The sequence below is a fragment of the Thermobia domestica genome, chromosome 7 (genome assembly GCF_964235325.1).
Source record: "Thermobia domestica chromosome 7, izTheDome1.hap1.1, whole genome shotgun sequence".
NCBI classification, from domain to species: Eukaryota; Metazoa; Arthropoda; class Insecta; order Zygentoma; family Lepismatidae; genus Thermobia; species Thermobia domestica.
The window spans coordinates 213,782,352-213,854,440 of NC_137460.1; the positions used below are offsets into that span (position 1 = coordinate 213,782,352).

The 72,089-nt window shown below is 36.8% G+C and overlaps 1 protein-coding gene across 1 annotated transcript; it reads right to left on the minus strand.

Annotated features, from left to right (window-relative positions):
• Nucleotides 1-11,691: 11,691 nt before the first annotated feature.
• On the minus strand, nt 11,692-25,394 carry LOC145690711 (uncharacterized). Its single transcript, XM_081765879.1, has 4 exons — nt 24,874-25,394; nt 18,588-18,818; nt 16,754-16,993; nt 11,692-13,245 (listed from the first exon to the last, which is right to left on the minus strand). Exons 1-4 carry the CDS (start codon nt 25,052-25,054, stop codon nt 13,016-13,018), a joined length of 882 nt encoding a protein of 293 aa, XP_081622005.1. The 5' UTR covers nt 25,055-25,394; the 3' UTR covers nt 11,692-13,015.
• Between the last annotated feature and the right edge of the window lie 46,695 nt (nt 25,395-72,089).

Sequence of the window (72,089 nt, forward strand, 5' to 3'; positions counted from 1 at the left end):
ACTAAACGGTAGGAGCCCAAAAATTGAGATTAGAGCAACTAATTAACCCATAAATAGCCCATTATTTTGTGATATGTTCCGGTTGTTTTCGTGTTGGTGGTTGGTCTAACTTGACACGGGTCTCACACAGTAGGTGGCACAGACTCCTCACCTTTGATCTCTTCTTTCTCTGTCGTCAATGACTATCTTTCCCTTCTCACAACTATTCTGCATGTAAACACTTTTCCTTTGGTCCCTATACAAACCAGAATTCCCCAAGTTCTAGCTTTTGCGTCACACTGGTGAGACTCACAGAGTTTTTGTGCGTTCTTCTAGCATGTTACCTCTCAACTTACAATAGTTACTACAGAATGGTTAACACCAATGTATTCCTGGTAAAATTTCAGTATTATTTCATATGCCAAATGACCCACTTTCTCTTTTACACTGTGAATCCAAATTCATGATGGTCACTTTCAATATGGCGGCCATAATGTTCGTTACATATATCAAATCTTATCATGCATCTACTACTAAACATTTCACCTTTATTTCTGTGGCTATTCACGCGCAGAACAAGTGATTCCTTAGCTTTCTGTGTTGCTGGGTCCTACGGTAGACCATATTTCTTCCGGCTCTCATGTTTCTCCGTGTTGCCCTCAGCCGCTATAAATTTGCATATGTACCAACATGCGCAAAAAAAAAAAAAAAAAAAAAAAAAAAAAAATGCGCGTATACTGTATTTTTTCGTATTTATTCCATTTTTCTTACGTTTATGGATAAAATTCAGTTATTAGTATGTGGAGATAATAGAAAGCAATCCATCTAAGGAGATATTTCCAAAAAAATATAATAAAATAATAAAAATATAAGCAAAAAAACAAAATTATGCTCGGTTTTGTGTATACTGGCAAAGATGGTTTCTAGGGATTTTTCAGTAGCAGAGCACGATTGCGTTGGGAATTCAGTAGGGGAGTCGAGGAGTTGGATCAGGGAACTGGATAGTGGAGTAAAATGTTGCATTTATTGGTTTGAAACCTAGTGTGTAGATTGCCTGCCAAATATAAATTAGCTTGAAAATTTAGAATTAAACAGAAAAACTCTTATCTTAAGGTTCGAAGCGATACGCACCATGGTTATGAAGATTATTTCTTAAGAGCAAACACAAGGTAGCGTCCGTGGTTAGGTGGATAGTGTATCAGACTCGTAGTTATTTTATTATTTTGACACCACATCGAATCCCGTCCCATTCAATTCTTTTTTTTTTACAAAACATTATAGAAAGTGTATAATTTTGATGTTAATAAGAACCGAAACAATACAATAAGGAAATAACTTATTGATAGTATCCTTTAATCGACGTATTTATTAAGTATTAGAATACGTGTACTATTGGAAACAGTTATTGTTTATAGTTTATGGTCTTGTATGTTACACCTCCCCTGCCCGTTCTTGAACAGCAGACAACTCACTTCGGATTTGTGTGCTTACGACATGGGGTTGTCCCCTCACAAGTGAGGCAGATTGTAATCGACCAAGAGTGCTTTGGAACAATGGGGAACATCTTCCGACTTCGACTTCTGAATAATCCGTTTAGGATCAACTCTAATCAAGGCTGCACCAGGGGAAGGTAGAGCAAGTGAGGCAATCGCTCCAAGTACTACGCTCGACACCCTCCGTCTCATTCAAGACTTGGACTCTTCAGGAAAAGTAATAAGTTTATTACTTGTAATTTATTCTTTGAGTCAAAGTATTTTGCAATAAACCATCGTTTTGTAAGATATTTCTACGATTGTATACTATTAATTTCGAAAATTGTACTCATAATATAATTTCCCATCATGGATTTGAAAAAATCAAAGTTCGAACAAAGAAAGATCTCCGATCCACTTGTCTCATCATGTTTGATATGGAAGTCTCATCTTCATTATTGACCCTTAATTTATTTTTGTCCTAGGCAACGCGAATCGACGAGATGGCTCTAAGTGAAACCATTCATTTAAATGGTTAAGTAATCAGGAAATTCTTGCTGCTATTTCACAAAACACAACAGATCTTGAGGAAAAAATCAATTTTGCTTACCAGGGGGAAGGGAGTAAATCATCTGTTTACGTTTGCTTAACTAGGAAGAAGGCAAGGGCGCTGACCCTGGGGGCCGGGCCCCCCAAAGCTCATGTAGGCCCCCTTTGTATCTATGAATATACAATATTTGGCATAATTTGAGTGCAATTTGTCTTAAAATCCTCATATATATTTCTTCTGCATTTGAATGCCACCCCCCAAATTTACAGACAAATCGGCGTCCTTGGAAGAAGGTCTAGTAAAATAAATAAAAATGTGATAACGTAACACTTGAACAATTCTATCTAATTGAGGAAAGTAAATTAATACTCAACCCTTCTTTCAATCTTAAGCATTTCAAAGATTCTCGTATTTAGTAGCGTCTCGGATTTGCATTGTTGAAGTACAGGAACTCTATCTATACCTTAACGTGGGAATCGGTTTCGGACCATGCACTTAAGCCGCTTTGCCGCAAGAGGCACATAGGAGTTTTTCTTTCGATTTCCTTAGGAATATTGCGAATGGTATGACTTTTAAAACTGACACAATAAGATGATAATCTCATACCTAGGAAATATATTGAATTTTTTAATTTGTTCTCACGCTACCGAAACAGTACCCCAGACAGCAATTTAAACTTGCTGCAAGTTTGCCCCAAACTTGCTGTTGCACGTCAATTAGCTTACCGCAAGCTCTACTATGCAAGCCAATTAGCTTCCTTCAAGCTTGTGGCAAGCTAGTTAGTTACATCAGAGCAAGGCTTGCGGCAAGCTTGTCTTCACAATTGAAACGCGGTTCAAATTATCTCAAACGCAAGCTAAGCATAAGCTTAACTCATCAATGGCAAGCTTTATTAAGCGAAAGACATGCCAAAGAAGCCATATGGAAGCTTGCGGTAAGCGAATTTAGATAAAACAAAACAGTAAGAAATCCGTATATATCGACTGTCTGATTAAATCTATGCTACAATAAATTTTCCCCTCACTTTCCCAACAATTGAAGCAAGTGCAGTGCCGTGAAAACACCCACGTCTACGATCTTCTTCGACAAAACATCAAAATAATCATAATAGTAACAGTTTTGTTGTGACAAGCAACGGTCACGGTCACGGTCACGGTAATGTTGTAGTTTTGTATAGAGTATCGGGCCGGAGCCCCTGACTCCATGAGTAGGACTGTATAAAAAATATATAAAGATTTGTTGATAGTTAGTTGGAAATTACTATTGTTTTGTGATGGATAGAAGTCTACATCTGCAACTGTCGCAGAGTAGCTGATTATGGTTTCATTACGAGCTCTGGAGAGGTATTAAAGATGTGGCATGCGATGGACGTTTCGGAGAGTGCATTCAGTGCCGATGTTAGCTATGGCTGGATTAATATGTCTGGGTAAAGTACGCCAGAACTTACTGTGCAAATGCCGTAGAACTTCTCTAACAGTGGGTAGCTCTAAATCTTCCAGAATCTGACTGTTTCGTGTGTATCTGTCGTGACCAGTGATTATACGACCAGCTCGAGTTTGTACACTTTCGAGTGTTTGTATATGACTGGGTGAAGCATGTTGCCAGGCAGGGCATGCATAAGAGATTGTAGACAGGACTATCATCTTGAAGATGTGAACTCGAATATCATGAGAAAGTGAACTGCAGCAAAAGATGGGTATAACGCTGAAATTTTTCGTAAGGCCCTTTGTTTTATGTCCCTGATGTGAGCGGCGAACGTTAAACCACGGTCTAAGGTTACACCCAAATATTTGGCGTGCATAGCGTGAGGAATACGAGCGTTCTCATAGGTTAAATTTCGTAGAGCACGGATGCGCCTCTTACTGTGAATGACAGCACAGCTTTTGTCTGCATTGATTTTAATCCTCCAACGTCTTGCCCATTCCTGAAAACTGTTTAGTTGTCGTTGCATGTAGATGTAACACTGCGCAAGTGAGCTACTGGTCGTGAAAAAGGCAGTATCATCAGCATATGTTGTGAAAAAGCAATGCGGTAAGCTCGGGAGATCTGCCGTGTATAGATTATATAAGAGCGGTGAAAGTACTGCGCCCTGTGGAACACATGCTTTGATAGATCTAGACGTGGATTTGACATTGTCAACAGACACATGAAATTTTCTGCCAACGAGATATGAATGAAGTAAGAGTAGAAGACGATCCGGAAAACCTTGAGTGTATATCTTATATAATAGTCCTGATAACCAGACTTTATCAAAGGCTTTTGAGACATCTAGGTAGACTCCAAGAGTGTGTTGTTTCCTGTTAAAAGCCGCTGTTAAGTGGTCCACCACTCGTACGAGTTGTGTAGTAGTGCTATGTTGGTCACGAAACCCAAACTGATGGAAATGTAGGAGGTCTCTATTAACTACATGTTGTTTCAGCCTCGAGAGTAACACACGTTCAAAGAGATTACTCAAGTGCGACAGAAGACTTATCGGTCTATAGTTTTCCGGGAGAAGTGGATTCTTTCCAGGTTTGGGGATGGTGATGACACGAGCTTCCTTCCAGGTCTTGCGGTAGTAGCATAATTGAAATATGGCGTTAACTATTTTTAACAAGAGTTTCATTCCCATCCAATGGATGGGCGGGCCGTAGAACGCAACACCTTCTCTGTGGCCAGAGCTACTTTCAACTGTTTTGATTTATAAGACATGGAGAATGATTTCAGGCTATATAATAATGTGGATGGAAGTAAGGAACTAATATCAAAATCGAGTTGACGAGGATGTGTCAGAGTTGGCTATTGTGTTAAAATGTTTCTTGAGTACATGTATGGAGGTTATGGGCAATATATATGTGGATTTCGGTGGTAGATACGGCGGTCAGGATTATACTGACCTATGGTTTCGGTGCATTCGTATATTGCTAAGAGATGATCCAGTGGTGGGTAGGCATAGCGTGGTACAGCAGGAACTTGGTCTAACAGCTCGTGGACGATGAGATGTGCCAATTGGATTCGTGTCGCTATGTAGCGTTGGCGTAGATGGTAGAGGTGTGGCAAAATGGTTGGAAATTGCGCACGACGATATATTTCAGCAGTGGGAATATCGAAAGCGAGATAGTAGGCCAGACGTAAGATATGTCTTTCGAGAGCTTTCAGACGCTCATAGTAAGTTGGTGCTGCTGATAACCAGGCAAGATGTCCATACGTGAGTGCTGGGCGTACAAAGACTTTATAGGTTAGCAGTAGAAGTTTTGTATTAAGACCCCACGTGGTGCCTTTGAGGTTTCGTAAAAGGTTCAAACGGCGCCGGATATTAGCTTCCAATTGTTTCAGATGAGGCTTCCAAGTAAGATGTTTGTCGAATATTACTCCCAGATATTTGAGACTGTTTTGCATTGGGATTGGAGAGTCAAAAAGAGTTAAATGTAGACGTTCCGGATTGCGACTGTTACAGTATTTATTGCGTTTGAGCCCAAAGAGAGTCATTTGAGTCTTAGTTGAATTCAGCTTGAGCTTCCATTTCAGGCACCATGTAACTAGTTTGTCCAAAGCTGGTTATAGGAGTTGATTAATGCGATCCACAGAAGATCCCAATGCGACATAAGCGGTACCATCAGCAAATTGTAAGGCATATAGTGGAGGCTGAGGTTGAGGCATGTCGGCTACATAAAGAATATATAATGGAGGAGATAACAGAGATCCTTGGGGCACGCCGGCGCGGAGTTGAAAGATGTGTGACCATGCCCTGTTCATCTGAACGAAAGCCTGGCGCTAATGTAGAAAATTGGCTATTAATCGGACATAGCTGTGAGGAAGCTATGGCGTTAACGCGCCGTTGCTTCTTACCAATATCCAATATATTGTTATATTAGCCACGAGTCCTTGAAATTTCTACCTTTCTATATAAAAACGCAGAAAAATGTTTACATTTTATCTCAACGTTCAAATAAAGTTTATACTGTAAGTTAAACTTGAGGTTTATATTAAAATATCTGCAACAGTTCTGTATTCTTTCGCGAAAAATAAGCAGGCTCAAATCTATGTTCACATTTATGCTTTATACATAAATACTCATGGTTACCGAAATATGACGAAATAAAGAGCGACATTATAGGTACGTGGGACTATAGTAGTAGACGGCACATTTTTTTAATAATTAAGTTTGTCCTTTATACAAGGTGAATGCTAAACAGACGCTAACAACGCGAACACTACCTTGTCCCCGAAAGTTAAGAGGTCAGCGTCACGTGGTCTCTGAGAACAACTGAAAATCGAACGCCCGCTGGCTTTTTACTTCAATCTAAAGAAAAGCGTCTTGCAAGTGAAGCTTGGGTTGCCCGCACTACAGCTTACGCTAAGCAGAAATAAGCTTTTGTGTATAAGCCAAAGCGAAATAAAATCAAATAAAAGCGACAGGCAAGCAAGCATGCTGTCTGGGACTTATGCTTTTTTTTATTCCAGTCTTTTAATATAAGCATTTCACACTATTGTCTGTTCTAGGACGATACAGTTCTACTTCATGTATATGCTAGCTTTGGAAATACAGTAGAGTTTCGCCTATCTGACATAAACAGGCAGGCAAAACGCTGGATATTATGGGTGTGTTAAGAAAAGACCTATTAAAAGTAAAACTTATGATATAATTTTACATAGGCCTATTACGCATCTAAAAGACCTATTAAAAGTAAAACTTATGATATAATTTTACATAGGCCTATTACGCATCTAATAATAATGTTTTATAACAAATAACTGTAGTGCACTGAATCAGGGACGTATCCAGCGTGAGGGCCTGAGGGCTGCCCCCTCCGAAATTCAAGCACTTTTTAATAAACTTGCTTTTACTCTCTTGAGGTTCTTTTATATCAGTTTACTAGTAGTCAGTGTCCAAACTTTGGGCAATGTGCTGTTGTCTTGTTATAATTCTAAGAACATACCATAATACCATTATACCAGGTGGAATTAAAGAACAGTTTTAAATAGGATTAACATTTCGTTTCCGTTCTGTTTTTAACTTTAATATATAAGAACGATACACTCAATGTCTTCTTGCTATTTTTGTTATGTGATATACGTAGCAGACAGTTTTCTTTAGTTACATTTCTCTGGAAAATATGTTTCATTTTGTTTGTGCTATAATGCAGTTTCCAAAGTAAACCGGTTTATAAATGTAAAGTAGGAAAAAGTTTAAGAGAAGTACAGAAATGTTACATTATTATTATTATTATTATTATTATTATTATTATTATTATTATTATTATTATTATTATTATTATTATTATTGATATTTTTAAAACATTAGAATTACGTGCTTACGAGGGTCCGTTTCGAGACCTTTGGCGTGGTGGCTCAGTGGCATAGCGTTCACCTCCGGTGCTTGGGGTCCCTGGTTCGATCCCAGCTCGCGCCGTGTGAACTTTGTGGTGGACAAACACCGTGCTCGTGGGTTTTGTCGGGGTTCTCCCGTTTCCTACCACTTTCTTCATTCCACCATTTCACTCATCTCTCATTATCACCGTCTCCTTTAGCCTAACCGGCATAACCGTGGGACGTAAAACTTAAAGATTTCATTTCATTTCATTTTCATTTAGGGCCCCCTCCGAATAGAAAACCGAAGAATCTAATAGTTCTTACCCGAGAACCGTTGAATATGTAGGTAATATCAGTTAAATAGCCACATAAACAATTTGAAAGCTTTTTGAAGTCCCAATCTATTGGAATTCCACTTCAGGAATAATCAAAACTAGTCAAATATGAACATTTGTGCCATGATCGACATGTTTGAAATAGTAAACATCCCAGGATAGGAGTGCAGCGTTAGTGGATTGTTTTTTTATCGGCTCTGTGATATTTTTAAACTAAGATTTGGAGATTTCGAAAACGTTAAAAATGTTCCCTTTCTATAAAGGTAAAAGAAATACAGAGTAGAAACTGGATCAGTTGGGTAAGGACGAAAGTCATTGGAGAAGTTTTATAAACACAGCATTGAATCTCCGGGTTCTATAGGCCATTGAGTTTGTTAGTTAGTTCTTTTACTTTAAAAAATATTTTTTAAAATATAATGAAATTCAGGTTTATTTTTTGTAGATATAAAACAGAGCATAACTGATACGTATGCACAGAAAACATATCGTGGCGATTCAACTAGTTGATGGAGAGATGATCCCAACAAATTCCTTCAAATTGGAGGCATTTCATATGTCAACGGAATAAAAAAAATACTGGTAGTGATTAGTCCTTGAAAAAGACGAAATACATTGGCTTAAGTTGTGACTCTTTTAGCCCCTACTCTGATTTCAAATATGTTATTATTCCCCTGCGCAAACAAAAGCTTCCGTATGTCTCTTCACTCCTCTCATTTTCATACCTTCATTCTGACCATCGTGATTAATCCGATTGAGTAGAAAAGCGTGATTAACTAAGCAAACTCATCACCACCACAAAGCTGAACACATATTTGAGACTTTGACCTTTTCTGATTTTGAAAACGCTCCTGCGTACACTATACGTCATTACTCAATAAGTTGTACGTGTATCATATTGTCATTAACAAATCGTATATAATAACTTCGTTTAAGTAATAAGTAAAAACTTGTTGTGACTCTTATTGAAATTGAAGGATTGCGAGCGGAGCGGAGCAAGAAAATTTTTAACAAATGTATTTCTTTGCAAACCGACAATATTGATTAAATAGGGTGACAATTCTTTTAAGGGGTGCCGCGTCGTTTACTCTTTTCTGACACCTTTTCTTTCTTCTTGCTCTTTCGGCGCCCCTTGCTATCTGCGCCCGGGGCAACCGCCCCGCTCGCCCCCCTCTAACTACGGCTCCGTCTACAGGTAGTTTCATAATTTCTTTGGTAATTATCAGTCATTATTTTTCCTCTCTTGAGTCAGTGGCGCAAATGTTGCAGGGAATCGAATTGAAATTAAGGGCAGCAATATCTTCTATCAGTGAATTAATTGGCGTCTTTAAAAATTATACAGAAAACGCAGAAGCAACTTTTCAGTCGATTTTTGAATAGTGCAAGAGTGTAGCAAAGGAACTTGGTGTTTACTTAACAATTCCAAGAACTTCGTCTCGACAAGTTCATTGTGCTAGTCCTCCTTCTACTTGTACAGAAGAATATTATAACAGAGCAATTTTTGTCCATACACCGAATATATTTTACAGTCACTAAATAATAGACTTTCTGAGAATAATAGTCCGGGTTTCTCTCTGTTCGTATGACATCCATGCTAGATGAGAAATCTTTCTAAGCCTCAATTCTTGCAGAAGATTGAAGAAGTAAGCCGAACATATAAGATAGAAAACTTCATTTCTTAGGCACAATGCTGGTTTGAGTTATGGAGACATAGAAATCTGGACACTGCCAATTTGGAAAGCTTGATGGTCCAATCTACATTTTACCCAGCAATAAAAGAGGCAATACAAATTTCTATCACATTCCCTGTCACAATTTGTACCGTTGAAAGAAGTTTCGGTACATTAAGGCGTGTTAAAACTTGGTTAAGATCCAGCATGTCTGAAGAAAAATTGACGTTATTATACATGAGGAGTCTTCATCGAGAACTCGTACAATAGAATAAAACAGATTATATATGATGGTTGGATGCGTTTGGGAAAGAACCAGGACAATTTTTGTTGAAGAAGTAACGCATATAAAGTAAGTAATGATGGGTTATTCGTATGCTATGTGAATCTTGTTTTCTTAAGGTGGGGGAGGGGTAATATTTGTTAGAGTATTTCATATGAAGAGGATTTGATGATTTCTTTAATTAATCACATGGGTTTCAAAAGAGATAATACCAAACAAACCTATTAGATATGAACACTTTCTACATTAGTACTTCATTTACTGTGATTCGTATAGTGAATAATAAAGGATACAAACTTGAATTTCAAATTTAATAAACAATCTAGTTTTGTAGGCGCCATGCTGAAGTGTGTGATATTAGTTGATATCATATATATATCGTCACCATTTTGCAAAAAGGGGGTAACTAACTAATTATAAATTTTTCAGGAGAAGGCAATATATGTTGACTTGTGTATACATTGCTCATTTCCAAATTATGTATGGGTCATAACAGCTGTAACCTTATGATGTTACTGTATAAGAGTTACACAAATTCGGGAAAAGTAGGAACTTTTGCTCCTTGTACCTTGCAGCCAGATTTGTTTTTTCTAAATTGTCTACGTTAATTACCTCTTTTGTACATAGCTCCTTTCTTAGGTCAAATGCGTGATTATCTGGATTAATAATACACAGAATCTACTGAACTGCAACTGTTATTGACAAAATTATACAAATTTGAAAGAAAAGGAAGAACTTTTGCCCCAGATACCTTGCGGCTACATTCTTAACATTTTTTTAATGTAGTTACCTCCTTTATTGCCTAACACGTTTTTAAGGCCTAATGCATGGTTATCTGATATAATAGTGCAAAGAAACTACTGAACTATCCCCAGTAGCACAGTTGATGGGCCGATGTCGATCAACATGGGAATTTTTGGTGGGATCGATGTCGCTGTCGATGACGATCGATGCAGAATGGCAAACATTTTTTCGACATTGGCCAATATCGGCAAATCTATGTCGATCGACATCGGCGTCGATGTTGATCTATGTGGGTCCCATGTGGATTCTTCCAGATCAATGTTGGCCCCACATTAATCCATGTAGCCCCATCTAGATCTGCCTTATATCAACATAATCGATCTTGGTCCCTGGTTGAACAATACCGGCCTATGTGGGATCAATGTCGGCCCATCTAGATCTGCCCCATACCCACATCGTCGTTCGAGCTCCCTAGTTGACCTATGTGGGATCTATGTTGAACCACCCAGATCTTCCCTGAACCCATATCTTCGTTCTAGCTCCCATAGTTGATCGATGTGGATCTATGTGGGATCCATGTCGGCCCATCTAGACCTTCTTTATACCCACATCGTCGTTCTAGCTCCCTGGTTGACCGATGTGGAATCTATGTTGAACCACCCAGATCTTCTCCATACCCACATCGTCGTTCTAGCTCCCATGCTTAATCGATGTAGCTCTATATGTTCCTTGTAAAAAGAACGGAGCTATTCAAATGTATTTGAATCGCCCAGTACTTTTCACAAGGAACATAGAATAGGCGACATTTCTGATCTTCCAGCTTCTATACACAATTGCGAAACGTACGAGCTCAGCCTATTTCTTTTCACACTAAATGATTAAATATGAAAGTTTTATTCAAACCTGAGTGCGGATATGTTCTTTTGTATTGCATGTTGTAGATCTGGGTTGGACCCATATAGAGCTACATCGGTTAACCATGGAAGCTAAAATGACAATGTGGGTATGGGGAAGATCTGGGTGGGAGATCCCACCCACATCGGTAAACCAGATGTGACCATATAATTTTTACAGATTTAACACCAGATGGATATGTCAACATATCAGATTTGAATAGGGCCATGTACTGCATCTCTGGCGCACGCTACATGCTTGTCTACCATTTTGGATTCAAGTTATGTTTTTCTAATGAAAATAGAAGAAAATGACATCGGATACATCAGACATTTTTTCAAAATGTCACTGGTGCAAGTAGTTTTGCCGCACTTCTATCTATGGCGGATCCAAGAGGGCGGTCGGACATTTAGCGTGTTTCAGAGATGCAGTATTTAGACTAAACAAAACAGTATATAATAAAAACATTTTCAGATTGAAGTATTCACATTTTTATTTTTTTTAAATAATTAAAATAAAATTTACACAAAACATATTCCCTAACTTTTTTGTTTTTCGTGAACTTCACTCATTGCATAGAGGTATATATTGTACAATTGTTTTGCTGTTTCCAACATAACGAATGGAAATAAATACTTTTAAACACGTAACTTATTATCATTAATATAGAAACAACATAAAAAATGAGTGAATCTTCTCTTGCATCAACTTAATAGTTACCAAACGTTGACACTGTCTTCACCATTTTATTTCATTCCATATGAAGAGTTCGCAGGAAGGACTATGAAGGGCACGTTTTAAAATGCTCAGAAAATTCTTTCTCAGCACCAAAATGTATAATTAAGATGGTGAAAACACGTCGTAATTCGCTCACGTGTACATTCGCGAGTGGACTACGCCCTATTTTCACCAACTATTTTGCATCTTTTGGTGTGGAGAAAATATTTTTTGAGCATATTCAAAATGTGACCTTCACTGTTCTTAACGCGTACTCTTCATATACATCATTGTTTCCTTCCACTGAAGAAGGAACCAGCTCTTGTTCCGCAACGTGTGGAAACTATTTAGTTTATTCAAAAAAGGGTTCACTGATAAGTGGCCATTTTCCTGACCCTTATGTCAATATATCATATGTATAATAAAATTAAACACGTAAAAATCATATACACTCTACGTCAACGAAAGCCACTGTAAATAAATTTATTTCAAACATCGAATTTTTCCGCTACACATCCCGACTAGGGAAACTAATATATAATCAAAGAAACTATGCAGATAATATTTATCTTTCTACTTAACCTGAAATAATTTAGAGAAAATTTAGGAAGTTCTTTTCTTCTGTAAATTATTAGTTTCCCATAAATTTTAACTTCTCAAAAGTTTTTTTTTTTAAATCCCACTGTAAAATATCCGTTAATTCGCACACTGGTCTGTAGTGTGGACTCATCCCTTACACTTACACAGACAGCACGGAAGTTCGGAAAGCTCATTATATTCAGTAAAATATGGATGCCACTATAAAGTTTTAATTTGGATAGGTTCTTTGCAGTAAAATACAACATAAAACTTATAAAAATGTATCACTAGGAAATATTTCTGCAAATTAGCGAACTGAAAGTTACTGTGATAAATTAAAAAAAAAACTATTAATAACGGTTACTTTCATGAAGTTTATAATTCTCTTGTACTTTAACATATTATTGTCTACTATTTTATTTTCAATAAGACATTTCGTTCATATAAGTTTGTTTATATCAGACACGCTGCTGAGGGTTGATCACAACTAGCCGCGGGACCGATCACCCCACGGCTTTCCCTTCGGGGTGACTCTGCAAGGTGAATTCAAGTGGTCCTTGGACTCTTGCGGGTTCCCCGCGGAACGACTGTGCATCTTCCCCTAAGTCTTGAGCCTGTTCTCTTCTCCGATTACATCTGTAGCCATCCCAATCTCGCGAACCACTTAAGACTTTCCCAATCCGTCGGACAATGTCGCTAGTTTGTATATCAGGAAATCGGAGTTGTACTGCTCCTGAAGAAGAAAAAATTGTAAAAACTCAATGCAATAATACTGTATCACCAGAAGGGACTACACATTTAAATAGCAAATGTCATCATTGAGAAATAACAGATTAATTTTGAAGTTACATAAATAAAATTCGAACGAAAATATAACTTTCTCCTAAAATACAAAGAAACCTTTTATACATTGCACAAAAAACATCCATTGTACGCATGAGCGCATTATTACGTGCCCGAAAGGCTAATCTAACAGGACATTGTCGTTCGGTGTCAAACAGAGGAAGTAGGGAGTGGAAAACGATATGTGGATGGCTCAGAATATCCACTCGTTTCAAGTCAAAAATTAAAAATTTACTTGCACGGTGCGATTAACAGAAAATTACAACTTCTTTCAGAGGCAAAAACAAGGAAAGCAATGATTTTATTTACCTGCGAATAACAGCGTTACCAATGCCCTAAAATGTCTACAAATGCCAAAAAACTCTAATTTTCTTAGTTTCATTTTTCTAGATTAACACATATTGGTCTCTGAACCCTCGATATATGACAGAAAAAAAATCTCCAAACACGAACTGCAGTAATAGAAACTGATGAATGAATATGACAAGGAACGCGTATAGCATAGCAGATACGGATCCATATGAAAGGAGAGTATCTAACGTATTATTGAATTATGTTTTGTCCTCTAGAATGACCTTTTACTCTGATGGTGATTCAAAATTTTTTTCATATTCCTGTAGTAAAATGATCACAACGAACAATAACACTTCCAGTTCCCTTACTACATATTGTTAAGGAATTCGATTCGATCCGAAGAGGAACTTGTCCTCGTAACTCTGGTATTGTTTGGGAGATATTACCGCAAGCTTTACTTTTACTAGGATAATGCGAGAATGGCACCTAAACAAAGGATTTCACTGGTAGTAATCCCCCTCCAAGATTCCTAAAAATATATACTAAAAAACGCCATACATCCGAAAGATGAAATTAGACTCTAGTATATATATATAACAAAATTCTTTAGGAACTCAGATCCTACACAGGCGAATCAGCGACACCATCGCGAATGGGGCTTTTCCTCAGTCTCATCCGTAAACGGCAGAATGCTAGGACCTAAAATTATTAGGGGCCCCGAACTACATCGTGGCGTGAATCTAGTGCACATATCTTGAAGTGACGTCACTTTACTACCTGTTTAAACCATTCCATATTCGTCGCACGACAAAAATCGAAGGATAAATGTGTTGTTTCGACTTCATTAGACTTTTGTACGACGCATAGAAATTATATTTACAGTAAAACTTCTAACGGACATCTCAAAATAACGGACAGTTTTCAATTTCCTGGCAGAAATACATTGGGTGCAATGTGAAAATTACTTCTGAATAGCTGACATTCTCAATAACGGACGCGGATACTGAAAACTATTCCCCAGCGTCTATGTAGAACTTCCAACTAACGGACAGCCTGAAATAAAACTTTGTTATTTTCTTGAATTTCAAGCAATAATAGGCAGGATCGTTAATGTACCGCGCATTGTTGGATGTGATAATTGAACGCAAATGTCTCCATTTATTTGTTTTCGACATGCATTTAGTTTAGTATCCATTTTCAGCAAAAGTTTATTTAATCTTTGTCTGTTTGCCTTGCTGCAAGTTGTTAATTTCGAAGAGAAAGAGTATTTTGTCCGAACATAATACCATAGGAAAAAAAAAAACACTGTATTAGCTCATTATTAAACAGAAAGACATTTTGCCTACGTTATGTTGCTTATACGAGTAGTACGTTAAGTTTATACTGTAGATTTTTTTAAAAATAATTCTTCTGTCAGTGTCGTTCGATCCCTAATCGTAATCAAATGCACAGGAACAGGCTGATTTAAATCATTGTATAACCATGTCGTACGTCGACATGCTGAGATCGAGAATTGCTGAGATCGTATTGCCCGTTTGTCTTACAAGTTCGCTTCCTGCAAAACCGTGACATCATCATAGTCACTGATTCCGCTTACCAAGGTGGAGATGGGTGCTAGAGAACTTCAAAGAAAGTATCCAGGACTTCCCGAATTCCCGAAAAGTGAAGGGACTTCTCAATTATTTGCAAAGCGAAGGCTTGGAGAATCCATGCACCTGTGGAAGTTGCCCTTAAACACTTAATTTTTATGAGAACCCGCGGATGGTTGGAAAGGTTGTAGAAGATGGTACCGGTATTGCCAAACAAGGCATAACTGTAGACATGTCTACGACACGAGGAAACCGTAAACCATCCTACCTTATGATTTTGTTGTTGAAACACGAAGGTGCTATACAGTGAAAGCAAGATTTTCGAACTAGTATTGGATTGCATTATTATTGGTAGTAGTAGTAGTAGTATTTAAGATCCAATATGGACACCTAAATTATAAGTCCTAAGAATTCACAGTCCAAACTGCTAACGCTAGAGAAATAGTTGATTCGATTTTATTTTATTTGAAACTGCATTATTAAGAATACGTCACAATCAGCTTTAGATTAAAAAATAAATAAAATACATAAAAATAAAAAATACGTCATCTCCAATCCAGTTTGGCTGATGTACACTCATGTCCAAAATTATTGTCGCATGTCTATAAATGTTGTTGTAGGAATATAATTTGATAACGCATTCGCCCGGTATTTCTTATAATGCTAGTATGTGTATAATCGGCAAAGACATGTATGTGGCAAACTTCATGTCAAAAGAGCATTAAATAAGAACAATAAAACGAAAATAAAACTTTCTTGTCCATTTAGCAACATTTTGTTTTACTCATTCTAATTTTCGTATTTGTAATTTGTTTCCTGTGAAATTTACCTCAAATATACGTTTTCCGATTATACACATAGTATTAAAAGTACCCTGCAAAATCATTATCAAATTATATTCTTACAAGAAGACAGTTATAGATATGCGACAATTATTTTGGACATGAGTGTACATGTACGCAGCAATATATTATAGGCTCATGACATATCTCATAAAAGAAGTCATACCTGTTCTATATAAAAATGTATGTTAAAAGAATGTGCATTGCGTGCGAAAGGACTCTTCAAAGGCACCGAAAAGCCGAAGTGTAAGTCATTGTTGGCTTACCATCACCTTGTAAAATTAATTTTGTATGCATTGCTGAATTTTGAAACATGCATTTTTGCAATAGAACACCAACGACTTCCTTTATGAGATATGAAGCTGCACTCTCTACGTTGGTTGGACAGTGTTTGAATTTTAGGCTTCTGAAATTTATTTTCCCACGCTTTCGACGGCCTGCATCTCCCAACCTATTGATCGGTATGCACATGTCACAAAGCATTTTCTTGTTTCCATGTCAGGTACCCACCCCTACATTGTTTGGTACGCATTAATTTAACAACCTGTACATCCGAAAAAGCATCTGGCCACACGAGATCTATTTTTAAAGAATAAAAGTTTTCTTTTTAAACAATACCTGAAGGATATTTACAAATACTTCGTGTCAATACGAACTTAAGAATACCACTCACCAATTTTGAAGCCATCTCTCTGTCTTAAATCTTCTTCTAAATTATGAACCACAGACAAACTGCGTAAAGGGAGCTTGTCAGCTAGCAGGTTTGCATTTTCTATAGATTGCAAAGCTTCTTTACCACTACAGGGAACTTGGTGCAGCTCATATATTTTGGCTTCCATTTTATCAACTTTACATTTGAGATGTTTCATATCTAGCTGGATTCTCTGCAGTAACTGGAATATTTTTTCAACGGCTGAAATATCAAAAGAAAGAAAAAAATACTAAATTAATACAAGACCAAGGAGGCAATGGTACACATTGTTTGAAATATTTTTTATTCTACCTTAAGATCGTGTGTGCCGCAACTACCATTAACAAAAGTCATCTAGGTTCTGACCGGCACATATCTCATATTGACCCTGAAGTCGATACCCACAGCAACATACGGGATGAATTTTAAATCACATATTGATAAAGCTTCATAATTAATGCATAAGCAGTTTTATTTTTATTTTTTATTTTTTTTAAAGTCTATTGCAAGAAAATTACTAATTGCTGTTTGAGGGCTTTCCTAATCATTACACCACATTCGGGTCAATTTTATATGTCTGTAGAGCATTTCAAGTGTCCTAATGGAATAAAATAGCCTGCTCGTGTCAATATCTAGGCATTCTACCGTCTTCTGCTGAGAAAGGTTACTGCAAAAACTCCTGTTGCGAGAGAATGCAGTTACATTTGATATTTCAACTTTCAAATTAATGTAGTATAAGAATGATATGCTCCAATGTTTCTCTGCAGAACCTCCGTATATGGAACAATGTCTAAATATCGATACTAGCAGAGTAACGGTTTCAAATGGGGTGCGAGGAATGCTTAACATTCAAAGAACGTTGATCGCGTCTCTGTGATGTGACAATTATGACACCTGAACGGAATTTGCCTAATTTGGATTCGTTTGAATCTCAGCCAGAGCAACAATAAAAACTTAAGTGTGTGTTGGTAAGCAAGCGAAGAAACCAGAAGCGCCACGAGAGGGCATATCGGTGTGTCGACTTGTCTGCTACCTGCCAATTTTGTCTGCTACCTGCGCACAGGCAGTAAGAAAAAACAAATGACTAACAAGACGCTGTTTTGTACAAAAATATAAATTTTTCTGTTTCATGGTACAAACTTTATATCGTCAACCCGTCGGTTTAGCATTCAAAAGGTTGGGAGTTTAATCGCTCCTAACATACGCTTGCCCACAAGCCTCCTCTAATATGGAACAGAATAGTTCCAAAGCAACCATTCCAACAGGATGCGCTGCAAAACAAAATGTGATAAAACTAGAATTACAGATTATATGTTCTGAATTTTAAAGCCAAGAAGTACTTCCATTACGAAAGGAACGCCGGATCTAGAAATACTTTCGGAGATCTTAAACACTAAAGGTTTCACTGTAAAAAGTAAATCTTAGTATGATATATATGTTTTAAAATGTAATTAGTACGAAATTTATATTAGTTACACAAAAATCTATTTTTGAGGAAGAGAAGGGTTCGGACCCCCCCCCCCTTCCTTCGCACGGCTTGGAACATAACAATTTCAATTTCCAAGCATAAGTTTTACCATAATTTCGTTTTTCATTAACAAAAATTGGTGATAATCTCGGAGACTACTAGATCAAGGCGGCCACACTAAGTGGTCGGAGAATATCGATGCATTGACTACGTGCTGCCACACTCTCGAGCTAGCAGGGTTCAAAATGTCTCTAAAGAAGCAATATAGTCTTCATTTTGTTTGGTTATTTAATAATGACGACACACGTAAGTAAGCTTAGCAATACAGTTTAATTTTTGGATACTTACTACTGCCAATTCCTAAACGAGCTGATGTGAAGGTACTGTCTGTATCTGCACATGAAGTAGTGGCAACTGACAACGCTGACATTCTGCATGGAGTTTGGATTTGGGAGTGGGATGGTAAAGGTCCATTTGGACTTTTACGATGTGATGCAGACGAGCAACCTCCGTTTGAATTGTGCACCATAGATGATACGTTTACCTCCGCAATTCCTCCTATAGATACTCCAAGCGACTCTGAAAGCAAGTGATGAAATTATACAAACATCCAGTTTTTACTAGACTGTTAGGTACACAATAAGCAGGTGACAACTTATGGTTTTAAAAGCATGTTTAAAATGTTACAATGATTACATCCAGTATTCTATCTGTAGGGGGATGGCTGGAACTTTCTCCTCTCTGTTTCTCGAAATACCTCTCAACCTTGGATATGGTGGAAATAAACCCCACTTTTTTGAGCTATTGATGAATTTATCCCCCTCTCCGGAAATCGCAGAAATCATACACTGATTACATTAACTCACAACGTTAAAAGATACTAACGCTGTTTATCTGCTTGTTTGATCTTGTCCTAAATAGACTCCATATCATAATTAAATGAATATTTAATGTGTACGTTATTTTTTCATTTATTTATTTATTGATGTATACTCATAATAGAGCCAATTTAACGACACAGTTTGCATTACGAGCCCGGTTTTTCTGTAGTTAACAATCATGAGAAGATAGCATTTATCCGATAAAAGGCGAAAGTATTAACAACCTCGTTAAAAAAAAGAAGAAAAACAACTAGCAAGCCTTTCATAGAAATAAATTACTTGAGACTAGATCTGAGTCTGAATGATTTGTTACGTAAGACTTGCTTGAACATAGCAAGTAGCCAATTTTGGACTCCAAATTGAAAAACTTGTTTATAAAAATAAACAAACTAGACATCTTATTTTTAGTTGTTAGGGCTTCTCACTCCAAGCTTGTTGTACACATTACAACAACTACTCTGCACATCTAACGAATAAATTGTTTCCAACAGGTTCATAAAACATTGTAGGTTACTTCTATCTGTCTACTATTTCAGCCAGCCTTACTTTGAATGTTTTTCAGACGAAGTAGCAATAAACTTTCTCCAAAATAGTATATAGTTTCACATTTAAGTAACGTCTGCACTGGCATAGAATACGAAAGAACACTGTTTCTTTCAGGCCTGTTTTTTTGCCCCCCCCCGGACGAAATGGTTAAAACGTACTGGAATAGAACAACGACTTTTATTGGTCCAAATTAAAGAAATACGACGACTTAATTTGCATAACAGTAAGAAAAGTAAATAAAGATCAGGGTTTGAAAAAACCAGGGATTTTCTGTAAAAGCCCAACCCACCATGGCCCATATGGTTTTTTTCCGGTTTTATTGGTTTTTTTCAGGTTTAATTGGGTTTTATCAAAATATTTCAATGTCTTTGGGGTAAAAGTGTTAAAATATGATTTATATTTCAAGATTATCATTGTCACAACTTGCAACAATTTTCTATTCACTGCTGTTTTGAAAAAAATGGCCGCCATTTTGAAATTTTACGTTGGATCATCTCCAAAATATATACAGCTAATTCAAAGTACCTCGTGCTTCTACTCTAAAAATTTCGACTTAAAAGACCGAAAATTGCGCTTTGTAGCGTGCATACCCGCTATTTTGAAAAAAATAAATTGACTCCATTTTGAAATTTTACGTTGGTATGCCACCAAAATCTACACAGGAAATTTAGTGTGTATCGTGCTTGTACTCTAAAAATTTACACTTAAAAGATCAGAAGTGATTCCCTGCAATATGTGTGGTACAAGCAGACGAACGAACAAATGCAGATTGAATCATCCCAGAAGCCTCAGTAACGTTTGCCAAATATGAACGCCAAATATATTAATTTAACAGCGTAAAATAAATGATTTTTATTGTTGAAGTTAACTTTCAATACCTTGTGCGTTCAATTACAGGAATGTCACGAGCACTTGTTGCAAGAAGGATCTTTCCAGAAAATTAATTTAGGACCATTAAGAAAGATATAATCCATATTTTATAAAATAAACTAGCTTTTGGCTAGCTGCATTTCTTTCCCTATTTCAACTATTTAAAAGATAAGATTTTGTATCCCAAGAAAACTCCCATTTAAATAACAAGGGAATTTCTTCATCACCCGTTAGACCCCTAAAAATATTAAAAATATTCACTTTTGGCTATTTTCCTGTCGGTTAGTCCTGGAATGCTATAATCATGCCGGAAGGGCCTAAACATTTTGGGGTGTAGAAGACGTCCCATATAAATAACATGGGAAAGATTTTTCAGTTCCCCATAAAACCACTCTACGGTTGGAAATTTTTATTTCTGATTTTTCACTTAGGTAACGCTTACAAAAACGTACAAGCATACCGAATTTAAAGATTTTATTCCAATTCTAAGTACCGGTACCTAAAAAATGAGATTATGTTTTTTTTAAAGGCCCATTTAAATAACATTGGGAAATTCTTCATCCACTCTTTAGACCCCCTTAAAATTAAAAAATATTCACTTTTGGCAATTTTCCTGTGGGTTTGTCCCGAAAAGCTACAATGATGTCAAATTTAACCATTGTAGCCCTACAGGAAGTGCTCAATAATTTGGGGGTGTAAAATGTGTTCCATATAAAAAAACATGGGAAGGATATTTCAGTTCCCTATAAAACCACTCTAAAGTTGGATTTTTAAATTTTTACTGATTTACTTAGGTTCTGCTAAGAAAACGTACAAGCATACCGAATTTCAAGTTTTTATTCCAATTCTAAGTACCCAAAACATGAGATTATAGGTCCAAAAAAGGCCCATTTAAATAACATGGGGAAACTTTTCATCCCATCTTTAGAACCCTTAAAAATTAAAAATATTCACTTTTGGCAATTTTTCTGACCGTTAGTCCCAGAAAGCTACCATCATGCCAAATTTAATCATTGTAGCCCTACAGGAAGTGCTCAATAATTTACATCAGCTCATGTAGTTTTATATATAGTTAGGATGTTTCAGAATGTCTTAAAGGAAATTAAATATCTTACACCATAAAATAAATAGTTATATTGTTGAGGTATTCAGTTCCGATGCTTTGTGCGTTCAATTGGAGGAATTTCCCGTGAACTTCTTTCGGGACGTTTTTTTTTTTTTTTTTCCTCCTCCCTCGAAAATGCAGCTCTCTTTACTGTACATCGAAACTTCCACTAGTACGAAAGTTCGAATTCAGCACTTAAAATAGTAAGGGGTACGTAGTTTTCGGAACTCTGAGCATCGAGTTTCTTAAATTTGACGAATTTTTACGCTTTTGTTGGTGTTGATTCTACAGAATGCTTATTTGAAGAGTACCTACAAATAACTGCACTAAACTGTTGTTGTTGGAAAACTAAATTTTATTGAAGAATACTTGTGTTACCATCAAAGGTAAGAAATAATAATAATAGTTTTACTAATGCACTACATGTTTACTGGTAGTACCGGCATCTATGGCTTTAAACGCGTCAAACGTATAAGGGACAACGTTCCTCGGCGTCGCCGAGTTGGCGAGCACACGATTCACGGAAAGTATTTTCTAAAATATAAAATTGCTTTTTTTTTCTTCCTTCAAATAGGCTATAAGCATAATCCATGCATTAATTTGTTACTTAATTATCTCAAGCCAAGGTAAGGGTTTTTTATTCATTCAGTGCATTCAGAACTTGATAAAGGTCTTATGTTGAATGTTGTATACCTTAACGGGAAAGCATTCAATTCGCCCAAGGAAAGTTCAAAATCTGATAAAAATCACTTTCAATGTGATCATCTTGGTTGTATCAGTAATATATTAAGAAAAAGCTCAAAAACCCAGGTGGGTTTTTTCAGGTGGGTCCAACCCGAAAAAACCCGGTGGCTTTTTTCGGGCTGAGCCCACTTGGGCAAACCCTAATAAAGATACAAATTATTTGAGTCCACTTTGGCTCAGACTCATTTATACATAAATAGATACCAAAGATACTTCTCATTTCACTAAATGCCTCTCGTGGGGTATGTAATCCCCCCCCCACACACACACACAAAGTACGGCATTTCGATGTAATTTATCAATAGTAAACATTGAAACGAAACAATATTTAGAATTTTTCTTTGATTGTAATTACATAACAATAATACCAACTACAAAAAAAATCACAAAACAAACATTTATAAACTTATGCAAAAAAAAGTTGCTTTTGTAGCATAATCATTTTGAATAATGAATGGGGAATTTAGATCTGAATATAATACGAATAATATACGGGAGTGAAACGTGATAACCCACAAATGTGTGTTCATCAAGATTTTACAAACACTTACACTTTTACGAACATTTTTCGTTTTTTGGTTTAAACTAGTTGGTTTTTTTGAAAAAAAAAAAAAGCTGGTTTAAGCCTTGGTTTAAACCAGCCAACCCTGCCGAGCGAAGTGACGATGCCCAGAAAATGAAAACGGGGGTGCTCTAAAAATGAACAGTGACGAATTCGAATGCAACTTTAATGTATTTTTATTGGCTGAAACGAAAGGTCAATCTGGTCGCGGAAGAAAATCGGACCAGGGGGAAGGGTAAGATGGTTCTGATCGGTGCTCTGCACGAAGCCAGGTCTTTGACTCGAAGGTCTCTGGACAAGGTGAACTCATGGTGCTTGTCTTCAACGGGATGATGATGACGTCCTAAGAATGGGACTTACAGTTTATCGAGGGATCCTCAACTCTTGTGTCCCCAACCGGCAATTGAACCTGAGACTCCTTGATTCCAAGACGACGAGCTTATCCACTCATCCACAGAGGGCACAGAAGGGGGTATAATCCCCCTTCAAAAGGGGTGTATCCCGCGTGAAACTCCAGGTCCCGTCCTTGGAAGCTCAACAACTTGTTCAAAACGTTAACTTAATTCACTCACACTCAATTACTATTCAAACAAGTTTTCCCAGGGCAACGTTCTCACTTATTTGCCAAGATCAAATTCAATGACTTTTCTAAGTTTTACACGTCACTGCTCAGAACTTCCAGTTACCCCAGTACGATAGATATTTGTACTTGTGTGTAGATACATAAAAACATATCTTTATGAACAGAAACATAATACCAAGAAAAAAATAAGGTAGCGAATGTTGCATGGAAATAAAGATAGGTCTACATCAGAATATTTCACTGTACTGTTTCCTTAACTTGTTTCATGGCTGGCACATCAGCCTGTAAGTTATTTCAAAAGAGATCTGACCAACCTAGCTAGCTTTTTTTGGGGGGGGGGGCAATTCTAGTTTCTAAGTGACAATCACAGGCTAAGTAACCTACGTGTGAATCTGTATTTTCATGGCCAATTCTAGTTTTCAAATGGCGGTTACAGGCAAACCAACGTAGTGGCAGACAGAAACTAACCTAACATGACCTAACCGGCAAGACCTTATTTTGATTATTTATTTACTCATGGGAAGGACAAAAAGAAGGGATCGATCCTTCAGGTAAAACTAGGATTTGGACAGGATGTGGCCCTGGCCTTTCAAAGAACGTACTATCCCGGCATTCTCATTGTGGGGCGGAGGAAAGCCTCAGTCAGGCCTGCGCGGGATTCCAACCCACGCTCGAACTGCCAAAGTGCTGCGTGACAGGCGGATGCTCTTCCCCTACACCAACAGTTGGATTCAAGATCTTACGTTGCGCAGAACAGCGAAAGTATGCGCTCACCTAAAGTTTATTAAGTACAAGGAGCAAAATAGTAAATTAACTTACTTAAAATGGAGTTACAAGTTATATTTATCAACACTGTGTCCCTTGTACTTAACACAAATCAGTTGTGATGCGTGTGCATCTACCACTGTTTTATACAAAGTAAAATCTTGCTGATCTTAACCTAACCTGAAACTATGCGAAAATGTGCCAATTCGGTAGTCAATAGCTCGATAGTACCTCCATTTGTCATAATCTGTCAATTTAAAGTACTTTTTAACGCATTTTTTTAAAGTAGTAAATAAACTTGTTCCAATGTTTGGCCGTCTCGGCCTGAGCCTCCTCCTATGCTTGAAGACCATAAATCAAAATTATTCACGACTAAGTATAGTGATATCTACACATGTTTGCACCTGTAACAACAAAACCAGTACCAGATTTCTTGCATCGAGCGCGGACTATAAACTAGCCAAAATTTATTTGGAACAGTTTATGTGGATCTCTTTATCTATAGTCGACATCGTTCATGCAAATCAAAGATAAAATATGCATTCTATTAATGGAAGAAAAATAATTTTAATACTCACCTTCAATAATAAATACGATTTCGTCGAATTGATGGTAAAACCAAAACAAACAACAGTCATAAGTATATTTCCTGCTTTTCCCTCGCTTCGCACCGCTTGTGGCGCCATACGGTGTTATGGTTTTAAAACTGTGAACAGTTGACAAACAATCTGCGTACTCCGATCGACATCGATTCGACATAGATCGAGGCCGAATCGAAAAATTACTTTTTCAAATAATTGCCACAGAACCATCAAAATGTTAATTTCATGTGTTTCAAATTTATTCATTGTAAAAAGGAAATGTTTCCATGCTTTTTTCTTTTTGGTGGGCAAGCCTATTTATATCCCACGTGGGACCTATATCGGTAAATCAACATCGGCAAGCCCACCAAGTTCCCACGTGGGACCCATATCAGTAAATCAACCTCGGCAAGCCCACCAAGTTCCCATGTGGGACCCATATGGGAACTTGGTGGGTTATTGTGGGCCAGTTTAGATCCACGACGCCGACATTGGCCGATGTCGCACAAATATGGGTCCCACGTCGGCGTGCTACTGGGGATAATTGTTATTGACAACCTGTATTTATCAACAGGGATGCTCTTTACACACTAATTGTAAGGATACAAAAGTAAGCGAAATAAAAAATATAAACGTGAAAAGATAAGGTTGTATTACCGTAGACAAAAGTGTATTACCACCTGTATTTTGCAAATCCTTCGTCAGGCAACCAACCAAACCTTTCTGGTTGGTTGCCTAATGTTGAAGGATATGCAAACTCCAGGGGTAATGTACTTTTGTCCACTATAGTATAATTACGTCACTAAACTTGTTAGTGTTATAAGACATTGCTTAACAACATTGTACTGATAACTGTGATCTCATAGGAATAATCAGTCAATTATGTCATCAGGATCATCTTCGTCCTTGCCATCTAAACAGTCTCTTGTTGACGTACAATGCGGCACGTTCTTGTACTCTTGATGGAATTCAATGGGTATGAACATTTTATCACACTGTCTTCTTAAATTTCGATATTTTGCTTTAGTAATGTTCAGATTCTGTTTGTAAGCCTTCTGAATACGTTCAGCATTACTGCAGTAGCGCTTCAGGGGAATGGTGAATTCTTTTTCGAATGAACACCAAAACATAGTATTGTAGTTGTCTTTTGCAAGCCGCAAGTCTCTGATTTCAGACCATCTGATTCCGTTGTCACTCTATCCTGGATGTCCTTTCCACCCACACTGTTTTGTACACTTTACTAGTTCAGGAAATGAAAATTTTCAAGCTTCTTCACCAGAAGTGGTTTTGTTCGTGCAAGTGATATCACAGTGGGCCACTGGGAAGGGACAAATTACATTTCTGTTCTTAATAAAACTGGAAATGGTGCTGTGGACTGTGTCAACACTTGTCTGTGTGACCTGTTAGAAGAAATTTGAGCTTAATGGTCTTAATACTCTAAAAAAAAAAAAAAAAACTTGGAGTGTATGACACAACATGCTAATCATAGTTTGATTTTTATTTTCTCCGGGACAGTTGTCACAGTAAAGCATGATGATATTGTCTTAAGATTGCTTATGTTGCAGTTCATTGTCAACAGTTTGAATTCACATCTACATGCATGACACAATTTCACAAGTACCTCTTGTACCATCTACTTCATCCCACAGGTAACATGGTCCCTACTTGCTTTTGTTTTTATACACTGTAAGATTGTTATAATACGCATACCTCCTTGAGTAACATAAGGGTACTACCAGTGTGTGGTGTTGTGAGATCGTGTTGAAGATCAAAAGTTGCAACTATTAACTGTTCATTTTCTTTGCAAACAGAGGTGTCCGCTTTGTATTCTTTATAAAATGAAACATCTGTAGAATGAAAGAGAAAAAAAGTTAAGCAAAAATGGTGTACCGGTAAGTGGTAGTTATCACCTTTCTGCAGGTTACAAAATTACAATGATAATATGCAATAAGGAGACATCTACCACTTATACCCTTTTTACAGAACCATATAGTCTACATTTGAGTCAGTTATACCCTAGTTACCTCTGGATTGGTTGGGTTATAGTTATAAGCGTTTTGTATGATGATAGGATCTTTTATTTCAAGTTCAGAAGTGCAGTTATCTCAATTCCGCTAAAAATATCAGTTACCCCCTTTTTACATTCAGTTTTGATAAAAGCCCATATTGTTCTTATATAAATAAAATATATTTTCATATGCCTCGAAGTTCATCTCATATTGACTTCTTAATTCTTAGGAGAGGAAAAGGATAACAATATTTTGAAAGAGGATTCTGGGAAAGTTTGTGCTACAGAATTTTTGAAGAATTTTTTGCAATCTTGGTTTAGAATGTATATACAGTAGATTAATTTTATGTAATCCATTTTGTCATAAAATTTAATTTCGTATTTGTTGGCTTTCTTAGAGTTTTACAGTAATAATAGTACTAGAAATTGAAAAACGCTACTAAAAGGAAAACGTGACTTGTATCTCAAAAATTAAGGGAACCATTAAGTGATTAAATATCCTTTCAATCTACCACAGCGCAAATATTTTCGTTTTTATATTTCTCGTAATAATAATAATAATATGAAATAACATAATATAATAAAATCCTAGAATGTATGCAACCTATATTAATTATAGGCCTTGGGAAAAGCGTGAATTGCCCCAACCTATCTATTCCTATCCCCATAAATATATTCACAACATTTATATATATATATATGTTTATATATCGATACCATAAACAAACCAATTCACTTATATTATTTTTTCCAATTAGAACTACCTCATGAACATAGAAACAATACACATCATATTCGTGATTTGAAATTCTGTTAAATCATTTGCGTGTTAAATGATCTGGAATTTTGTTGTGTATAAATAGACTCTTTTAATATAAAACGTCTATAGTTTTAACCATAAAAGCTACTTAAACATAAACATTTGAGAAATTCTAATTTTTGATCAATGTAAACGTAATGAGCTTTATGGAAAGTCGTTCTGACACATGATTAGAGTCTTAACTAAATAGTTCAACTTACATGTTTCTTGCAGTAGTCAGGTTTTTAGTATGGCGCTAATCAAACGTCAAAACGACTCTGCATAATGTGGAATATCTTTAAGCGCATCGGGCAGTATTCAGAGAGGGTTCGTTAATCAAGGTTTAATCAAAGACTAGTTAGTAAGAATGCTAACTCTTTACTAAGGAAGGTGCAATTTTTCGTATACAGGGTCAACTTTGGGTACAACTAAAATGATGATTTGGGTATGATTAACTTATATAACCCTAATGCATCGGGTGAGAAAAATAAATGTGGCAACTACGGAAAAGTAGATCAGCGCATGCGTATTCTGTAAAAATGAAAATATATGAAATACGAAATGTGTCGCACGCAAACCGTGGGTAAAAGATTAGCCTCTGCTCTAGATTAAATAGTCACATTTGATTAACTCCGTCAAATACTACGTCCTAATAAGAGACTCTGAATACAATTTTGATAACCATCCGTTAGTCAATCCCGTAGTATGGCTTTAATCAGATGTCAAAACAACTCTGCATAAGGTCCATCATATTTATCAATAGCAACGTTCTGTGCAGAATTTGAATTTCAAGTGCGCAATTTGTTCTTTTGAACAGAGATTATAATCCGATGTATCTTTCTTGTATATAATATGAGTACAGGAATACAATGAGGTTTTCAAACGTTTTCTTGATGTGTTCCTTCATATTTTCAACTCACAAATTCCAAAAAGGAAATGTAAAGTTATTACTAAAAACAATAAAAAGGGAAACAGAAACAACAAAATGAAATGGTATACTCCAAAATTAGCTAACATGAAATGTAAACTAATGATACTGTATAATCGATATAATAATGTAAAGTCTAAAACAAATAAAGATGCATATACAAGTGCTAAGAAGGAATACAAGCTTGCTATAATTACAGCTAAGAAAACACACATCATGAACAACATTGAAGCATCAAATAATAAATGTAAAGCCGCATGGAAAGTAATAAATTCTGTTGCAAACGAGAATAAGAAAGAAACAATTCCTATAACACCCGATGAATTAAATAATTTTTTTATTGAATCTGTTGACAGAACACGTAGCAATGTAGCATGTTCAACTACACTAGGGTCAAACACCACTATACCAAACCGTGTACAGCATACCAACTATAGATTTAGTTTTGTAAGTGTTACTCCTAATGAAATATATGATATAGTCAACAAAATGAAGTATTCTGAAAGTACTGACATATATGATTTGTCAAGTAATATAATTAAAAAAGTAATAGATCATATATTATTTCCACTCACTTTTTGTATCAATAAATGCTTAATTGAGGGATATTTTCCAAGTGTGCTCAAAGTAAGTAAAGTAGTTCCAATCCATAAAAAAGGTGATAAGAGTGATCCAAGTAGTTACCGGCCAATTTCTCTAGTCCCTATTTTCTCAAAAATAATAGAGGCAGCTATGTATTCTCAGCTAAGTAATTTTTTTAATGAGTATAACTTAATAAGTAAATCTCAATTTGGTTTTAGGGCAGGCCTATCAACAATTAACGCCATTGACGTGCTGGTGAGAGAGGTTACACAAGCTTTTGAAAATAGGTTCTTTGCTCATGCTACATTTTGTGACCTGAGCAAAGCTTTTGACTGCGTAGACCACAGTCTACTCTTGAATAAATTAACTAGTTACGGTATAAATGGCACTGGACTGACCTTAATTCAAACATATTTGGAAGACCGAAAGCAAGTTGTCTTTACAAACGGTATACAGTCTCAAATGAAAAGTCTAAAGTGTGGCGTTCCTCAAGGGTCGGTGCTTGGTCCACTGTTGTTTACCATAATGATCAATGATTTACCAAGTTGTGTACAAGCTCAATCAATATTATATGCTGATGACTCCACTTTTGTGAACATAAACCACGAAGTAGATAACCTTGTACATTTGGCAAATAGCGTTCTAACTGAAGCAAGTAAGTGGTTTGAAGCTAATTGTTTTCATCTCAATAGAAGTAAAACACAACACATGTTATTCAGCTTGAGAGAAGTTCCAAATATTGACATAACAAATAGTGTAAAATTTCTGGGTATTTATGTCGATAGTAGGTTATCATGGGAACCACATATTCAGTATATAGCTAGTAAATTATCTAGAGTTGTCTACCTTTTGAAAAGACTGAAACATTATGTGTCGGATGGTTACGTAAGAACTGCATATTTTGCATTCTTTCAAAGTATTGTCTCATACGGTATACTCTTTTGGGGAAATGCTTCACGTATCAATGATATCCTATTAATACAGAAAAAAGTAATTAGAATTATGACAAATTCACATCAAACAGCGCATTGTAAACCTTTATTTAGAAATTTGAGAATATTAACTGTGATAAATTTGTATATATATACAGCTATTTTGTTCGTGAAAAACAGACTACCTGAATTACAATGCAGATACAACTTGCATTCGTACAATACAAGGTACAATAAACTCATAGATGTACCATATAGGAGACTCAATAAGTCGAAGAACAACTATGATGTAATAGGCATAAAATTGTATAATGGGTTGCCAAGTGAATTATCTTCAAGTCCCATGAATGTGTTTAAGCATAAATTATATAATTGGCTAATAGAAAGACCGTTTTATTCATTAGATGAATACTTTACGCAAATTAAATGTGAAAGTTAACATTGTAATTTTGATGTATATTTTGACGTTGTCTATTGCCATAATTGGTTCAAGGACAATAAAATTATTATTATTATTATTATTATTATTATTATTACTCTACGTCTACTTGTATATGCATAATGGTTGGCGATCTCTATGACTTACTGTATTATTTACGGGTACATTTTTTTATATTATTACTTGGGGTAGAAGAATAGCTTAGATCACTCCTCTACGATCATCAGCAAGAAATCGTCTTACGTCATGATCACGTGTGACTGCATCATATAGCTATGGCAGCGCTACGCGGATGAGACATTTTCTACCTTGATCTCTAATTTGCGTCCTGTGGTCCCAGTAAAATACATCTACGCGATGCCACTAATCTAACCTCGTTGTAGCAAACATATGCACCACCGTGGCTTGTTCAAGGGATTCCTCGGAACTTTGAACGGGAGGGACCATGTTTCCCCCCCGAAAAAGAGAGAGAGAGAGAGAGAGAGAGAGAGAGACATTTTCCCACCCATTACTCTTTTGATTATGTTTACTTCACACACGTCTCAAGTAATAATGAATTCTGGAGTGCTTGTTTGACCAATGCCTCCTTAATGATAACAATCCCCCCTTGGATTTACACACAAACGCCGCCACAGTATGTGTCTATTGCTTTCTATTATTATTATTATTATTATTATTATTATTATTATTATTATTATTATTATTATTATTATTATTATTTATTTATTTATTTGTTTATCTTCGAGTCCTCCTGCTTTTCCAACTGATCGATCTGGCAACACTGAATGGTGAGGCAACGTTGCCATTTCGCTATCTGTGGCAATGTGGTGCACTCAGGGAACCAGAGTATTTTGCAGTGAAATGTGTTTCTGTTCTTAGACTTAAGGTTGGTATGTGATATTATTGTATCTAGAGCAAGTGATACAGCATAACTAATGTTAGAAAGTTATACATGGTTATAGTTAAGGAGACGTACTTCCCATTTAGGGAAGGACGAGAAACGCCATACTTTCAGGAATTATTCATTGACTATCTAGGATGTTAAAAAGTAGGTAATATACTGAGTTCTTGCCCTTGTACTTAGGGTGTTTAGGTAGTGCAACAGTAAGATGTATCCTCGTGCACGGGAGATGAGAAGTAGCTGTTCTTAACTATTACCGTTATACATATTTAAATAATAATTAGTTCGCACGTTGTTCCCAGGTACGTTTTGTGATCAGCACGTGTTGTCTCGAATGTTTTTTTACTGTATAATCTAAGTTCAAATTAGTCTAGATGTTCTGTAAATTTCGCAGATAGTACCGAGTGTTGTAATACAAATTAGGCAATGTATTTCCAAGGAAATGTAGAGTGCTATATAACTGAAATATAGGTGATGGTTATTGTATTATGAATAGGTGATTAGCGGCATGCACTGCAATGATTAAATGGGAAAAGCGGCTGAGAACATAAGCTTAAAGAGTAATCGGCTATTGTTCAGCGTAGGAGACAAGCTTTTTCAGCTACTTTTTTGCGATATTATATTCCGATTCGGTTGTTTTATGGTTTCATACGTTAAATAAGTTTACCAACATAATTTAGACAGTATTGCCGAGCGAGTGAAAGCAGGTTAGAGCCCCTTAGGGCACGTTGCTTTCTGTCTTCGTTGCGAATACTTTACTTTCTTTTCCTATATAAGGCATTATAAAGTTCAAGCTCGGTAGTCTAGAGATAACTAGTTATAATTTTCATTGCACTTAAACATCAATTGCAAGTCACTTCTGTATATCATATTTCTTTCTTTTTTTTTTCTTTCTTCAGTTTTGGCTCCCCATCTCTACCGAGTAATCTTACAGGGTGTCTACTGGTCATGAAAGTCATGAAAAAGTCATATATTTTGCTTATTGGTCATGAAAGCCATGAAGAAGTCCTTGATTTACCCAACTGGTCATGAAAATCTGAAATCTCAGAGTATATTTTTATACTTCATACTTTTATACCTCATACTGTATGTACTGAAACAGTTGTATCAGGTCAGTAATTGTGAGAATTTCCCCCACCAGTTAGTGCTGGCTAACTGGTACTTTACTGTATTCCTAGCTGCTCCCCATTTCATCTTCTAGTCTCTGTAATATAGCAACAACTTTTTACTGTCCAACTTTCTGATCTGCTATTTCTTTACTTCTAAGAAATGTAAATTGTGTATTTTTGGGCCTTTAGACTTATGCAAATATTATTATTCGTTTGAGTTTGCAGATTTTAAATTTGATGATCTATTCTTTTTTAAACGAATTTCTTTTATAATTTGTTTTGCCTTTGGGCAGTTCTCTGAGTGCTTAATTTCAGACAAATTTCTGCTAGATGGATAATTATACTCAGAATTAAAACTTCAAATACAGTATAGAGTGATTCACTGGTAAGAGCAGGCCCGTATTTAGGTAAGTGCTATTCTGTGCTCGAGCACAAGGCGGCAGGATTTTAGATTCTTTCTTTAAGATTCACAATAAGTGATATTTAAGACTAGCAACCCGCATAGTTCCGATGCACCACTGATGGTAGGGGTTTATTATTACTAATGTTAAATTTTTATCGCCATGGTCATGAAAATTTGAACAAAAAGGTCATGAATTTATTTTCTGGTATTCCAGTAGTCACCTTGTCTTACTCAGTTTTCTTTCTTCTGCAGTTTGTTTCCAGAGGTTAATCGCTTCGCGGTCTACATTTTTGCAGAAAAACGTCCCGAAAATGTCATATTTTTTGTTTCATATTTTAAATCTATCATAAATGCAACCTCTCATAATCTATGTTGTCATTCAGAACTAAATTTTGAAAGTTATAGCTCCTCAAAAAACTCCTTCTGGATTATCCCGAGTTAATTCGGGCACAGTTCAAAATACAAGAAATGTAAGAATAGAATGAATTTGCCCTCTAAAAGAATGCTATATTCAGATACATCTTATCTACTTATTACTGAACAGAAGGAAAGCAAAGGTCCGTGTAATAATAATATGGAGCTATCCAAAAATGTTACGACATTTTTCTGGATTATCCGGAATTATTTCGGGCAATGAGAAATTGAAAAAAAAAGAAAAAAAAAAAAAAAGGAAGAATGAAATAAAATATACGCTGAAAATATGCTATATTTATGACATTCACATACTGTTGTGTATGTCATAATATAATGGCTATATTATCATAATATATGCTATTTTCATTTAATAAAAGCAAGTACAATATGAAAGTAATAATACGATTTCAAACAATGAAGTAAAGATAATTGTTGAATTACGATGTAACCACACCAGAGAACTGTTAACACTACCTCATGTTGACTTTCATTGTCAGTTCCTCTGTGTTTTGTTTTCAGCGTAATTTATAATTACGTTTACATTTTTATTTATCCTCGTACAAACTGGAAATGTTAAAATTAAAAAAAAAAAAAAAAAAAAAGTAGGGAATTCACTGTCACTACTACTAATTGTATGAACATTAACAACACTGAAATTTTCTGCTTCGCCACAGATAATTGTTTTGCAAAATGTACTCAACAATGCAGTCGTAATATAAACTCAAAACTTCTTCAGAAGGAAAAAAAGAAACTAGCGAACAGCTTTGTAGCAATAATACTGAAGAAAGAAAAAAAAAAAAAAAAAGACATGAGACTTCTGTGGGAGTAATACACTGCCCAGTGGTGTTAAATCAAGTTAATCGGGTTAATCCAGTTTTACATGTTATCCCTAAACGTAAACATTCGGGTTAGTCCGAGAAGCGGTTAATATCCCGGAAGTACAAAACGTGCTGAAGGATATAATTGCAGACAAAGTAACAGCTACTCAAATTCTCTTAATATCTGACTTTTCTTTTTATGACCTATAGTTGTACTTTAGGCCAGAGTTGAGCCCGATGGCAGAACTTACTTTCTTCGATCAGCTTTTGTAAATAACATTTTCTGAAACAATTCCAAAATAAAAAAAATCATGATACTATCATATATTTATTACAGCGTTACGTGGCAATTATTCTGCACAGGCGTGGCAGATTTTCTGCGATCACATCGCAGATCACTGCATGTTCTGCTATGGGGGAGGAGAGTGATAAGTAATGAAGCTAAATAACGGTGAACGTACATTTTTGTGCTCTCCCGTCGTGAATATAACCCAACACTGTGATCCAGTCACGCTAGCCATTAAACCAGCTAGAAAAGTTATTATTAGGGCACGAAGGTTAAGGAAAAATTCTCTATATGTTAAGGAAAAATTCTCTAATGTTCATTTTGAGTTATTATAGGCCAGAAAAGGGAAGGTTCTAGATTACTGGCCCCCCATGTAGATTAGTAGCTGGGTAGGTTTCTTTCTGTACTAAAGTTTATACATTTAACTTATACGGTATTGCCGAGCGAGCGTTAGCGAGTGAAGGCGGGTTAGAGCCCCGCAGGGCACATTGTTTTCTGTCTTTATTACTGCTCAATGGGAAGGGGGACCAGTAATCTAGAACCTTGCCGCCAGAAAATGGTGGATTTTTCCTTTTTTCGGCGATTTTTTTATTGTTCTTTTTCAAGCTTTTCATAGTTCTTAACAGTCTTTTTTTATTTTATTTTTTAGTTTTTGCACTTTCGATAACAAATTTACAGGCCATTTACTTAAATCACCTCTGCCTCTTAAAAATCTTTCCTTTAGTAAAGAAAATTCAAAAGATAAGACAATCTTCAACGACTGGAGTAATAAGATCAGATCTGCAACAATCACAAGTCAGATAACGAGGCGTAACAATGCCCTTCAGCAATGGGGAGGGGTGAGGATGGGGTAGTTCTTATTTTAGCTTGTACTTAAGTTTGTGGAACGACAGAGCGTTAAGCTATGAGAAGCTTCTATTTCTTGAGCATTATATTAATAATCATGTAATTCTCATTAAATTGGGTCTTCTTTTAACGTCCTTTTTTCCCAGTTTTTAGGTCCTTTTCTAGATATTTTTAGGTCTTTAAGCAGAACATTCATAGGAACCGAAGCTACCATTTAGTATCTGCCCCAAACCCGTCAACGGCTACGGAGTCGGTAATGTGGCTTATGGTCAGTCCTTGTAAACGACCTTGTTTATGCGTAAACCCACCATCGCGGACACGCCTGCTCCGTACAGAACCACCCCTAGTTTCCGCTTGGGTTCCCCTTACGGTTCCTGGATTGTAAACACTATTAAGAACCGCCAGTCACTACCAAAACATTTGAGAGGAGATACTAAATAATGCTCGGAGCAGATTCAAAATGAATGGCAATGCCGTACGGGAAATTACACTGTATTCATTTTAACAAAATGAGAAAACTTCCCTAAATCCAGGATAAACCGACCCAACCTCACCTTATGTGATCAGTGTCACATCCTGTGACAAAATCGCTTGTTCTGCTCAAAGGACACGGAATAATCACCCATAAAAGTATTACGGTTGAAATGAGAGAATTCAAATAAAAGAGGATAGTTTAGGATGCTAATTTTACTAGTCGATCGTATCTGCACAGTGTAGGAAACTAATATTTTATGTTTACACTAGTAATGTTGTTTTAGTCAAACCATTACAAGGGTTAGTACGATACCATTACTATAGGGCTAGTAGGATTAAATGAGTGTATGCAATATTAAGTGTCGTACTATTCTTGATTATGCCTATACCCTCCTACGGACGCACCTTATATGGGTTCTCCAGCTGTATTTCTGTCTTGACTCTGTTAGATAGCATTCTCCCTTTAGGTGGCCAGCTAGGGTAAACTGGTTTGTGTTACTTACTAGTTTCTATACTACTAATTATACAATACAGGCTCCAGTATCGTCTTTCGCATCGAAAAGTAGTTCTTGTTTGTGTTTATTTCTTACGTTTCACTTTTGGTTATAGTCTTAGCTATCAACAGATGGCGTTGTTATTACCTTAGCTGCACGTTATTGAGTATCGTGTATCTGTACATGATGTATAGTCCAAGTACGTATTCTTGGCCACGTAAAGTGGAGCGTGGATTTTTTTTTTTTTTTAAAGTTTTTGTGAGTTCGTATTATGACTGCAGTTTGTAATGGTTGTGATGTGAACTAACTTGAATTTTCTACTGACTTACACAGTAACGAGAAGGAATAATTGAAGTTTCTAGAACGTCGCGGTTTAATTATATTGGAAATTGCCTTAAATTTTGGGCTTGTTTAAGTTGGGTAAGAATAGAGAACATTTTTTTCGGTGTAATCTCGCGGGTTAATCGAGCAAGTGCTTTTGGTGTGAGTCAGCCTTTCGTAGAACATTTTTTGAAAATCCAAAATTGTGTGTGCAGCAGATTGTTCCATTTATTTTCCTTTGGTGTTATGCGAAGGAAGGTCGCCAAAGTTTAATTATACATGAACTTCGTTGTTGACTGGAGTAGTTTTTCTGGAGAAGGTTGTGTAACATGAATGCTGAAGAATTTGAGAGCTATCGGTGGTCCTAAAGTTGTGGTGGAAGTTGACGAGGCGAAGATCAGGAAGAGAAAATTTAATAAAGGAAGATGTATTGATAGACAGTGGGTCTTTGGTGGTGTGGAGCGTAACAACCCTCAACATTTTATTCTATTCTATTTTTTTTTTTTTTTTAATCCTGTTGGTGATCGAAGTAAAGATTCTTCATCTGTAATAAAGGAAAAGGTATTGCATGGTACTATTATTATATCTGATTGTTGGAAGGGATATAATTGTCTGATAGATAAAGGTTACGTACATCTACGCGTTAATCATTGTATAGAATTTGTTTGTATTTGAGCTAGTGGTGATAATCATGAAGAGAATAAGGCGCATTTGAATGGCGTGGATTTGATAGGTTATACACAGTCTATTGAAACTCGTTTGTGTACTGTGAGGTATTTTGTTCCTCATTTTGGAAGGAGACGGGAACATTATGAAGGATATTTTATTTTTTGTTTCCTCCATACTCGTAATCGAAGTAGGACTATGCATGATTTTTTTATTTGCTGTGAATGATTTATATTCTCCAGATTTTGATGCATGCTATGGATTGATTTTTGATTGCTGGTTTGATCATGGTAATACTCTGGTAACTAGTCGTTCTGATTTTAGTGTATTGCAATTTTGGGGAAGGGGGTGTTGCCTTTGGTGAATGTGTAATATTTTTTAAGTTTTGGGAGGCTTGCTCTCCCTTTTGCTAATTTGCATATAGCTGGAGCGTGCTTTGTAAAACTTTGGGCCCCGGGGAAAAAACTTTACAATACACATTCCATTGGAAAGGACGTTGCCTATGACATTGGGTTAGAGGTGGAGCGGATTTTGTAAAATTTATTCCCGGGGGACAAAATTTAGAATACATGTTCCAGATTCTCTTTGTGGGTATCAAAAACACGTGCAGTTTGCATTTTTTTTTAATATAATTATTTCAGAAATAGCATGTGTCGGTGAGTTTTTTTTGTTTTTTTTTTTTAATTTTTTATATGGCGATGTGTTTCTTCGGTCGAAAATAGTCTGAATGTGCAAGGGTACTACCTACGCCACTGTGTTATAACTGGAACGGGCTTTGTAAAGTTCACCTGTCTTCTTTTCTTAACTTAGATCTGGATGCATATTTGTATCTGTAAGGGAAAGTCCTCGTAAATGAATTTGCACTCATAAATGCAACATGTAGCCTAAGAAACAATGCACGAATGTGTTTAGTGATAAAATGAATGCCTATAATAGGATAGCTCGTACTCATTTCCAGGGCGTCAGTTTGCGTGCACATTGTCAATCTGTACGTAGTTATTTGGGCGCGTGCACCATGGTACATAGTAACTGTTCAGAACGTCTTAGGGCTTCATGTAAAGGAAGGGAAACGGAAGCTTTTTTTCCTTCTTTACAAGCTATTCTTAACCAGTGGAATTTCTTGTCTCATGCTGCGATACAGTTTGAGGTTTACATTAGCGCGGTAAAATTATTGTACAGATTAAAAAGTTAGATACAATTTAACATACATATCCAGACATCCCCCCTCCCCCCTTCCTCTATCATCACCCTGTCTATGGATACATATATGTATTCGTGTGATATGTAATTCCTTCATCAGAAAATACACTTTTAGTACCGGTATCTCATGAATTATTTCTTGTTACGAGTTTCATCCGTGGGTAACCTATGTAATTTAATTTTAGGGGGCTTAACCGTTATGTGTATAAATACATACGGATATGTCATATAAGGTACAGTGCAAATTTGATAAGTAGCCACTAAGACTATAAATGCTACAATCTAACGGTCAGTAGGGCAAAGGTGGTTCCCTCCCTCCCGGTGTGCGTCCGAATGAAGCACCCACGTCAGCAAAGATAGTGGAAACACGTGGGGTGGTTCTAGAATGCTGGTCCGCACACATATGTGAAGATAGATTAGCCAGGTTTGTTCGTTTCTTTATCAAAGCTTGGTACTCTAATCATATAGTAATGCCGAGTGAGCGAGAGCGAGTGAAGGAAGGTTAATTTTTTTCTTTATTACAACTCAGGTGGTACGGATCGGTGTTGTACAACCGTACCAACTAATAAAAGGTCGCGCAAAGAGAATCTGTGAAGCCCCGTCCGCGTTTTGTAGTTGCTTTGGTTTAATTATGTAGAGTAATAAAGAGGTCAGTGATTTTGTAGAATGTAGCTGGTCTAAAGGGGCTGCGAGAGGAAAATATGGTATCGCGAAGGGTGGGGTCGTGGTGAAAAATATATATTTTTAAAGCTTATTTTCGGTTTCGTATTTTGACTACATATTTTTATGTCCAGACATACTGTCAAATACAGCGAAGAGTATTAAGGAAAACTTTAAACTACCGAAGAATCTTTTAAAAAGCAGTTAGATGGAGATGAAAGGATGGTGAGAGTATCAAATGAAGTTGTTTTAAAACTACCGTAGTAGGATAGAAGAGGACGTTCTTAGGAAGATCAGCAGATTAGACAACTTGCGTAGAAATTTTCTTCGTACCGCCAGGGAGGAAAAGATGCAAGGAACCTAGGTGTACAAAGAAAAAAGCACAAAAATTGAAAATGAAATGAAATCTTTAAGTTTTACGTCCGTTCGATTCGCCTCCTCGGACCAGATGAGCTCTGGCCGGGAATTGAACCTGAATCGCCCACGCCAAACTTAGGCATAAAGAAAAAGAAAAGTAACACTCCAGCTCGTCTTCGAGCGCATTAAAGAGAATAAATTGCACTGTTGTATGTGAGCACGGGATTTTGTTTCGTGGCATGTTTGTTTGTCGATTAATTTTGGTAGTTTTCTAGTATAGGTGATCACTACAAGCTAATATTTCATCTAGTCCAATGAGGACGAAGCAAGAGAAGTCCGTCTTTAGGGTAGGTGGTTACGCTGCTGTTTGAAAATAGTGATATTATTCGTGTCCGCGTAAGAGTATACCAGCTGGAGTGGGCATTGTAAAGTTAACCCTAGTTATATTTAGGAGAGAGAAATTACAGATGACGGATGATGTTTTACTCTTCTAAAATTGTCAAAGGATGGAAGGCATTTCATTAAGTTCTAATCACGTTGATTTTTTTTAATAAGAACTTTAAGAACGTAGGATTCAGTGTGCATAGTTAGATATTCCAAAGTAACAAGCTATAGTTACCAAAAACATCCAGATTACAACTATGAACGTAAACGTTCCAGCAAAGTGTTGCCTTGCTCTGTGGGGACTCTTTCTAAAACTTGCTGGAAGAAAACAACATTATTGTTAGTACACCGGGTATACAACTCTCCGAAAATTGCCTGTCCGATTAAAATCGAACGAGAGCTCCCTGCACACCTATGAAGACAACGACCGGATGAACGATATTCGTAACCAGTATTGCTAGTTATAGTACACATTTGGATTTATGTAATTACTGTATGCACCTTATGTTCTGTTCTATGCACCTTAAGAAAAAAAAAAAAAAAAACTTGCTGACACATTATTGGTGTAGTCATAATAATAAGTATTTTACCGTTATTGGCGTCACTTGCCGCAACTGGAAAATTTCCATGCCCCACGGTCTTAAGCTAACCTCTTCGTCTTCATGTACGTATTCTGTTTTCTTCGACCATCAATTCTAGCTTCGTTCGACCCCTTCTTTTCCTCCACCATACTCTCTGGCAGTCCCTTATGATACATTTCCTTTTTAGCCAATGTCCCAAACAGTTTCTCCTCCACTTTCCAGTCATCTAAAATTTTCTCTCCTACCAACTTTTACACACTTGTTCGTTTTTCTCTCACATTTTCTTCACACTCACGTTTCCAGTCGTTTTCATCACTGCGTAATGTTCATGTTCCTCCATACAGTACAATATTCTGCACGAAGCATTTTATGGAGTCGTCTCAATTCTGTATTCAAGTTCCCACAAAATAGTCTTTTCTTCTTCTAAAGACTTCTTTCACCATTCCTATCGTTTCTTTTATTTTATTCACACTTCATGTTACTACTAATAATACCCAGACTTCGAAAACTAGCCACCTGTTCTATGTTATCCCCTCCTACTCTTATATTTGACACTGACCACTCCGTTCCAATTACATGGCTTTTTTTTTTTTCTTTCTAACATTTATTTTCATCCCATATTTTTCACAGCCCTTCCTCAATTTTATATATATTCAGATTCCGCAACAAGCGCCATACCATCTGCAAAATTTATACACCTAATCATTCTTCCTCCTACCGAAATGCCGTCTTCATTATGTAGGCTCTTTTTCACTATCTCTTCTAGATATCTATTACATAATGTCGACGTGAGACAGCATCCCTGTGGAACTTCCGTAGAATTGCTAGGAACTCAAAACTATAGGAAAATTTGACTGGTATTATTTATAAGGTTGATTTTCTGATATGATTCCAATTGTTACTAAATATTTTGGCTAACTAATAAAAACAGTTCTCTTGCGAAAGAACAGCATCGTGTTCATTGGTTCTAAGTATTGCCAGTGAAGTGTTGACTAGGAGACTTGTTCCCATGATCCACATCAGAATAGCTTATCTTTCTGTCCCGAAAAAGTTACACGTTCATGTGCATATAGTTAATTTATTCACTTGACCTTGTCTGTAGTAGCAATTATAATTTCACGTAAGTCAATTTAGACTGTATTCGGTATTCATTTGTTCAGTTCATGATTTCTTTTCGTCTTGAGATGGGACATCTTGACTAATGCGTTCCTTATGCTGTATGTACTATGGCAAGATAGTAGTGGATGGGGAATAATCTCTTAACATTACTTACATTAACAATATCTCAGTGGTAAAGCTTCTTATGTAGTATAAAGATATCTGATTCGGTCCCATGCCTTAGAAGCAGGGTGAATTGATTTAAATCAGTCTGCTTTAAATCACTTGATTTTTTAAAATAAAAATCCGTGATTTAAGTCAAATTCCGAAATAAATTAAAGTGAAAATAAGTAAAATCCCGTTTCTGTTCTGTTATTTCGATTATGGAACATAATAATCACAATACAGCAGGGTTCGTTGGTTTAAACAAAGGTGGTTTACACCTTGGTTTAAACCCCCTCCCTAAAAGCGAAGAATGCTTTAAATCGTGTGAACTGCATGGTGACTTTTCTACATATCAAACCATCTGCATTAGATTTATTTTTTTTCACCTTTTAATTAAGGTGTCATATGTTCAATTCTCGATCGAACCACAACCCTTCTTTAAAGTGTAAACCAAGTAGCGGTTCGGGTGTCACTTTAAGCAAAAGTATTCTCCTTGATAACCTTGGTATCACATAAGGATTTAAGCCTAAACATACGAAACGAAACAACACTGTATATTCGTGCTTGCCCGAATGCCTGTTGTTTTACAAAGAAGCCAAGGTTGCTTAAATATATTGATGGAAATTGTCAAAATGTCAGGCTTTCCATCGCTCCTATATTTCCAATTTTTCCTATATATTTGCGTCTCTTCCTATAAACTCCTATATTTCCTACATTTTAACGAAACCACATATAGTTTTTGTGGCATTGCTACTTCCACTTGTGAAAATTACTTAAGGAAATACGGTGTAGGTAGTTGGAGGGACTTCTTGTCTTCACAGTAGTGTGGTTGAATGGAGACTTTTCTGTGTTTTGTCCTTTCCTGCTTATGGTCTAAAGATAATTACACCTAACAATAAACGGTTAGCTCAAAATGTGTTTATACACCTACAGAATGGAACAAGAATAAACTAGTTTCGTCATATTCATTAAAAAGTTCTGTGGAGTAGCGATTTTAGAGACTTATATTGTTTAGGTGTATCAATACTTTTTGCTCTAACTGTAGGCAAATAATTGTAGAATATGTTACACATAGTCAAATCTTACCTTAAAAGCGTCAGCTGCAGAATGTCTAACTGTTCAATTTTATTCTACATTTCAGATAGTTATTCCAGGAAAGGATTAAAAAAAAATCTACCTATTGGATAGTTGAAATGTTCCTTCCAATAATCAGAAATATTGTTAAATGAGTTGCTTTGTTCCTTATTCTTTCAAAATGTTCCAGATGCACAAATGTTCCTTCAAACTGTTCCAGGAAATGATTGAAATGTTCCTTTCTCACGGTTCTACGAAACCTCCTATATTTTTTCGACGTGATTTCCTATATATTTTCATTAACACTGGAAAGCCTGAAATTTATCGACTGCGTACGTAGCTTCCAACATGAGCTTGGATTTGACTTCCTTTTGATTTTATTGAATGATATCGACATACTAAATTTGTAATGTAATACCTCAGTTTTGGCGGACTGATTATATGTTGACCGTAAAATTTTATATGCAAAGCAGTAACAGGGTTTCCCCGTTATTGCTTTGCATTGAAAGTAATAACAGGATTTTCCCGTTATTGTTTTGCATTGAAAGTAATAACAGGATTTTCACGGTAGCTAAGGCGGGAGTTTCCCGATTTAAGAAATTTACTAATCTGACCATCCAACTTTATAATGAATTGGGACAGTCCCGATTTCCAAGTAAGCGATAAACTCAGTCAACTCAACTGTTGGTGTTAAAGTGAAGTATGTGGAACTTCCATTCTACTGTTCCAAGTAGTACAATTTCTCTCGGATGTTAGCCGAGAACCGGTTTGGATTCCGCTTTAAGCTTGTGACTTCTTCCAGCATAACTCCGTTGTTGCATAAGAACACTAAGGCGGACTTGTGTCCATATGTAATATAAATACATACAGTAAATTATTTAATCAAAACAAAACAAAATAGAAACTGGTTAAAACGGTTTAAACCAAAAAACATTTTTAATTTTTTTTCTTTTTTTTGCCAACCCCGCAATACAATGAGACTCTAATGTATACAACATAGTATGAAAACGAGTGTCATGCAGAGGATGATTAGAGAAAATTCCATTTTGAACGGATAACTGATAATTCTGCTTTCTTCTCTTCGTAACATAGGGTTTTTAAATAGTTAATTATTCCAACGGGGAAATCACCATGGACATTTAAGATGAAAATAATCGTGCGCGTCAGTTTGTTTTCAGATAGGAGCGTATTTAAAGATTTCCGATACCCTCCGAAACTTATTTTTTTTTTAAAAAAAGAGATTTTTATAACTTTAGGCGAAATTTGCTTATTTCGTGCCGTAAGCTAGTTTCGATTTTTTCTTTTAAATATATCCGTGGCAAATAGCAGTAACTTTTGTGGGAAAAAAAATGTCATGTTAATAAACGTTGGTGTACTTTTTCCTTAATACTTAAGAAACAGTTTGGATTGAAATACGTTAAGGATTGGGGATTAATTCAAAATCCAACTCCAATACTTTCACTTAAATGGCATAATTACTATTGAATACTTATTCCTAATGTTTTTTCTTCAGTTCGCGACTTGTATTATACAAGGAGAAAGATTTGATTTAAATTTAAAAGTTTTTTTTTTTTTAAATCATGATTTTTTTCTATCCTGCATAGGATTTACAATTCGATAGAGAGTATAATGTGTCTTACGTTTTTTCGATTTTTTCTTAATCACTTTGCTGTTTCATCATTGACCTATAGTTACAGCGCTGTCAGTTTCTAGCCTCATTTCAGTAACAGCGTGCTCATTTTTATTGTACTGGTGGATGGTTTTTCTTGAAATATTTTGAATAGTACAACGTATATTCATCTTCAACAGGAACGAGGATCTAGTCCATGACATGAAAATATTTCACAGTTTTGGTTTTAAGTGGATTATATTCTGTTGTATGAAAACTAATTGTTACGAACTTTCCAACGCCATATCGGGAATTACTTGTGAAAACAAAGATTTATCTATTTATATGAAAGCTAACAAGGTCACTTATTAAATCATGCCCGAATGTATTAAATTCTTGTTTGTGGTCCAATAGGAGGTGTTACGTATTTATTTCTTTTTTAAGTATTTCAATATTGGACGAATTTTTCGCTGTCCAATTGTAAACCTTCACAAAATATGTAGACATTGTTGATGTATCGTGAAAGTAAATGCTGCCAGCTCCAGCCACTAATTTTGTGGTAATTAAAATAGCAACTAAAATTAAACTAACTTTCTCGATTACATAATTGGTATTCATTAAAGTTAATGGATTGTGTAACAGCCGTTAGGTTGATAAATATTCAGACAAGTGGAAGCAAATTTCACGAAGTAAACTAATTTTATCATGGGTTACATATTTGTATGTTTTACTGTAACTGATACCGCTGCAGGCATTAATCGTAAGAGTTACATATCTGTATGGTACTAAGAGTAGTGGATGTAAAAATGACAGATGTTTCTGATCTTCGTAAAGTTTTGAACTTTTTGAAAAACGTATGCTTTTCCACCTTGATATATTCCCTCCCCCATCTGAAATATTTGCGAACCACCTGCAAAATAAGAATAACGAGCCTGGAGTTAATAATGAATATATTTATTAAAGTTCATGGGAAGCTCTGGGTCTTGGTCTGTGTATGGGTTCTCACGTGCTAGATTATAGCATAGACAGGAGACGATGCGATCTTCACTATCCAGATTTTCAGAAGCTAGTTGAATACGTGATCTGCGTTGAAATGAGAATAGGACGAAATATTTCCCGTCCCCACTGGGGATCGAACTCTGCACGCGTTTGATAGGTAGACGCCTCATCGAGTACTTTGTCATAACTGACACTTTCTATTGTATCTTACAAATGCAAGTTCCACTGATGGTTATATCATCTTAGAATGACAAGCTAAACTACGAACTACGATGAAATAGAAGTTAAATGATAAAATCAACGCTAGTACTTCTACTTGCTCTCTATTTTAGTCAATTTCAGCTTCCAGAAAATCATTCCTAACTATTTTTGTTAAATTATTGGATATTTATGCAAGAAATCAATGTGGGGTGTAAGGGGTGCTTTGAGAGCACTCAATTGCCAACCTCACTTCCTCGTAGTGCACCCTGGGAACTGCATTCAGTTGAATGCAGGCTAGCGAGGCTCTGGCGACTGGAATCACAGCCAGTATAAAGAACATGTGAATGTCGTAATGTTTCTCTGGTGTTCTTGGCTTGTTGCAGTTAAGAACGAGTCTCGAACATAATTGAGTGGTACGTTAATTGTACCAACTATATTTTGAGAGGTCACAATCTGTTGTTACAGTAGTCCGTATTAGTGTTATGTAGTGGATATTTCTTCTTTATTCAAGTGGCATTTAAAGTAGTGAAGTTTTGATTTAAGTGATTGTGGAAATTGACTGTTGTAATCTTACTCAATGTGCTCCTTACGTGTTGCTGTACGTTTTACATCAATATGGATGTTTGAACTCCTTGCTTTATGGCTAGTTGTCGGTTTTTTTACGTTTGTAATATTACATTTTTGCTCTGTAGGTTAAATGTGTATAGTATTCTTACGTGAAAGAGCTTCAGAACAAATATACACAAGCTCAGAGAAGTTTTTCGGATACTAGATACAGGGTGCGTAACGCCCCACCCGCTTTGAAATCGTTATGAATTCGAAGTACCTATTCCCACTTCTTCTTCTTCTTTTTTTTAATTATTTGATGCTATGATCTTTGAATCTTAGTTGGTTGTCTTCGGGTCTTGTGATGGTGGAGTGAAGCTTGTTGACACTGGTACTGAATGGAGTAATACCCTGAAAAGGAAAGCTAGGAATGCAGCGAGTTATGCCTTTAAAGAAGCGTGAACTCACCGGTGGAATGGTAATCTTAGAAATAGCCATCAGTCGATGATAGAAATGACCCTTGCTCCACGCACATTGCTCCTGGAGTCACAGCTTCACTTAGTTGTGGTCAGTAGTACTGACCCGCCTCCAGAACGATGAGAGGAATGTGGAGATATTAGTTTCTTTCAAACATGGTACAACATCAAACCACCTTAGTCGATCGAGATATTCACCATAATCCACAGACAGGAAAAGATCATGAATTATGTCCCGCGATATTTAGCTATCAAAGATGCCACAGGGGAGACTGTTGATAATTTCAACCCTTATTCGGTTTCTGCAACATTACTGGAATCTTTTTTCCAGAACATATTCGTAAACTTAGAAACGACACTCTTCAACAGACTGTAAACAACAAACATTACTGAATTGCACTGCCTTGGGAACAGTTCGATTAGAATTGAAACATATCAACAACACAGGAAAGGAGTAATTTCTTCTTTCGACCTTCGAAGCCTGTTGGCAGCAGAGATGAAAAGTTAACTCTCGCATCATATTGTGGACATGAAGCGAAACCACACACGCAGACGCCTATAGTCTCAAGGTTAGGTGCAAACTTTTTCACATGTGAAAACTTATAGGATAAATAAGTAAAATATTGCTGACGAACTTGACAATTTTTTCCGTGGATACTAACTTAGGTCGGTTTGCCAGGGACTATACTATATTGACTAAGGACTCTTTGAGAAACAATGCTGTTTTCTTTTGCCTACAATTAATTTATATGGAATTTTGACGTGAATCCCTATTCAATATACGGAGATACTGAAATTGAACTTAATGAAACCAATGTCTCAAAATTGACAACAACTGACTTAGGCTCTTTTAGAATCCACCCCTTCAATTGTATAATCCATCTGGTTAGAGGAATTTTCCCACCCTGTTGACGTGAGACTGGTTCATCTAAAAACTGCGAAAGTCGCAACCAGTCCCATGAGCTACAGACCTATTGCTGTTACGAGCTGTTTGAATGCATGGTAAACAGACATCTGTTGTGGTATTTGGAATCTAATTCGCTTTTCAACACCAATCAGAGTGAATTTCGATCCTTCCGAAGCACTACTGACAAAGCTCGTTCATTTCAAGGTGCAGATTCATGACGTCTTTTTCAACAGTTGCATTTTTTTTCGAGTTAGAGAAAGCGTATGACACCACTTGACGTTACGGTATATTGAAACAATTACAAGACGGGGTTTCGTGGGCATATGGCTGACTTTATTGTGAATTTTCTTCATGAGCAACATTTTAGATTCCGTGTGGGATCTAGTCTTTCAGAGCTCTTTGTCCAAGAAAATTGTGTTCCGCAAGACAGAGTACTTAGTGTCATGTTACCTGCTATCGCTGTCAAGTGTTCTTTCGCAGCTCAAGTCTCCAGTCCGTGGTCTGCTTTATGTTAAAGATCTCGTAATTTATTGTCGCTCCCAACACCGTGGCATTACTCGACGACTTCAACTGGTTCTATATGGTGCTGTGCGCTGGTTGGATGAGAAGATTTTGCGTGGAAATCTCAATGTATCCACTTCTGCCGCAAACGCACTTGCCTTATTGAACCGGACTTCGTATTAGTTTGTCGTTTGTTGATCCGGTTAGTTTTCTGGGTTTGATCCTTGACCGTCTATTGAAGTGGGATCGCACATTTTAATACTCCGAGCTCTGAATCTCTTGTCTCCTATCCCGCCGCACGTAGGGTGCTAATCGTACTGTTCTATTCCACTTACACTCCTGTGTTCAGTGTACTCTGGTTCGGATTCTACGTTAAGTTGTAGATCCATGTCTCGTATAACCTCACTGCTGAATTAACTGCAGTTAAGCTTGCCCTTAGTCATGCTTTCATTACGTGGAGTGATTTGCACTGATACTCAAAGCGTAGTTACGAGTCGATAGAGTATAATCAGTTACCACGCCGTCATTTAAAATATACTTGTGAGATGGCATCAGCTACAGCAACAGGATTGTTGTTTGGTGGGTGTCGGATCATGTTGACATTCGGGAAAATGAACGCGCTAGTACAACTGCCAAGAAAGCCGCATTGGCCGAAGTAGGTGTATACTCTTCCTTACTCCAATCTTTGTAACCACTTACATACTTTGATGCGCTCTCATTGCCAAGCAGATTGGGACCATGCTGATACCACTCCTTGGGGATTGGCGTACATCCTCTCACCCTAGTCGTCGAGATGAAGTGCTCCTGGCGCGTCTGCGTTTTGGACACAAATCATCTGATGAATAGTTACTTAAGGCATAGTTTGAACCGTCCGTATTGTGATAAAGGTTTCGTTCTCCTGAGTATTCGGCACATTCTTATCGAATGTTCTGAATACTCAGATTTCAACTAAAGTTATGGACTGCCTCGTGCTCTTGACGGTACCTTCCCTATGTACCCAGACTTTATGGACAAACTGTAGATGCATCCATTAACTGTAAATTGTGAAAAGTTAAATTTTCATCACTTGATACTTTTTTGCGTAATTAAAATAAATGTATGACATTCTGATCTTTAACGTGATACATAGAGAAACATACAGAACACAGTTTGGAATTGTAGTGTACCAAATATTTGACACTTTTAACGGAAAGGGGTTTAATGCGTAGAATATTTATTTAAAAAAAAATGTTTATTCGAACATATTCTGTGCGTTAAGCGGAGAGCCACGTTGCAGCCCAGCCTTTAAATTTCTCGCGCTTATATGAAGAAACAGCATATAGTAACTGGAAGTGCAGTAACGCTGTACAAATAGTCTCGAGCTGTGTTGTCGCGTTAAAGAAGCTTGCAGCGCGGCGCCTACTTGCCAAGAATGTAATAAAAAAGTATTTAAGATCTCATGATCCTAAATCTTAAAAATAATAATAATCATGGATGTACGTACGTATCTGAATGTAACATCGAAATAAAACATGTTGAAGTAAGATATCGAAAAAATTGTTAATTTACTTACCTCATTCGCTGTCGTCACTTGTTGAATCATTGCTGCTATTATTTTCCTGGATGCTTATTAACAATGGTTCCATTTGTCCCTCAAGACAGTCTGCTCTATCGGTGTACGTATTTTCCAGCATACGAACATGTTTCATTGCATTCTTCCAAACAGTAGAGGGCACGTTTTAAAGAGAATCGGTGCACAATTGCAAGACATCTACTTCGAAAGGTTTGTTTTTTGCCGTAACTTTATTTTTGACTAATGCTCAAAGTTCAATTGCGTTATATTCACCATGTGCAATGGGCAACCATAAAAGTGTGATTTCCGTGTCAGACATAATGCCTAATTATTATCCAGAAGTAGACCCCTAGATTTAAAGTACGGTCTACCATTTTCAATTAACCCAGCCTTTGTAAGGTCATCAAATGATTAAGCATTCGTCGGAACGCAAATATATAATTATTTTGAAGCAATTTAATGGTACTGGCCTTTTTTCTAGCTCGTAGATGTATTTCTCATTTCTGGATTAATCAAGTGTGATATGGAACTTGATCAATGGAAATGGTTTGTCGGGAGGCTCTTAACAAGTTTTCTAAACCATTCTTCATAATGTTTGGCGTTCATTGCTGGATGGCAATCTGAAACCCTTTCTGTCCAATAAAGCTCAACTCTATATCTTCCATAAATCTTGTTTCCAATCTGGCACAACTATAAGCATCTTTCGAACTAGTTCCTTATAGTTGTTTGATTTGTGGTTCCTGAAGAAGTTCTTCACTACAGAAACGAAACTGCTCCATGCAGCGGCTTCCGTATCGTTCATGACAGTTACATTTTTTTAAACGAATTTTCCCCATCGTTCTGCAAGTTTGGAAATACCCTTGCGATAGAATTCCGTTCCAACTGTCCGTAGACACTGACACACTACTTGCTGAATATTCTCCAGTGTCTCGTAGTGATCACCTCGCATCTGTTCCTTCACAAAACCGTAAAGATGGTCATCGGGGCTGTAGGAAGAATGTGGAACTGGTTCCCACCCAAATCTCCTGATGTGCTTTATAGTGGCACGTGCAGTATGCGAACGCGCATTATCCTGTTGAAGGATGATCTTTCCAGGACGTTTATCACGCAAAGCACGACGGAGCTTCAAAGGTGTCTGGATGTAGCGGGCAGAATTTATAGTTTGTCCAGGCCCAAGAAAGTCAAGCAGAATGCAACGCTCTACATCCCAGAAGACTCCCCATAACTTTCTCTACCGATTGCACTGTCCTCGCTTTCTTCGGTGGTGAATTCAAGTGGTTCCATTCCATACTCTGCCGTTTTGTTTCAAAATGATGGAACCAGTTTTCATCTTCAGTTACAATACTCGTCAAAAAGTGATCACCTTCATGTAGAAATCTCTGAAGAAGGGTTTGGGCAATGGTTAGTCTCTGACGTTTGTCGTCCTCGGTTAATAAACGTGGGCACAAACCTTCCGATAACTTAAGCTGTGAATCATTTCTTGCACCGCATTATGTCCAACGCCAAGTTTTGCAGTGGTTTCATTCACACTGATACGTCTATTTTCCCTAATCAGCTCATCAACTCTTACCTTGTTGCGTTCCGTGGAGGCCGTCCGAGGATGCCCGCTGCTAGATTCATCTTTGATACTCGTGTTTCCGTCCTTGAAATGTTCACCTCCTCCTAAGACAACTCAGACACGGTACAGTCTGAGGTGAATTTCAGAAGTAGATATGTCCTCTTTAACAAGGAATTCAATCACAGCACGCTGTCGAAACGAAACATCGCTGCCTGTCATTTTGGAAATCTTGCCTGTTGTCACGTGTTGCATCAAACAGCGTCAACGGCTGGAAAGAAAGGTAGGTCTGTAGATTGAGATGATATACTTGGTTTTACTTACAACTAAAAGATTACGGTTGTGAAAACATGTTGCTCACGACTTTCAATGTGTCTCGTACCTGCATCTGTGCCCATGTCACCTGGAAGATCAGCAACAAGTTTCTGGACGTTAACTGATGAACTTGCCCTTTGTCGTCGTCTTGGTTTCTTTTTGGCAGCAGACTATCCCTGTTGTTGTCTTGGATTATTCCTACGATTATTTCCTTTTTTCTAATCTTGACAATACAGCAATGCTTGTAAACACTTCACTCATTCCCTTACTCTTTAATCGTATTTGTTTCTCTGTGGATTTCGTTTCGGGTTTGTTGAATTCTTTTCTCACCTTATCCAAGAAAGTGTCAATCAATGAGCGTTTGGCATTTGTTGGCGTTTGTAACAGCTCTGTTAGTACAGGGTGGCGCACGAAATGACCCACCACTTACTTAAAAAAAAAAAAAAAAAAAAAAAAAAATCACAATCAGAACAGAAAGAAATGCACGTCACAAAGAGTGTACTGTGGAGAAGTGTTCTAATTCAAAACGTGGCCGCCATTGTTGATCTGAACTGCATTTAGTCGAACACTGAGGTTATTCACTACTCGACGACACATGTTTTCATCAATTTCACTGCAAACCTGAACAAGTCGTTTGAGCTCTACCAAATTGTTGGGATGTTTCGGAAAAATCTTTTCCTTCAAATACCCCCATAGAAAGTAATGACATGGGTTAAGATCAGGACTATGAGGTGGTCAAGATTGTCCAGCATGAAACCGGTCTGGAAACCAATCAGAAATAACGCCCATGTGAAAGATTTCGTGTAAGAAATCAAAGACATTTGCAGTGTGCGGTTTGGTTCCATCTTGCATTAACCACTGCGTGTTGATGGGCAAAGCAGTAGCAAGCAATTGCGGGACAAAGTTATTCCGGAGCATAATCCAATACCGTCACTGTTTACTGTTCCTTCGAAGAAGAATTACCCAATCAGTCCATGGCTGGAAATTGTAACCCGCACTGTAATCTTGGGAACGTGGTGTTGTTTTTCATGAATCAATCGTGGATTTTCATTGGCCCAAAAACGCACGTTTTGTTAAACACTCCGTCCAAATGGAAATGCGCCTCGTGAAAAAAACAAACGTTGTGAAGGATTGGTTGCCTAACCTCTACCCATTGTGCGAACACTTCTCTGCTGCTTGTGATCATTTGTGAGTCGATGCACAACTGTAATCTTGTATGAATAAAAATGGAGGTCACTTTCGAATTCGTTGAACCGAACGTCTTGATATGCGAGTTGCACTGCTGCCTTTCTTGTCGACTTACCGGGACTCCTCTGCATTGCAACTCTAACAGCTTCAGTATTCTGAGGCGAACACACAGGCTTCTGTCGAGGACGCTTCGGCTCCAATATTGTTCCTTTCCTCTGAAACTTCTCATACAGTCTATTGGTTATGTTGGAGGGAGCCCATCGGGTATTAAACCTCTCTCGAAATCGTCTTTGAGCAACAATAACACGTTTTGATTCATGGAACAAAAGCACGATTGTTGAGCGCTGCTCTGGTCAGTCTGCTCTTGTCAGCCATCTTGAAAACTACCCCTCTAGCGGCGGCAGGGTGAGTTAGGTGTCAATTTCTTCAACTGTTTCTCCAAACTGTACTGCTACTGCTGTAAAAGCGTACATTGCGATTTCTTGTTCCCCTGAAACGATAAAAAAAAAAAAGGATCATTTCGTGCCCCACCCTGTAGAAGGTATTGGAGGCAAAACGTCAGGTATTACCTTGAGAGGTTCCGGTTGCTTTGGTTGGGTCTCCTCGACAGCAGGGGAATCAGCAGCGGAGTTAGCCCTATTTTGGATGTAATCTCTATAGCGTTGGAGCTGCATTTAATCAAACTCCTCCTGGGGAAACTTGTCTGGATTAATAGGAAAGCATTCAGTGGTATCAAAGCCTGGTATAATATTTCTGGAAGGCAGATACTCTATCCAAACTCGGGCAAGAAGTTCAACAAACTCTCTTCGTCACTTGCTGATGCATGTACTGAAGTTCGGCGTCCATGCTCCACTTGGGGTAGAGCAATGGTTCAGTGGTAGAGCGTTCACCTCTAGTGCATGGTATCCCTGGTTCGATCCCAGCTCGCGCCAAGTGAACTTTGTGGTGGACAAACCCATGTACGTGGGTGTCTTCGGGGTTCTCCCACGTTCATTTCACCATTTCATTCATTTCTCATCATCACCGCCCCCTTTAGTGTACCGACATAGCGTGGGATGTAAAACAAAGTTTTATTTCCATGCTTCACAAAGATTTTTATCCCAATCTGTTTTGAGCGGGTCAAAAATTGATACGTAAGGGAATAGAGTTTTTATGTTAAGTGATTTTGAAGGCGCACAACACAAATTTTCGCAGTAATAGCTGCTCGAAGAATTATCACACTAACATGATTCTTGTGCCGCCACTCTCGTATTTTCGTTTTAATTCGGGCATGACACCACTTGTATTCAGATTTGAAAAGATTTTTTTTTTAGAACATTCACAGATAGAAAGAAACGCAGAACACTACTGAAAACAAATGGCAAAATTTAACTCACGATTAGCTGCGTGTATGTAGCGCAAAGATTTCCTCTTTTACAACAATAACGGAAAGCAACAATCCCTACAGATAGTGAAAAGTCACGTACGTTTTCCAGAAAGGAAATCAGAAGCTAGAATTGAAATTTATAATTCTTTGTCGTACCTATCTGGCTTTTATTTGTATTAGTTCCATCTGTTACTAAAAATAACTTTTTGACCAAGTTCTTGCCTTTCGCTGTTCAAATAATCTGCAAAGGTATAGGCAGAACAAACACTAGACTTTCTGCCATGAAGACAACACTGCAGGTGTCCATCACTCCATGTCTACAAAATAGCAAGACTGACTCAATAGTTCTCGTACTGTTACAGCATTTGCACACGTCCCCGGCAATGCCGATCCCGACACCGACAATGCTGCATTGCACACGCGACCGGCAAAACCGCAGCCGGCGCAGCTTTGTACACACGTCCCGGTAATGCCGGTGCCGAGTAGTGATTTGAGTTTGAACGTGAAGGAGAGAACAAGAATCCAACAATAAACAAACGATATCTCACTCAGTCCACAATCGTTCTATGGAACAAATACCAGACTAGATACAGAGTACATGAATATTTTTTATGATCTATAGGGTAAAGCAGCATGCAACCACAAGACTGGAACTTTTCTTGTCCTGTTTGTGCTTTTTCAAAAATGAAATCTTTGTCCCATGGTTATGCCGGTTAGGCAAAATGAGACGGTGATGCTGAGAAATGGATGGAAAGGTGGAATTAAGGAAGTGGGAGGAAACGGGCGAACCCCAAGAAAACCCACGAGCACGGTGTTTGTCCACCACAAAATCCACACGGCGCGAGCTGGGATCGAACCAGGGATCCCAAGCACCGAAGGTGAGCGGGGATATACCACTGTGCTTTTTAAAAGTTTTTTCTGTAGTTGTGTTTTAGTTTTTATTTATTTTAATTTATTTACAACCTTTGTTACGCTTGGGAATGCCTACTTCGATTACGATGGAGATTTAACCTTCAGACGACGAAGGCATTTAAATGCCGCAGCCCCTTTTATACGGCGCCATTTAAAGCGTTTTCTTAAGGGTTTACAAACAAGTCCATATCTTCACTCCTATTTATTCAAAACACATGAAACAAAAAGTATGTTGTTCACGAATGTCTCTATTTTGTATTTGAGTTATTTGTATATACGGAATTTTTAATGTTTTATGCGTTATTTGTGTTATTGTAATGGCGAATTTGCTTTTAGAAAAAAAAAATGAAATTTCTCCCCCCACCCTTCCTCATATACAGGATCAATCGATGTTATTTATCCCTTAAGTTCCATTATTTGGCGTTACAATCCATGTAAAACTTCCCTTCTATATTCTCTTTTTACCCTGTAAAAAAGTTTTTTTTTTTTTTAGTGTCGACCAGTGGAAAATGATATGAGTTGGAAACACTACCCATTTGCGTATAAATTGAGCATATAAAGAAACATAAACAATTTTACCTACTCACCTGTGCTCCATTATGACTCATGAAGGTTACTACGCTGAACAGTCTCTCGTAATTCTTATTTCTTGCGGTGCCACCACAAGTAGCAGTCGCCTACATCATATGTTTCTTACACACTTGGCACTCGTGCACGGTTTTCTTTACTGTCTTGTTCCTCTTATAGCAAGAGGTACACATTTTTCTGATGTTCAACTTTACGATGGCGTGTTCTAGCGGCCGTAGGGATGTAGATGTTGAGGGTGCAGGGCCCCGTCCTCTTTCAGCTAGTTCTCAGATGACAGTCTGAGAGTCCATTTCTTCTGTGGGGTCACTAAGTTTATAATTATCAAGCTATTTACAATCATTTGGTCCATCAAATAAAAGAACAGTTTTTTTTTTTTTTTTTGTCCATTTGCGTGTCCGTCTGTCAATACTGTAGGAGTAAGCCATCCGGTCTGACTTGTCCACGTACTCCATATGTCTGTTATAGTAATCTATTTGTGGTTTTGGTGCTCGTCCCTCGTCGTCGATATAATTTCCTTCGAAAGGGGGTACATGCATGTTAGTCAACATGTGGACCGGTCGTTTGTCCGTCCAGCGTAATGCTGTCAAGTCCCCCTTGACCCTCACGTGAACGCCTCCCTTCTTTGGTCGTCTTCCAGTGTCATCTAAGGTAGCCGGCATGCCGTTCCGTCGAGGGTAGAGTGTCCCGCAGTAGTAAATGTTTTTTTTTTTTTTGTGCTAGTTCTTCAAAAAGAGCAGGCGAAAACCCCTTGAACTCGCCTGCTCATATGAAGAACCAACGCATGTGATACAGTTCGATTGTCTAAAGTCAGTTCCCTGTCCTTTCCAAGATAAATCATCATGTCCACAACATACCCCAAAGAATCACTAACCTGATAAAGTTTTATACCAAACCTTTTATGTTTCTTTGGAATATATTGTCGAAAAATCACTCTCCCCTTATATAATACCATGACCTCATCTATAACAAGATGTTCAGTGGGGCTGTACACCTTACTAGGGTAAAGGACCCGAATATGAGAGCCTAAAATTTGGATGCTAATTACTAGTTAACTAAAGCAGCAACAAATACTGGTTTAAGTTTAATATATTCTTTGAAGTATCTAGTTTATGAAACAAGGTATTGGAACACATAAAAATTATAATAATAAAAGATATGTTGAAAAATGTGAACAAAAGTGTTTTTGTGCAATTTTTATAAGGGGTACCGAATAAGAGATCCCAGCTTTCTGTGGAATATTTGAACAGTTGTTTTATAAATTCACGATTGAACAATGTCTTTAAACTAAATCTTGCTATGGCACAAAAATATAACACGTTAAATTTTCAATAAACCATATTTTCAGCCTTTTTAGGATCTACGGCTAATATTTTTTAAACAAAAAAATGTAAACTTCTACCGTATTACCTATAACTTTTGCAGTGAACATAAGAAACAAAAGACAGACTATGATGAAAAATGTAAAAACAAAATAGTTTATAAACTTCTGCAAACAATGTTTTTTGTATCAGTGATTAGCCTATTGCCTTTGGCAAGCGAATCTTTGAATACTGTATGAAACTAGTTACAAACTTCAGCCTTTGAGCTAGTTTAGCTGCACTTAAATGAACTACCTGATTAAAAAAAAAAAAAAATGATCAAAAAGTGTTTACATTTTGTTCTTGCACATAGGGCAAACAAATGCGTCGTCTGCACCACAATTAGCATGAGCCCACTTGTAACAACGCGTGCATTGTACGCATTCTTCACCACATTGATCTTGCGAGTAAAATGTACCGCAAAATACACATTCTGCGTCATCTTCATCTTCATCTAACTCAACACTATCTGACGAATCTGCTAATGAAAAACAGTCGTCAGATTCATCTGTGGAATCTTCAAATCTCTGCGATGCAACCTTCCTTTTTTTGCGTGAAGCAGAACGCGAAATAGGCCTACCTGAATGCTGCTTTTTCTTGACTGCACTACGCGTCTGACTTTGAGCTCCTTGAACATCCTTAGTAAAGAGGTTCTTCCTGACCACCTTCTGACGTTTCTTCTCAAGGGATTCTTTATATGGTGATGTTGTGATAACTACTTGATGATTTACTTCGCGAGATGGCCCGGCGTTTCCCGATGGTGAGCCAATATCTAATGTGAGGAGGGGTTCAATCTCTTCTGGCATCACAACGGCATCATTGTCAGGAGCTTTTTCAGGTTCCTGTTCCTTTTCATGCTGGCCTGATCCGCTGCAGTTTGAGCGTCCACGTCACTTGTATGTCTAGGCAATTCTACTGACTGTCCTCGTTTTGGCACTTCAACTGACTGACCCCGCATATAGATGGCAGAGTGTATTGCGAAATCTTCATCACGAAAAATATATTTATTACAAGGGAATAATCCAGTCTTTCGAAAGGCATTCACTGATGTTGCCATTGTAGTGGACCTGTTGTATGCACCTGCAAACAGTTTGGCGATTCTTGTAAGTTTTAGTGGTTTTCCTGGGTTCTGGCGCAGCCATGTTTCAACTTCTTGTGCGTAAAATGCTTTGAACGGAAACATGAAACCAACGTCTAAAGGTTGTATTTTATGTGTTGAATCGGGCGGTAAACAAACAATAGAAACACGACACTCTTTCGCTTTTTCAATCACTGCCAAATTTCGCACTTGCGAATAATGGCCGTCCAAAAGTAGAATAGCAGGATCTTGGACTGAAGGTCGCGTGTATTCCAAAAAATGATCAAACCATTGGCAGAATATTTCACTTTGAATCCACCCTGATTTGGTACATGCTGCAATGGATACGGCTGGTGCACTTTCCATTAAGTCATCATTCATATTTTCCCGTGGCCAAATCATCAGAGGAGGAACATAGGTTCCCACTGCATTCATACAAAATACTATTGTGATCAGTTTACCTCTTTCTTGGGACACTAATGTGGCGACATTTTTCTTCCGCGAAGGCTAATAACTTTACTCATTCGTTGCTGGACCACTGAAATTCCTGCTTCATCCACATTAAACAATTTGTGTGGTTTGTTTTGGATTTTTGCCAGTTCTCTTTCATAGGTATCAAAGAAGGCACTAACACTATTGGGATTGAATCCTTTAATTCGGGCAAATTAAGTGGCTTCTGGACTCCGCATAGACAGTTGAGTGTCACTGACTTATGACTATTATCTTCCATAATCGAAATAAAAGAAACGGGATTTTAGTTATTTTCGCTTTAAATTAATTTATTTCGGAATTTGATTTAAACCAACGATTTTTATTTAAAAAATCAAGTGATTTAAATCAATCCACCCTGATATCAATTACAGAAAACCAACAGCACAATCACTCGTTTACTCCCTTCTCCCCTTCAACACACACAAAACTTGCAATACCGTTTCTTGAAAAGTCATCTTCCATTTGATAATCTTAAACTTTCGACGCCGAAGGCCTAACTTCGTGTTTGATGTGAAAAATTTGGGTTGGATTCTCGGCGGGAGCTCATGTAGTTCGGATTGTATGTTACGCTGTCTTATATAGCCTCGCTGCTGAAAGGGACGCTAAACTCAAAATCAAATAACACCATAAGGCCTAACCTTGTCCCTGATTGTCAAACCAGTTTTACGTGATGTTGTATTTGGAGTTCCCTTCAGACTACCATACTAACATGAATATATGAACCTTCCCGTTAATGTTACTCTTGTATCAAGAATGTTCAAAATCGGCTGTACAGTGCTTGCATGCTATCGTTTAAATTTTAATTTTGAGTCTCTCTTACTCCCAGCGCCGATTGGTTCGAATTTACCGATCTCTCCTTCGGCCAGGAGTATTCATCAAACAGGTCGAAGGAAGTGTAACCGTCGCGTGAAGTGTAGCAGACCAATATATCCTAGTACCAATAAGATAGTAATGAAGTTAAAGAAAACTTCTTTCTTTTGACACCAGACCTTATTTACAACCCAAGAACAGTAAGTCCCAATGAAGGAAAATATGCTTTCACTACTAATCCACATTGTAAGACACCAATGATACAAAAAATGCAACATAATATGAAAACACTAATATAAATTAAATAGTTATTTTATAACGAAACAACAATAAACAATAAAAATAAGAACAAGCTGCCTATCACATCACTGTTACCCAAAATAAAATGAATATAACAAATATAATCAAATAAATAAACCAAATAAAACAATAACAATAAATATTTTAAAGTTTACAACAATAAATAAATCTTAAATAAAAATAAGAGCCAGCTGCCTATCAAATCACTGTTGCCCAAAATAAACCAATATAACCAAATATATAAATAAATGAATATCAAATAAAACAATATAACAAATATAACCAAATAAATAAATAATCAAATAAAACAGTAACAATAAATATTCAAATAAAACAATGTAACAAAATAAATAACTAAATAAGTAAAATATCAAATAAAACAGTAACAATAAATATTTTAATATTTACAACAATAAATAAGAAATCTAAAATAAAAAAAAACAAGAGAAACCTGCCTATCATATTACTGTTACGCAAAATAAAAGAATATAACTAACTAAATAAATAAAATATATCAAATGAAACAGTAACAATATAGTAAATTAAATAGTCTAGCAATAAATGTTAAATAAATATAAATGGTTTAATGTTTACAACAATAAATAACAGGAAATCTTGATGTAATGAGAACAAGAATTACAAATTAATATCATGATTCGTTTTACATGTGTCTGACATGTCTTAACTGCTTACACTACCGCTTCGCATTTGAATTTTTTTTCCTTAATACCATCGTTAATCTCCTTAACACTCTTGAAAAGGTATAACTTTACAAAAAGACCCATCAAATACTTCTTAATGTTGTGGCTGGAATTAGTCAAGCCACGGAGTAGCAATGTGCGACAAGACTCCATATAATGCCTCACCAACACCAGGTCTACTCAAAATGTCTGCCCCACGTGCTGTCCTTGCAAACTCTTCTAGTTTCCACAAGATTAAGCGACGGGCGTTGGAATTTACACCCTGTATATTCTTTAAAGCTAATGAGTAGACCCGACGATAATAAGTCTTCTTTAGGGCCTGTTAGACAAGTAGTGCATTTCTTCGTGATGGCTGATATTTTGTATACAAAGTATCCAGCAATGTAAACCATAGCATTTTGTTCAAATGGATTGTACTCGCAATCAGCAACAGATGGGACTTCCTGTTCCAGCGTTTGCTGCTTCAGCATTTGGAAGCAGAGGATTTGCGATGTCGCGAGACTGATTCTGGCACATAGACGCCGACAACGCATCGGAATCGGCCTGGCAATTTGTTAAGTCCGAACGTCTCAACAAATTGTGCGCAACAACAGCTCGCATAGCGAACTGAAATTGCATACAATCAGGACTGTCATTAAACCCACCCCGTCGTCTAACTGAAGAAAAGGTGTTTTCAAGACAATCCTGATAAAGGCGTCCGGTTAACAAAAAGTCCTGACCCTCCTTCTTCAATCTCTCCCATAGGTGAACGCCAGCACTAAGCGTCAACAACCAACCTTTTTTACAAGGTGGCGTAACTTTACTTCCATCTGATTTCACAAATTGCCATAATTCGATCCACTGACGCTTCTTACGCCATACATCAACATGGGGTGACTTTTCAGTCACACCTCTTGCCATTTCTTTGGCGTGATGTAATGTGCGACTGTTGAATTAGTCCCACAGCTCATCCATCTCGCCACAAAATTCAGCTGTAAAGGCTGGCTCGGAAGGCAGTGCTCCAACAGATGTGTGCAAACAAATACCTGCAGCAACAGAGTGACTAAACACCTGTGCTGCAAGAGAAACACGCATGGTCCCCAACCCACTAACATCTACGTGTTGCTTTGAAAGCTTAGGACACGTCCGATATTATAGCTTAGAGTCTACTTCACAGAGTTGACGGATGTAACTCCATGAAGCAGACTTGCAGCCTCCATCCCCAAACAGTACTTTGTACATTTGGTGATTGTTACGGACAGATTTTAGCAGGTGTGGTGGATCATACAGTGCAAAAATTTTGCGGCCATTATGCTGGAAATATGGACGATCTGGGGACACATTTAAATTCTTGTACAGTCGCTGATTGTCAACACCTTGATCACATATAACAGCTTCTAATGTCAGCCCAGCTTCTGATATTTTTGTACAGGCTTCCTTGACAAGAACTTCAAGCACAGAAGCAGGAGTGCCATTAGTACTTGTAAGGGCCTGGTTCGTATCTAAGTTAATCTTCAAAATAATTCAACGCGTTCAACACTTTCTTAACTGGTTTTTAATATTTGACCATGCGAAGTGTACATAATTAACTTTTCTGCATATACAACAAAAAATCTAGACCTTCATACACACACTTATTTACTCGTCAAGATCTCCACGTACATGTACATATATTTATGTCATTGCTGTAGTAACAACTACTCTTATTTTAGTTACCGATTACACAAATAAAATCTCGAAATCTCTATATGTCTTTCTTTTTCTTTATATATTATACTGCTCACATAATTCGCCTCTGATCCCTTTCTGTAAATAGGCACAGATTGCTAATGTTACATACAACGTTATCGTTGTATACTAAAGAAATACCCTATTGGTTGCTTCCAGTTAGTACAAAGGCCTTGAACCATAAAAGTAAGGGCATGTGTTTCTAGGTTTGGCTCGTGGTTAGAATTAACGTACGGGCCGAAGTTTTCAAATCCAACAAATGAGTCTTCTTTGGAGTTGTACTCCACACTGGTACGTAACGCCATCTCATCAAAGGACAGAACACACATTCTGTCCCTTGGTGACAGCTTTCCTGCAACCATTGCCATAGTTTTCAGAAGGACAGGGCAGAAGCCTGTACCTTTCATTAAATTGGAAATATATTTAATTAAAGTATTTTTACTCGGCAAAACTATAATGCCCGATAGGCAGCTGGACTCTGCAAATAAATTGAAAGTGCTGTCAACTTATCTTTCAAAGACCACCGACGACCACGTGGTGATCTGCTACATTCTTTTATCTGACTTTCAATTAGCAGATATAAGTTTAATGGCAAAATTTCCTTCAACCGATTTAAAACGGAGGCTCGACTAATTCTTGAAAGTAAGGGCATGTGTAGCTAAGCTTGGCCGTTGGTTCGGATTGAAATATGGTCCATAATTTTCAAACCCGACAAACCTATCTTCTTTGCTGTTATACTCAACACTGGTAAGTAAAGAAACACACTTTCTGTCCCTGAGAGATAGCTTTTTTGCAACAATTGACATGGTTTTCAATAGCACTGGGCAAAAGCCTGGACCCTTCATTAAATTAGAAATGGACTTAATTAGTGTATTCTCACTGGGCAGAACTATAATTCTTAGTGCCAGATAGGCAGCTGGACTCTGTAAATACATTGAAAGCGCAATTGATTTATCTTTCAGAGACCACAGACGACCACGTGGTGACCTACTACATGCCTTTATTTGGCTTTCAATTAGGAGATATAAATTAAATGGTAACATTTCTTTTAAACGGTTTAGCACCGAGACTCGACTATTTTTCTTCGTAAGCAAATATTTTTTTAATAGTTTCTTTCTAGTTCTGCTTAACGATACTCTAAGCCTTCTTATCCTCTTTGTTTTCGGGGTCACTTCACTGGTACAACTGGGAGATTTTTCCTCTACAGCCCCATCTATACCTACTGTACAGGATGATGTAATTGGGGTAGTACTGAAATCACTGGATGAACCCTCACCTCTCCCCGCTGGGGAGGATAATACACGTGGAGCACAACTAAGATTACTGGATTCAACCCCACCTACCGTCGGCGTACAAGATGGCATAAGTGAGGCACTATTCACCTCACTGGTAATACAAGGATCTACTGTGTTGAATAGCGTAGGCACGGCACTATTTACATCACTGGTATACCCACCTACTACATAGAACAGTGTAGGTGGCGCACTATTTACAAAATCACTGGGAACTTCACCTGTGCTGTCTATACTGTACAGAAAACTATTAGTTACGGTACTATCTATACTATATACAAAATTATTAATTGCACTGCTGTCCATACTATATAAAAAGTCACTATATACATTGTCACTGGGAATTGGAATTACTCCGTCATTTATATCTCGTTCATTATTTACAACAGCACCCAAATCACCTAGCACTGGTAGCTCATCACTTACTCGATGACTGCCTGAAGTGCTAGGTGATGGAGAAGACTTTCTTCGCTTTTCTGGTGGTTCACCCCTACCTATCGTCAAGTCTGGAACCGCAGTCCATGTAAGTCTGTTCCTGAAAGTGCTGTTTACAAATGATGTGCTTCATAAAACGTGTCGCGTGAAAAGTGAAAATTTTTGTGTTTTGTTTGTTTTTATTAACTTTTTTTTTTTAAGAAGGACCTTTTCTATGCTCACACAAAGTTCGAATATGTTACACATGTGAGGGATTAAAAGATACGAAAGAATAAATTTCTCCGTATACGTGGTGGTCTCTGACTGCAGTATGTCTACTGCTTGTTTACGTGGGGCGAAATATGTAATGTAAGTATATTGTTTTTACATTTGTAAGCATTAAAACCAATAGTGAACATTAATTCTACGGTATGAAGTGCAAATGGTTAACACTAGGCACAAGTACAACGATTGATTATCAAAATTGGATGAATATAATTCGATATGAGTAAAGTAGAATTTCGGTTTAGCGTGCGACACAATATTTCATTTATTTATTTTTACAGACTACTTTATGTATTCATATTCAAAGTGCACCTTCCTTAGTAAGTTGCAAGTCACCCGATTAAGACAAATCTATCTTAGTAAAGATTCAGTCTACTCTGATTAACAAAATTCTTTCTTAGTAAACTGCTAGTATAATGCTAACCCGCGATTAATGAATTCGTCCTTAGTAAAGTCATTTAAAATTGTACGTATTTCTTTAAAATTATTACGTTATTCTGAGGGTGGGGGCGCGTTATTTTAACCTCTTTTATTACATCATAAATTCTTCAACGAGTAATCCAAACGGAAAGTGTACCGTACATTTCTATGATCAACATGAAAGACTGGACATCTACGTTACAATCGTAATTTTAACGCAATATTTGCGAATTTGATTCATCGTGAGCTAAAGCTCTTTTCTTTCTTCCAATCTATGTATGAAATAGCATCTGCATAGCTAAAAAATCAATCACAGTAAACTATGAACGTAAGTGGCGAGTTTTGAGGGAGATCATCACCACCCATTTTTGTAAGTAAATAAAAAAAAGTATCACATTCTTAATTATAGTTCTGTTCACTTCTACCAATGTTTCATAAAAGAAATGCCCACTAAAACTAGATAGCACCTTATCGAAAGAAAGGAAATCTCTTGTACTTACGAATCGGGGGTGGTTTCCCTAAGTTTGAAAAACAGGAAGGGTCCCCGAGTTCGGCAATCACAAGGTCGGTCTTCAATTGTCAAGCAGTTTAACTTAATACCGTCTAGTCTTATTAGGAGTTAAATATAAGCTAAATTTCGACATATTAGGCTGCTACTATGTCGGTGGGTTTTCTCGGGTTTTCCCACATTCTCATTCCGTGATTTCTCAAATAGTGTAACTTAATACAGACTAATCTTATTAGGAGTTGTTAAATATAAGCTAATTTTCAACATGTTAGGCTGCTACTGTGTCGGTGGGTTTTCCAACATTCTCATTCCATAATTTCTCAGTGTAACTTAATACCGACTAATCTTATTAGTTGTTAAACATAAAAAACTAACGTTTTTAAGTTGAAAAACAGTCAAAGTCGAAAAACTTCGAAACTTTAGAAAACATGCACAGTATATAAGTGACACTTGGTAATATTTAATAGGGTGGGGATTCAGGGACTTTATATATATACACATTTATTTGAATATTGGGTGGGTATATACAGTGGATAAGCAATTCAAATTTTATTTCGTATATTGTAATTTGATTAAGAAATATCATCCTCTTACTGCCCTGTTAACGCGAACCGGTCATACATCGGATTTTCGACAGTGTACGTATTTTTGTAGCCTTGTATTTCCTTAATGTTACGATAAGCTTGAAATATATATAGACTAACATAGCAATCTATTTAAAAGTTTGCAATACAATTTGGTCGGTGTTGCAAGAGACATAAATGTTTTCGTTCATGATAATTTATTTACAAGTTCCGAATACAACTTGGTCCGTGTTTGAAAAGATAGAAATGTTTCTCTCAACGAGTTGTATGTAAGTAAGTTAGCGATAACGTATTTTTCCATATTTCCATGTGTGTTTCTGTTGCAATGGCAAATTTGTACAAAATCATTTGGAATTCTCATTATTCCTCATTGGCCTTTCATCATTGCAAATCATTGGGAAAGCTACACAAATACATGATAAAGGTCATCACCGGAGCAAGAGTAGACGGTTCTGTTGACAAACAGCTGAGTCTTCGGTCGAAGGAGAAGGAGGAGGGAGCTGGTTCATATGACGTCAGCACAGCAAAGCATGCATTTCTCTCATAATACAGTTCACTGCGCTCACCCGTAGAAGAAAGAGCTCTCTGAAAACTGGTCTGTATGCAGTATAACCATAAAAGATACGAAAGAATAAAAGTCCCACATAAATAAAGATTTCCCATCTCACAATTTTTAACAAGAAGCTTTTAAATGTCTCGGAATATAATTCCTCCGAGTTTAATGAAAATGAGAATAAAAGATACAAAGCAATAAACGTCCCGCATAAATAATAATTAATCCTACCCATTTATAACTAGTTTTCAAAATCATTGATTCCTCCGTGGTGGCCCTGGATTGTCAGGGGCGTTACAAGCAGGGGCATTTCTATGCTCACATAATGTTCAAGTAAATTATGACAGAATAAGAGATTCAATTCCTGCTCTGTGGTACTCCCATGCGCAAAAAATATTGCGCGTATACTGTAACTCATAATTTTTCGCAATTATTCCATTTTCCATATGTTCATTGGTAAAATTCAGTTATTAGTACGTGGAGATAATAGAAAGCAATCCATCTAAGGAGATATTTCCAAAAAATATAATAAAATAATAAAAATATAAGCAAAAAACAAAATTATGTTCGGTTTTGTGTATACTGGCAATAATGTTTTCGAGGGAATTTTTGGAGTAGCACAGCACGATTGCAGAGGGAATAACAAGATTAGTAGGAGAACAGCTGAATCAAGGAACTGGAAGTTGGAGCAACATATTGCATTTATTGGCTTAAATCTAGGGTGTAAATTGTCTGCCAAATATAAATTAGCTTCTGTAAGCAAGATGTTATACGGAAAATATAAACAAAGAGAAAAACTGTTGTCTTAAGTTTGGAAGTGACTTGCTCTATAGCCATGAGCATTTATTTCTTAAGAAAAAGATAAGTAACAAAAGAAAATTTGTGTGGTCAAGTGGGTAGAGTGACGGACTAGTAATTTTTATACTGTTTTGACACCAGATCGAATCCCATCCGGTCCTGTTCAATTTTTTTTTCTTTACAAAACATTGTAGAAAGTGTATAATTTTTAAGTTAATAAGAAACGAAATAATACAGTATAATAATGAAATAACTTTTTGTTTTTCTGATGACGTATTTATTCAGAATTAGCTTACTATTTATTACTAATAGCGATTGTTTTTAGTTTATGGTATGGTATGCTTAACCGTTCCCTCTCCGTTTTTACACAGCTTCAACTCACTGCGAGTGTCTGTGAGTCAGGAACAGGAAAAAACAAAACAAGAGCAACCTGCAGCTTTACACACAGCGTGAGGAACACAGTCACAGCGATAGCTCGTTGTCATGAAGAAAAAAACTGTTCTAGTGTTTCTGTGTGTGTGTTTCTTTTTAAAGTATTGACTCTCTCTCTCTCTCCTTTTGTTTCATATCCACAAGTGCAAGAAATGCAAGTCTGTGTGGAAAAAAAAATCAAGAGTGCTTTCTTTAAACAAAACTAAATTTTACAGCTCTCTTTGTGAGGAACGCGAATGCTTCCAAAAGATGCCATGAATATTAACTATAATCGTACCGAATTATACAGTAGCGTGAAAAACTGATAATAAAATGATGTAACATGCATAAGCTTTTTTTTTTTTTTTTTTTGAGTAACCACACATTAAACATAACAAATTAAATTTTTGGGATTACGAATTATCACATTACGTGTCGGTGTAGGCCTATTCGTTTTCACATTCGAGCGACGAAAAAAAGAAAGTGTGGTGATAGTTATAAAAACCGAATACCAGATTTCAATAAATTCAAGTTACATGGCTCCTACATAGCGAAAAAAATGATTTTTCGATGTCTGTCCATCTATTTGTCTCTCGGTTCGTCACGCTTTTACAGGCACTCAAATAGAGGCCATACTGTTCAACGTATCTGCACCGAATTCTAGACAACGTTTTAGTAACATAATATCTTTCGAATTTTATGTCCTTCGACACTTAAAAGCAAGGGTAATTTATTGAAGGATTAAAATTTAAAATAATTCTATTTTCTCAAATAAAAAAAAAGCTGTGACGATTTTATTTACTTTTGATAAATATATATTTTATTAACAAATCTCCACCACATATGAATAATTTTTCTGAAAAAATATATATGGTGTAATTTACTGTATGGTATGCGTTCTTTTTGCACAATTTTCTCAACCACATTTCATAAATAAACGTATCATTAATTACCTAACAATATGTCAACTCGTTGGAAGGAGTAGCTTAATCTTAGGGTGAGCTTTCCCCCGATGGTTTTCCCATTAACGCCTCAGGCAATTTTGTTCATATTTCGTAAAAAAATATTTCATTAATAAACTAACATAGAGCATAAATAGTTTATTCCGATAACATACAGAAGAAGTGGTTTTCTCAAGGGTTGATTTTTTTTGGACAATTGTCTCAGTTATTACTGAAATTTGTATTTTTACTGAAATTTGTTCTAATTTCAGTAAAAATATTTTCTGTAATAATCTTACAATATGGTATAACTCGCTTGTTCCGAAAAGAAAAATCCAAAAGAGATAGTTTACTTTGATAGTGAAATTTTTCCCGACGATTTGCTTAAAAATTACTTGATATACTGTCAAAATTACAGATAGAAGAGTTTACCTTTGGGGGTAAGCTTTTCCCGATGACCTTCCTAAAAACAACTCAGGAGATGTTTGTTGTTCATATTTTATAAATACGTGTTACATAAATAACCTAGCTATATGGTATAATTCCCTCACCCGGAAAATCTAGAAATGTTATATTACTTTTGACAGTAAGTTTTACCCTGCGATTTTCTCAAGAACGACTCAGGTGATTGTGTTCGTATTTCATAAATAAATGTTTTATGAAAACACTAACAATATAGCATAGCTCGTTTATACTGAAAAGATCCACAAGGGATAATTTATTCTTGGGGGTGACTTTTTGCATAATTTTCTCTGAAATTACTCAGACACTTTTGCTTATAGTTCACATACAATTATATCCTTTATAATTCTAATATATGGATCAAGTTATTTCTAACGGAAATATGACCAATGGGTACTTTACTTTTGGGCCTGAAGTTTCTTCTAGCAAAGTTTTCCAAAACATTATTGTATTCGCAATTTCCCAAATAAATGTATCAATAACAGTTGCAGCCTAACATAAGTCAGTGTAAAATATTCGAGCGAGAAAGTACAGTGCGTTTACTCCGTACCCTTTCTTAAATATATTTTTAAATGTTACACCTAATCACAATTTTCCGAACAAAATCGAAACTTCTTTTTAAATGTGCCTTGTTGTGGTCAAATGGTTCAAGTGCATTGGTTCTGGATTAGATTTCCAGTGAGAGCTAGTGTATCTTCATCCAAGAGATGTGACACGTCGGTGCAAAGAAGAAAGTGTTTAAATAAGCCTTACCAAGCTAATCAACAAAAGAAATAATACAATGTTACGAAATTATCGTAGAAACGTTGTTAATATTAGGTAGGTTCGACTGGAATGCCCAAACAATTGTCAATTCCAAAGGTCTTTGTTTTCGTCCGGCGGGAGCTCATGTGGTTCGGATTTCACGTTAATCAGTAGGTCCACGTCTCATATAGCCTTGCTGCTGAAAGGGACGATAAACTCAAAATCACATCACACATCTTTGTTTTCGCCTTTGTTTTAGCTCATAAATGTCTCTGTTCATAAGCTCCTTAGTGGTTAGCGTACGCGCATTTGGTGTGGAAGACCCGGCTTCGATTCCCGGCGAGAGCTCACGTGGTTCGGAGTCCAAGTTAATCAGTAGGCCGACGTCTCATATAGCTTCGTTGCTGAACGAGACGTTAAACTCAAACTCAATGTCTTTATTCATAAATGTCTTTGTGTATGGTTTTTCATATACGTGGCATGGACATTAAATTTTGATTTCTACGCCATATGTATCTAATTACATACACACCTATAGAACGAACACAACAAACTTGGAATATCTACATTGTTTGCGTATGGAAAATAATCACGCTCTACTGTACAGGACAGCCGTGTGTATGGAATTCCATACACATGGCAATCAACGTATTAAGAAATGTATAATAATAAGAATTATTATTATTATTATTAATAATAATAATAATAATAATAAACAGAAAACGATACGATCACTTACATAATTTATAAATATAAGTTAACATTTAATAAGCATATAACTGCAATGGAATTAAGTTGTTTTCCTCTCTCCCTGAACGCTACAGCCCTTATTGTTCTAAGGCGTAGAAGAGAACTTGTGGCACCCACGATTTGGGGCGGTGTGTGGTCACAACTTGGTATCCCTTTGTTGTTAGTCCTAGCTTTCTAGACGGATGCAGTTATTACCGGTAGAATATACAAGCAAATAGACTTTTGTATTACTATTAAAGTAAATAATTACACTCATTCCTTCAATGTGATACTTGTGGTTGCTTAACCGTATACAGACAGCTGATCCATGGAAAAATCGTTAATAATAATAATAATAATAATAATAAATAACAGGAACTCGACAAATATTCTTGCAAATAATAGGAAAAAGTTTGCGTCACACTGTTCACTTTGCTGGACACACCAGTGTGGCGCGTTACACCGATTGTGGCACACTGGAATATAGGGTGTTTTTTTTTTTTTTCAACTATTCCAACTGCTTCAATTGAAATGGGTCTATAATAATAAGAGAATGAATTTAGTCTTCTTACCCTTCAATTTAGAAATAAGGTTCGCGAGAATTTCATAAAAGAATAATATACTCAGAATTGTATATAGTAGTTTGTTTTATTCGAAATTACATACTTCCTGCAACTGTTTTTTGATTGAAATGATTTGAAATGAAATTTTTAAGTTTTACGTCCCACGATTATGCCGGATAGGCTAAAAGAGACAGTGATGATAAGAAATGAATGAAATGGTGGAATGAAAAAAGTGGGATAAAACGGGAGAACCTCGAGAAAACCCACACACACAGTGTTTGTCCAGCACAAGGTTCACTTGGCGCGAGCATAGATCGAACCAAGGACTCCATGCACCAAAGGTGAACGCTCTACCACTAAAACACCGTGGTCTCTGAAATTACTTATGGAACTACCGAGAACTATGCTGTAATATTTGAATGTGCTTCAAGTTTACAATAATTAGTTTAGTTAAATTCATTATTAACAATTAAATAATTTCATTCATTATTAACAGGTAAATGCTGCTGATGCAAAGACTTAAATCTAGCGATACCGCGAGCGTAAGTATTAAACAGAGGGATTTTAATGGGCCCCCTGAGCTGGGGGCCCTGGGCTCCATTGGCTCCGCCCTTAATCCGCTAATGCCTATAGATTATAAATTAAAGGGGACGGGCCGGGTCCGTTCTAAAAATTCCGGCCCGTGCAGACCTCTAGCTCCTGTGTATATGCTATCTGAAAATACAGTAGAGTTTCGCTTATCCGACATAAAACAGGCAGGCAGAACGCCGGATAATATGGATGTGTTAAGGAAAGACCTATAAAAAGTCAAGCTATGATATAATTTTACACATTACGCATCTAATTATCATCTTTGCAAGAAACAAATATAATGCATTGACTCAGTGACGTATCCAGCGTGAGGTCCTGGAAGCTGTCCTTTACCAAACCTCAAGCACTTTTTAATAAACCTACTTTTTCCCTTTTGAGTTTTTTTTTATTTATGTCAGATTACTTTGAGTCAGTGTCCAAACTGTGGACAATGCGTTGTTGTTATAATTCTAACAAGTAACACTTCCGAAGTGTAACACTCCGATTTTGATAAAATTTGGCAGGTAGATACTATACATAAAATAAACAAATAAGTGCTTTTTTATTTTATTTTTTTTTGCTGAAAAAAGGGTTTTAGGGGGCAAAAGCCCTCACCCAAAATTTGAAAGTTGACGCTCGAAAGGCAAAAACAAGTGGACCAAAGTGAACGAAATCGTGAACAGATATTGCGGACATAAAATTAGAGAATACGTGTTTTGTATTTTCCTGGAAAAAACGGTTAGGTGGGGCACAGATCCCTCCAAACCTTTGATCATGAAATATCAAAAGTGCTAATAACAGTATGTCAGAAGTGCCTAAATTTACATGAAGAATTGGAA

Bases quoted from the DNA above. Each gene is read 5' to 3' on its own strand.
- LOC145690711 (XM_081765879.1), bottom strand. From the start codon at position 25,054: ATGTCGAATCGATGTCGATCGGAGTACGCAGATTGTTTGTCAACTGTT. The intron at 16,994-18,587 runs GTAAGTATCCAA...TTGATATTTCAG, and splicing joins TCGTTTAGGAATTGGCAGTA to CCGTTGAAAAAATATTCCAG. The intron at 13,246-16,753 runs GTGAGTGGTATT...TTTCTTCTTCAG, and splicing joins GAGAGATGGCTTCAAAATTG to GAGCAGTACAACTCCGATTT.